This window comes from Leucopleurus acutus, assembly GCF_964270905.1.
Source record: "Leucopleurus acutus genome assembly, chromosome: 12".
NCBI lineage: Eukaryota > Metazoa > Chordata > Mammalia > Artiodactyla > Delphinidae > Leucopleurus > Leucopleurus acutus.
The window spans coordinates 10,433,108-10,505,196 of NC_139154.1; positions in this window are offsets into that span (position 1 = coordinate 10,433,108).

The following is a 72,089-nucleotide window of genomic DNA, read 5'->3' on the forward strand; positions in this document are numbered from 1 at the left end:
TTAAAATTCCTATAGTGTATAAGTTCCAGTACAGAAAAAGAAGCACTTTCCAAGCTCCCTTTCTCCCTTTGTTCTCCAGAGGGTGTTTTGTAAATTATACCTTCTGCACAGTACATAGTTCCCTACTGGCCTGCTATGGCTAATATAGTTCCCCCAAAGTGTTTAATGACTCCCAAGTTGCAGCTTAAATAGTGGGGAATTATAATGAATGATGGAGAGTGAAAATACCCCTATGTCCCCTTGGGAGGGGAGGGGGACCCTCTAATAGTACCAGATGAAGTGCAAACAGCATCAGCTTCAGACTTGTCCCCCACAGCTGTCCAGCAAGACACAGATCCCAGAAACAGACACTGAATAAACAAAAGGGGTTTTCTCATTCATATTCTTTGTACCTAATTTACAGATATCATCGTTCTGGTAAAGCCTTCATCATACACTGAAGTCACAAAGGTGCTTTTAAAATGCAGAGCACTTCTGAGATGTCTCTATGGTCTCACTGCTTAAAGGTCTAAATCTTCTCGCTAAACAAATAATGAAATAATGTATATATTATATTGGCCTGGGTTTGTTTCTAAAAATATTGTCAGGATCTTTCTAGCAATAAAAGATGAGTCATGTCAGGAAACCAGTTAAATAGACAGGCAGTTGTGAGATTCCTTCAAGGGCAGACACTGGGAATTCACTGATGTTATCAGCATTGTTGTCCTATAATGTTGGCAATATCTACAACAAACCCATGGAAACACCACGTGATTTTCAAGAAAGCTTCCTGGAAACAAATAAAGAAATGGCACTATGGGAAAAGTAGGACTTAAGGAATGAAAATGGAGTTTGCCTAATTGGACTACATTTGGGTAGAAAACAGAGTTGGCCCTCAACACCATACTGCTAACAGGCCACTGTTTCTCTGTTCCCAACACCAGGTTCAATGCACCCCATATCTGACCCAACTAACACCTGGCTGCCTCCAAAACTGACAGTGTCTCATTATCCCAGGTATCTATTCATTTCCAGTGTTTTAAATCAGACCAACCATCCCACAATGTGTGAAATATGTACCTTCACTGTGAACCCTCTTTGTCCTGTCCACTCTCTTACAGTGTGTTATGTTCTTGAAAGTTCTTGGCCTTTGTGTTTCTTGTTAATACATATTTTTTCCCTGAATTGTGATATTCCTTAAGATGGGTCTTGACATTCATACTTTTATTTTTTAACTTTAAAATAAATTTGATGTATTAAAAGGTTTTGAAATAATATGTTAACAGTAGAAAGGTAACCTCCTATGACTATCCTCTTTCAGATCAAATCCTATCTTCCAACTGCCAGAGCAAATGATTACTATTTTTGATTCATGTTCTTTTTTATGTATATACAAGCAAATAAAATCTGTATTCTTTTTCTTCTCTTATTACATAATTGGTTGAACATCACCGTGTTGTTCTGCATCTTGCTTTTTTTTTTTTTATACTTAATAAGAGTTTACCTGATTAGGTCAGTCCTACCCAGTATAATCTCACCTTTGATCTACTTAAAGTCAACTGATTATAGGGCCTTAATTATATCTTCAAAATCCCTTTATAGTTGACTTATAACTTGGCATAATCACCGGAGTGACAGTCTATAACTTTTACCATATTTATTGGTTAAGAAGCAAGTTATAGACCTAGCCTACCTCAGTCAAGGGGCTGGGATTACACAAGGGCATAGGTCATTATGTATCTTCTTAGAATTCTGCCTACTGCAAATATAGTCCTTACAGTAAAATTGTGGAGTCAATTGCTATTTTGAAAAAAAAAAAAAGGACAAAAGGCCCTTTCTAAAGAATTACACTTTCAAAAAGCAATACATTTCTATTTCCTTATGGGCCTCAATAGTACTGTGTGTTAATATATCTTGGAATGGTATCAGTTTCATAAGTGAATTAGAGATTCTCCATATAGTTTTAATTTTCTTTCTTTTATAAATGAGATTCAGTAGCTTTTCCTATGCTTAAGTACTGTTTATATGTTATTTTCACTAATACTATTTTATTTCTTCTCCCATTTTACCCCATTGGGTTATTAGTCTTTATCTTATTTATCTGAGAATATTTTTTAATATTAGAAAGATTAGACTTTGTCTGTGATAGGAGTTGTAAAATTTTCACAACTTTAAGTTTACTATCATTTTTTACTATGTTTATTATTTTAAAAATTTTGAACCATGCAACAAATTTTATTTTATCATATTCACATTATTTTTATTATTTTTTTTAAATTTGAGTAATAGTTGACATTGAAAAAACAATTGCCAACATTTTTTTCCAGTAATTTATGGTTGTATAGTTTTACATTTACATAGTCCATGTGTTCAAAATTTCCTGGTGTACTATTTTAAATATAGATTTACATTTTTCAATAAGCTATGCACACCATTTATTGTGTAATGTGTTTTTTCCCATTTGAATGAACTTCTTGTAGAAGATTGTATTTTCTAAAGATGGCTACGTGGTTTTCTTAAGATAAAACCTACCAATGGCTTTGCCTGGCTTTCTACCTGGAAATGTGCCTTTGGAAGCTTGAGTTACCATGCAAGTAGTCCAGCTACCCTGTCATCACCTAGTGGAGAAACCATGTGGAGAGATCACATAGAGAAACAGACAGAGATGCCTATGGAGCCCCAGCTCTCTCATCATCCAGCTCTCAGCCCAGGTAACAGATGTTGAATGAAGAAGCTTTTGGGATGACCTCAGGACTAGCCAGAGTCAAAACTCCACAGCTAATATGCTCCCAAACTTCTAACCCAGAGAAATCATGACTGATTATAATGATTGTTGTTTTAAACTACTAAATTTGGGGCTGATTTCCAGCACAGTAATAATAACTAGAGTTTTCTTGTGGTTTATGGGATTTTTTTTTTTTTTTTTTTTTGCTGTACGCGGGCCTCTCACCGTTGTGGCCTCTCCCGTTGCGGAGCACAGGCTCCGGAAGCACAGGCTCAGCGGCCATGGCTCACGGGCCCAGCCGCTCCGTGGCATGTGGGATCCTCCCGGACCGGGGCACAAACCCGTGTCCCCTGCATCGGCAGGCGGACTCTCAACCACTGCGCCACCAGGGAAGCCCTGGTTTATGGGATTTTAAAACATTTAATTTTTATAGTTCTTATAGTTTTTATAGTATAGAAATACCCCTATTTTTTAACCTTTATTTATCTAATTGCACTGGATAATAGTACCAAAGATTTAAAAATAATGATAATAAGAGGCATCTTTCTTTTGTTCCTGTATGTAGCCAAAACATTTTCAGAGTTCCCCTATTAAACAAAAAGATGTCTTTAGAACAAAAGAGATACTTTAAATTTTACCAAAGTACCTATATATTCCTAGTTTTTAAATAAATGCCTCATGCTAAAAATAAGAGTGTCAGCAAACTTTTGGCACTTTTCACTTAGAAAGCTCAGGACATACACTCAGCTGATCAAATCTACATGCAGGGACCTTATTCAGTTTTTCCTAATTGTGATTTGCAGCCTTTGGCTCTATTCATTGCTACAGGATGCTGGATTATTTATATTTTTTAAATTTTTATTTTATAGACTAATTCCTGTTCCAACATTACCACATGTAGAAAGAAGCCCTTATCTCTGTTAAGTGTGCACATCTCCAGGGTGCTCCTTTAAGAGAGGTATAAAGTCCTACAGTCAACTGATGACCCTCAAATAGCACTGTGTGATATTTAAATGCTACCCATAACCATAAAGGAAACAAGTTTTCCTTTCCTTTTTCCTGAACTTAATATGTATTTTTTGACTAGCACAGTATTTGTTTAGAGTATTAAATGAGTGGTATATTGAGAATGTTTAAAATTCATGAGTATTCTATTTACATCAAATGCAGGAATAGTGCTTTTAGGTTTCAAGAAATTTTCTGTGCCAGATTGCAGGGGAAAAAAGATTGTTTATGAAATTCAGCATCGAATATCCTGGTATTACTTTGGAGAATCATCTATTTAATCCTAGATTTCAGCAATTTATAGAGATGACAAAGGAGATAAAGGAAAGTTTTAGATGCAAATAGCTACATTTGTTTAATGAGGACATTACCCCTACTGTGAGGTACCCTGAGGATTTCATACAATCTCCCCTCAGGTAAGACTATTTAAATCATATATAAGTAATAATTTATACATTTTTTTTTCTTAAGGTGTTTGTGGAATCAAGGTTTGCTATTTCCTTTAGGAGTAAATAGCAATTATTCACAGTCCTGGTTTTCAACCATTAAAAAATTCCAAAATATATCCTTCCATTGCAGAATAAATGTTTTCCCTTAATTCACCATCAGTGGATATCAACTCTCTCCAATAATCCCATATTATTTTATTTACTTAATGATGACCATTGTCTCCCTCTCCTTCCTTGTGCTAAACAGAACTCTGTCTTTTCTCAGGTAGGCTTCCCTTACTTACTTTCATTGGATAATTTGGTAATGCTCAGTGAATGCCTCATTTGTACCAGGAACTCTTCAACTGTTGGAAATGTAATGGTAACTCTAAAGGACAAGATCCCTAGTCTCACATTAAGTATTTGTGGAGTAAATGAGGGAGTGAATGAATGATTGTTATTAATACTGCTGCTTTGTTAAAGTCAGGCATGACTCCTTTTTCATATTTGCACCCTCTTTGTCTAAGATTGTCTCTGGTGTTTAATAAACATTAATTTGTTTAAAGAGGATATGATAGGATAGAATTCCAAATAGAAAGATTTAGGGAGCAGAACCAGTGTTTAAATTTAATACCAGTTTTATTCTGAGAATTAAATGGAAGAAGAAGATAGCTGGAGTTGTGTTGATGAGAGAGAGAGACAGAGAGAGAGAGAGAAGAAAAGAGCTTAAGACTCAACCTTTGGGTGGCCATTTAGCTGAGGAGAGTGGGGAAGAGGAGATAAACAGAAAGGAGCAAAAGAAAGTGAGACTTGACAATGGGAGGCAGAAAATTTTTCAGAATGGTAGAGAAACCAAACTGTGGCATCACTGATGCTAAATGAGCAATGAGATGCTAAATGGTCCAGAGAGGCAGATACAGAAATCAGGTCCAGAAGAAGCTGGTGAAAATGTTTTCAGATCACACATGATGTCATGGATTACTCAGAATGCCCAATTTTCTTGATAGTTTCACATGTATAAGATTTGTCTTCCCAACAATTTGTAAGTCTCTGTCCAAGGGCAGAGACCCCCATTTTAATTTTGCTCGAGTCATTAACAACCTCTGACCTATAGACATTGTCTGATAGGATTTGCTTGAAAACATGCTGACTCATCTCCACCATTAGTCACATCACTCCACTGTCTTCTATATTCCCTGATGTTTCTTATTTCAGGAATTTATCTTTTTCTGTTTGTGGAATAACTTTATGTGCTAAATATCCTATTCAATGTTTCCATCCTCTGTTTTCTTTCTTTTTCTACCTTTGAAATTGTCAATCCTTATGAAGATTAGTAGTCAGAGTGGGTCACTCCTGTTAACTAAGCTGGACCTACATAAAAAAAATACATACAAACATAGGATAAGGAGCTAATAAGCTTAACTGGAGTCTCTGCCATATACAGAATAGATTTAAATACATTTTTCATCAGTTTGAAGCTTCCTCTGTTTTTTAACACATCAAACTTTGACTACTTTATTACTAAGACAGTATACTTTCATGGTCTTGCATTTAAATAACAGTTTACATTTATTGGGAGACATCTGAAGGAACATGCCTCCTCTATGCCTATGTAAGTTTGTCTTACCTGCATTTCTCCACTCCCACACCTACAGTCATCTTGGCATTTATAATAAAGTCATTCTTCTGATTAGATAACCCTTACCTGATATGCCTCAATGATAATTTTTGAACACTTGCCTTGTCCCTGTGAATTTTGTTCTTGGTTCCTCGATTCACCTACCCATACCAGTTTTTATATTTTCTTTGACTGTAACCCCATCTCTGTACTCTGCACAATATCTCTGAGTTCTCTAGAACTAGGACTGAAAACAGTGTGGGCAATGATATAAGTTCTGTCTGATTCCTGCTTTCCTATCTTCTGTAGAAAAAAAAAAGCCTCAAAATGCTGAAGGAACAAAACTGGTCATCTTAACAGCACTTGTGAAGACCTGTCCTGGGCAAGAGGCAGGAGGAAACTCCTGCATCAAGGCCATTAGAGATCCCTTACCAGTTGGGGAGGGGCTGGATCACTGAGAAGGTCTCACTCCAAAGATTCAGGAGTATAACATCTGATTAAGACTGAGACTGGGGGCTTCCCTGGTGGCGCAGTGGTTGAGAGTCCGCCTGCCGATGCAGGGGACGCGGACTCTTGCCCCGGTCCGGGAAGATCCCACATGCCGCGGAGCGGCTGGGCCCGTGAGCCATGGCCGCTGAGCCTGTGCGGCCGGAGCCTGTGCTCCACAACGTGAGAGGCCACAACAGTGAGAAGCCCATGTACCGCAAAAAAAAAAAAAAAAAAAAAAGACTGAGACTGAACCAGGACAATAGAGAATGCAGTTTCCCCCTATTCCTGGCCAGCAAGTCTACTGTTAGAGGTAGGACAGGTATAGAAAGAGAAACTGTGATCTCAAAGTTGAGAGTGGAGCACACACTGAAGAAAACTCAGCTGGTCCCCACAGTAAACAGAATATAATGCCAGAGGACTTTGAAGCCTGTAGTTTGCTGAGGGTAACAGTAGTAACAACAAAACCCAAACCCAGCACAACACCTGATTCAACTGACTTAACTTTACCCCACAATAAAATCCTAGCTAAAAAGAAATGTGCCCATCTTCTGGCATGAATACTATTTATCTCAATTGCCACTGCCCAAACAAGATGTCTGACTTTCAACCAAAACTTAAATGAAGCACAAGAAAACGAGAAGTAAAACAATATACTGCAAGAGAAAAATCAATCCCCCAAACAAAAGTGAGATATGGCCCAGATGCTGGAACATCTGTCAGGGAATTTAAGATAGTTATTATTATTATTATTATTTTTTTATTTTTTTGCGGTATGCGGGCCTCTCACTGCTGTGGCCTCTCCCGTTGCGGAGCACAGGCTCCGGACGCACAGGCTCAGCGGCCATGGCTCACGGGCCCAGCCGCTCCGCGGCATGTGGGATCTTCCCAGACCGGGGCACGAACCCGTGTCCCCTGCATCGGCAGGCGGACTCTCAACCACTGCACCACCAGGGAAGCCCGACAATTATTATTAATATGTTAAAGGTTCTATTAGAAAAGGTAGACATCATGCATGAACAAATAAGGAGTTCCAGCAGAGATACAGAAGGAGGAGAGAGAGAGAACAGGTCAAAATAAATATTTCAACAGATGATGTCTGAGAATTTCCAAATGTAATGAAAGAAAACAAATCAAAGATTCAAGAAGCTAAGGAAATACCATACAGGACTAAAAAAATAAGTATATAAATGTCAAATAAGTAAATGAACAGGAAAAAGTCACCAAGATATATCAGATTCAAATTGCTGAAAATAACAAATAAAGAGAAAATCTTGAAGGCAGCCAGCAAGTAAAAGACACATTATGTATAGAGGAAAAAAGAACATCAGTACTCTCATGAGAACATCTGCAAGCCAAAGGCAATGGCGTAATACCTTTTAAGTACAGAAAGAAGAAAAATCTGTTAACCCAGAATTCTACCTCCAGCAAAAATAATTTTCAAAAAAATGGAAAAGAAGATTTTCAGACAAAAACTGACAGAAGTCTTTGACAGTACATTTGCACTATAAGTAATATTAAAGGAATCTTTAAACAGAATAATAACAGACAGAAACATGGAACTACACACACTTACACAAGCACATAAATGAAGAATATTAGAAATTTGTTGGTTTGCAAATTTGGGAACGTCTCAGGTAAAATCCAAAACCGGCCCCCATACGTGCAGGCAAGGAGAGACTGAAGAAAGTGACAGACCACTACAGATTGGGAGATGGCAGATTTAATAAGAATGGGAATTTATATTACAGGCCTGTCTTGCTTGGGTGGCCACAAGACAAGATCTCTTAACTCACCTACCAGAATCTTGAGTTCATATAGAGGTTGTAACTGGGTTCAGTCACCTTTACTATCCAGATGACCAAATAATATAAACATGTTCCATTTTAATACTTTAATAACATTTCTTCACAAAATAATTTTTTTCTATAAAAACGATTATACACAAAGAATAATGACTATACAACACTCAACTCTGTGAATGGCCCAACATTTACTCAGTCACCTCCTTTGGGCATTTAGAAAATTTCATATTTCCCCCAATATATATAATGTTGTAATGAACATTTTCTGTACGAGTTTTTTTAAGCTTTTATTTATCTATTTTGGATTACCCTCTCAAGACTGTGTCCTTGAAAACAGCTTCAGCCATGGGAACATAGGGTAGAAGGTACATTCCAAGGACTGAGTGAAAGTGAGGAGCCTCTGATTGCTCTGGTCCAGTTGGAGGGTCAAGCAGTTGTCATGTCCTCTTGATGAGCTCCTCCAACAAAAATAATAGCAATGTATTGTATATTTATGGCACATGTAAAAGTAAAAATGTATGACAATGATAGCACAAAAAAAGGAAGAAGGGATTGGTAGTATACTTCCATGAGATCCTCACATTACACTTGAAGTTATATAATATTATTTTAAGGTGGACTATAGCTAATTAAACACATATAAACCAAGCCCTAGACAAGCAGCTGGCACACAGTAGTTAGAGAAATTTAGTTATATCTCACACTGACCTCTCCCTGCTGCCTCCACTGAGAGAGTGACCCTCATTCAAGAAGAAAGTGTCCATATGCATTAGGGGTAACTATAAGCAAACTGAAAATTTACCTGTAGCCAGAGAAGATTAAAGAGGGTCCAACAATTATGTTAGATTTAAGCACATAAGTAAATAGGCAAACTTCCTCTTTTCCCATCTACACCACCAGGTAAACCGTGAAAACTGATACTGCTACCAACAACACTTAAGAAGTCCCACATGTCATGAAGCTCAGAAGATGTTTTAATACATGGTAAGCATCCGTGATGCACTGATTAGGAAACAGGAATTGAGTGCATCCTTTGTGTGCTGTCTTGGAAATATGAAATAGTAATTTAACAGACTTGCTTCACTTAAAAAGGCACCCTACCATGTTAAGATGCAAATGGTAACAACTACTAAAGCTATTCCAGGTTTGACTGCTTCAGGTCATTTTTAGACCTGTGTAACTTGGGGTTGGTTGCAAGTAACAGCTCGCAAAAGGCCATAAATATCCACCTAGATCAAGGCTAAATCCATTACTTCAGGGAAACAGCAGTGAATTACTAACTCCAAACAGACCATGTTTAATACATCTGCATACAGGAAGATTAACTGAAAAGCCTCTTTATGCTGAAAATCAGTTCTCCCTTTCTCAATACCTGGCTCATGTGGAGACAGCGAGGTTACAGCTTTGCATGCCCAATAGCACCAAGCTATCAACTTCAGAACAGTCATTAAACCAGAGGCATATTTCCCATCGAGTGTCCATGCCAGTGGCTAAAGTTTTATGTTTATATAGTAAACAACCAAGATAAATATTTACAAAGAGCTTATCCTGCTAAGAAATCATGTTTTTCTAACACTGATCCTTTCATTCCAACACTTCTTGCCCTCCTAATGTCCTCCCCTCATCCCCTCTGACTTCTAGTGGATTCTCCAAATCTATAAAACGTTAGCAGAGAACTTCAGACTGGACCCTCAGAATTTTTTTCTGGTTTAGATCTTCTACCTTGGAACCCTAGATGAGGCAACACAAAACTCATATTCATCCTACCCCTCCTTCCATGCTCTTGAATGCTAAAAAATTTCTAGGAGGAAAGGGAGGTTGATTGAGGGAGAGCCCATGACAAAGATGTGGAAAAGATGTCCCCCTTCAATGTTAAGCTCATTCAGGACAATTCTGCTTCTAGTGTGAAGAAGTAGAGATTCAGATTTGAGTTTGTCTATTTTCTACTACCTAGTAATTTGATGACTTGGGACAGGTTACACATGCTCTGTAGTCTTCAGCTTCTTACACTGTAAAAAGAGATCATATCTATATCAGGGTTGTAGTGATATTTAAATAAGGCAACATCACAGCACCTAATATGTAATGTGAAATCAACATTGCTCAGTGAATGTTGACTTCTTTCCTTTGGCTTCCACAGCTTAATTAATATAATCTTCTACCTTTGTCTAATGTGAACTATGTCCAATCCCTTTTTTGGAAGAAGAAAGTGTGCGACTCATATATTTCAAATTAAGCAGTTAATGTTGCTTATGATATGTTCTCCAAAATATACGTATATAAATTTTTATTGTATTGTTTTGTAATACAAATTAGTATAAAATATTTATAACATTTCACCAATTAATTTGTGCTATTCTATTCTAAGAAAATAATCCAAAATAGATAAATAAAAGCTTAAAAAAACTCATACAGAAAATGTTCATTACAACATTATATATATTGGGGGAAATATGAAATTTTCTAAATGCCCAAAGGAGGTGACTGAGTAAATGTTGAGCCACTCACAAAGTTGAGTGTTGTATAGTCATTATTCTTTGTGTATAGTCATTTTTATAGAAAAAAATTATTTTGTGAAGAAATGTTATTAAAATATTAAAATGGAATATGTTTATATTATTTGGTCAAAAATTCAGATACAATACTTTACATAGATTAAGTCAATAATATAAAATATATATATATATTATACATATATTGGATAATATGTGTATACATATATGTATATTATCCAATACAAGTATATATATAAGATATATACATACAATATAGATACATACGTATATGTGGATGTACATATGTACAATTTAAATTCATTCTGAATAATATGCCCATAATATCTATATGCATATAAAGAGTGCACGTGTGTGCATATGTATACATTTATGTGTGTATAGAGATAATATATATCGGGAATAAGAATTTTCATTGGGCATTAAGTGCAAGGCAGTGAGTTAAGTGTTTTAAAAGCATTGTGTAACATTATCATGTAAAAACTATGGGTTATATTCTATTATCTCTTTATCTCTACTTTACAAATAAAGAAACAGCCTTAAAGAAGTAAAATCATCCAAGAATGTTGTCAAAAGTCCTAGAGCTGAAAAATGGGGCAGACTTGGGACTGGAAATCACGTCTGTGTGATTTAACTTTTATGCACACAACCCCTGAGTCTGCAGGCTCAATGGGCATTTATCGAAGCTAAAGTGTGTCCAGCACAAAGTTAGGAGTTTTCAGGCACACTGCCTCATTTAAGATCATAACTTAACTCTTTTGTTTAAAGGTAGCTATAGGAATTCACAGAATTTGTGTTCTAAATGTAATAATGCTTTAACTCCTGTTTCTGACCCTAGCATTTTCTGAGCTACTGACCATAACCTGCTTCTTCTGTGTCTGATTTCAGTGCTTGACTTTAGTCACTAATTTCTGTCTCCTGAATTGTCATCAAAGGAGTTAACTACTATTTATAATATTCGGCTTTTAGCCTATATGAATATATATGTATGTATGTGTATGTGTGTGTGTGTGTGTATATATATATATACACACACATATACTGTACATACACTTTACACGTCTCCTATTTCTGGTATTTCATTTTACAGAACAATGGGCCAAGGAAGCAAAAGCCTACATTAAAATACTATTCTCAATACTTTTAATTGTGATTTTGGGGCAGTTCACTCTGATTCTCTGTTTCCATATCCATAATAATATCTACCTCAAACATTTAGTTTTGTAAAGGTTAAACAAATAATAATGTATGTAAATGTTCCAAGAATCATTTCTGGCACATTGTAAGCACAAATCCAGTTAGTTTTCCTTCTTTGATTGATCTCTATTAAGTTAATAAATATATAAGACACTTAGCACCTGTCACATTCTAAGCACATTGCAAGTTATTTTTATTATTACATGTTTTACCTTCATGTGTCCTTCAGTTCTCCCCTCTTTTCCCTCATATAAACAGCCATATTATTTGGGGTGATTTGAACAATATGTTTCACACAATCAAAATTTATAAATATCTTTTAATCAGAGCTGAAATCTTTTCTTTGTTAAATAGTTTCAAATACCTGTCTGCCCTCCGCCTCAGTCGCCTCACTGCAGACTCTATAACCACGCAGGAGAAGGAGTATGAATGGCCTCCCTGTTTACTAACCACAAATCTGCTGACATGAGAAGGTAATTTGAGAATAATGAACATTCCTTCAAAGTACACACGGAAACTACTGTAAATTCTTCCCCTTAAGTTTACTCAGCTATCAAACAGAACAGGAGGTTCTCATCTTATCTTCTGGAAATTGCTGCCAAATGGATATATTGATTTAGTTGGCCACTTAATGGGCTGGATGTCTATTATATTTTACTACATTGGTAAATGGGGTTTACTTAATCCCATTCTCAGTTTAAAAGGTTTCAGCATTGATAAAATCTGCAAAGACAGATGTGCAATAAATTGTGCTCTTTTAATGGAATTACTACAGAGAACAAAATGCCAAAGAAAGTTGTTTACCCGAAAGTGTAAATCGCCTAAGGATTTCTCTACTTCAGATATATTTTGGAAGAAAGGCTGTTGACAAGTTGAATTATTTAACCCTTGAAAATACAGTTTAGCTTTTGAAAAATTATTTTTCTCATGTCAAAGTCATTTGCTCACAAGCCAGAGAAAAAGCAAGAATGGAAAATTATACCATCTATTGTATTGATTGACTCAGCAAATTGGCATAATGCAAGGTCAAATTTAATTTTATATCCAAGACCCACATCACCTCTCTCCATGGTAAGCAAGCTATGCACATTGTTAAATATATATATATATATATATATATATATATATATATATATATATATATATATTTGCCTCAAACTGCCCCTTCCTGCTTGCTTGAGATTTAACAATCACTAGTTTACTGCATATATGCCTCCAGTGCTAAATGGCTATTTTATATCTAATTGTTTCACTTATACATTCCTCAGCATATTTCTTATTCTATAAGCCTCCTAGGAATGATTAAATTCTATTACTCATTTGGCCTCCACAGAGATTGCAACCAACATAATGGTTACCAGATATACATGAGCAATGTTTGTCTCTCCAAAAGACTAATTCATGCTCATAGTGATCTCAGAAAAAATGTAAAAGTCTAGAAGAGAATTTTGAAGGAGTAAAGAAAATATACAAATCAATCAAAATTGACCATTGTCTTCATTTGGTAAATTTCCATGAGATCATGTTGTGCATCCAACTTTGTCTTTTACTTTGACTCACATTATATCATAAGAGTTCAACAGAACTCTTTTAAACATCATTTTTGTGGCTACATAATAATATTTTTCATGAATACATAATTATATTTTTGGATATCTACTTTTTTTTTTTTTTTGTGGTACGCGGGCCTCTCACTGTTGTGGCCTCTCCCGTTGCGGAGCACAGGCTCCGGATGCGCAGGCTTAGCGGCCATGGCTCATGGGCCTAGCTGCGCCGCGGCATGTGGGATCTTCCCGGACCGGGCACGAACCCGTGTCCCCTGCATCGGCAGGCGGACTCTCAACCACTGCGCCACAGGGAAGCCCGGATATCTACTTTTAAGAAATATTTTTCTTTCAGTTTTACTGAGATACAATTCACATACAACACTGTATAATTTAAGGTATAGAACATAATAACTTGGCATTGTATATATTGTATATATATATACATCCATCACCTCATATAGCTAAAAAAAAAGTCACTATGTGGTACATTACATCACAATATTTCTTTATTTTACAAATGAAATTTTGTACCTTTTTACCACCTTTACCTAATTCCCCCATTCCTTACCCCTGCTTTTAGCAATTACAAATCTGATCTCTTTTTCTATGAGTTTGCTTTGCTTTTAAATTCCACATATAATTGATATCATACAGTATTTGTCTTTCTGTGTCTGACATTTCAATTAGCATAAAGCCCTCAAGGTCCATTCATGTTGTTTGCAAATGGTAGGATATCCTTCTTTTTAATGACTAAATAGTATTCCATTACATATAAATGTATATTATCTTTGTCTATCCATCTGTCAATGGACACACAGATTGTTTCTATGTCTTGGCTATTGTAAATAATGTTTCAATGAACTTGGGGGTGCATATATATTTTCAAGTTAGTGTTGTTATTTCCTTTGGATAAATACCCAGAAGTGAAATATTTGGATCATATGGCAGTTCTATTTTTAATTTTTTGAGGAAACTTCATCCTGCTTTCCATAGTGGCTATACAAATTTTACATTCCCACCAACAGTGAACAAGGGTTCCCTTTTCTCCACATCCTCACAACACTCGTTATCTCTTGTCTTTTGATGATAGCCTTTCTAACATGTGTGGAATGAAATCTCCTTGTGGTTTTCATTTGCATTTCCCTAATGATTAATGATATTGATCACCTTTTCATGTACCTATTGGCCATTTGAATACCTTCTTTGGGAAAATGTCTATTTAGGTCCTTTGCCTTTTTTGAAATTGGATTTTTTTGCTATTTAGTCGTATGAATTCTTTATCTATTTTAGATATTGCTTTATCAGGTATAGGATTTACAAACATATTCTTTCATTCCATATGTTGCCTTTTCATTTTGTTGATTGTTTCTTTTGCTGTGCAGAAGCTTTTTAGTTCAATGTTGTCCAACTTATTTATTTTTGATCTTGTTGCTTGTACTTTAGGTGTCATATCCAAAAAGTTACTGCCAAGACCCACCCCATAAATATCCACTTTTATTTCTACATTTCTGCTGTCATAAATAATGCCAAAAGAAATCATTTAAATTTGACATTTTCCATGTTCTGGCTATTGTAAATCATGCTGCAATGAACACTGGGGTGCATGTGTCTTTTTGAATTATGGATTTCTCTGTGTATATGCCCAGTAGTGGGATTGCTGGGTCATATGGTAGTTCTATTTTTAGTTTTTTAAGGAATCTCCATACTGTTCTCCATAGTGGCTGTATCAATTACATTACCACCAACAATGCATGAGGAGTCCCTTTTCTCCACACCCTCTCCAGCATTCATTGTAGATTTTTTGATGTCGGCCATTCTGACCGGTGTGAGGAGATACCTCATTGTAGTTTTGATTTGCATTTCTCTAATAATTAGTGATGCAACCTAAGTGTCCATCAACAGAGGAATGGATAAAGAAGATGTGGTACAGGGCTTCCCTGCTGGTGCTGTGGTTGAGAGTCTGCTTGCCGATGCAGGGGACACGGGTTCGTGCCCCGGTCTGGGAAGATCCCACATGCCACGGAGCGGCTGGACCCGTGAGCCATGGCTGCTGAGCCTGCACGTCCAGAGCCTGTGCTCTGCAACGGGAGAGGCCACAACAGTGAGAGGCCCACGTACTGCAAAAAAAATAAAAAAATAAAATAAAAAAGAAGATGTGGTACATATACACAATGGAATATTACTCAGCCATAAAAAGGAATGAAATTGGGTCATTTGTAGAGACATGGATGGACCTAGAGACTGTCCTACAGAGTGCAGTAAGTCAGAAAGAGGAAAACAAATATCGTATATTAATGCATATATGTGGAAACTGAAAATATTGGTATAGACTATCTTATTTACAAAGCAGAAATAGAGACACAGATGTAGAGAACAAACATGTGGACACCAAGGGGGAAATGGGAGGTGGGATGAATTGGGAGATTGGAATTGACATACATACACTATTGATACTATGTATAAAATAGATAACTAATGGGAACCTACTGTATAGCACAGGGAACTCTACTCGGTGCTCTGTGGTGAACTAAATGAGAAGGAAATCCAAAAAAGAGGGGATATATGTATACATATAGATGATTCACTTTGCTGTACAGTAGAAACTAACACAATATTGTAAAGCAACTATACTCCGATAAAAAAAATTTGATATTTTCCCTTAAGATATTATGGATCCACATGTGTACGTTTTTAAAGCTCTAGATACATATTGTCAAATTGTTTCCAAATATACTATCAGGTGTGTGCAAGGCCTTATCTGGAATTCTAAAGCCTAAATATCTTTAAACTTAAAAATCTCTTTCATAACTCATTTAATGACAAAGCCTGATTTATTTGAACTCATTTAGTATCAAAAGATGACCTGAACTGACACAGTACGAGGTGCCAATGCCTTCCACTGAAAACTGTTAGGAACACACCTGAAGTTGAGCAAATTGTGTTTATTACTCAGTACAGAACACACACCATGAAGCACACTGGGTTATCTCTGTAAGAGGATATTAGAAATAACTACTTACTGGTCTTGGGCTTTGTGTGGGTGATGTTGAAGACAGTCTAAAGGGAGTGGGGGTGAGCTCTAGATTGGATGCTATCAGAAGACAGGGGCAATTCTTTGATTGGGTATCTCAATAAGTTTTATCTATAGGAAGGGCAGGCTACAGTGAGAATGAAGCTTTACCAAAACACAATTGGTAAAGAAGTAGCACTCACTCATTTTACCCCAGAAAGTGAATGTTTGGCAATGATTTTAGTTGTGCTTAGACAAAGTTAAGAAGTGGCCATGTTTTCTCCACTTTATCACAGAATCAGAGTAACCTTGTCTGAGGTTGGTGTTCTGTGAAGTTGCTTAGGTAGGATAATAGGAAAACAGTGTGGTCTAGCTATGAATGCCACACAGCTTCTGGATGTGAGATGCTTCTTTTTTTCCACTTTCTCAGAGGCTAATTATACACTTGATTTGTTCTAGTATATGAAATATCCATAGAGTTTTCTGCAGAAATAATAAAATGTTTGTTTTGGATGCTGCAAATTATCTTGACTTTCTAACCTCTGAAAAAATTGAATTCCAAGAATTATTTTCCCTGACGCTTTTAAGATAAGGGTGATTGGATCTATGCCATTTTATAATTGTATATACAAATGAACTGGAAGAGATATTTCATTGAATACATGTCAGCACTGAGTATCCTCATTCTTAGAAAGCTTCGTTTACTGCATCAGTGGATTGATGGGCACAATTCCTACCTGGATGTCCAGCATGTGAAGCTCTGGAATACTGGAATCGAGTATGATGAAAGATACAGTCCACTGGCACTGCTATTAAGTCTCAAGTGTTCATGAGTTCTGCCTGTGGTCAATTTCTGTTGTAGCCTAACCCTCCACAGTTACTTCACCCAACTCCTCTCTAAGTTCTGCAGCGATTGTTTCAGAGAGACCAGATGGACACAGAAAAAGAGGTATCAAGTGGGGAAGGGTGCTGACCAGGAGACAGGAATTTAGCTGTCTCAAAAGCTGATACCAACCAAGAGAGGGGCAATTTTTCTGCTTTCCATATACTAGAAATGCCCAGTGAACTGAAGCCCAGGGCAGACAGAAAGAAGAAATGAAAGAACTTCTTGTTTCTGCCCACATCACCAAGCTTACTTGAAGCTTACTTAATTTGAAGCAGATCAATATTCATGTAGTTTGATATATTAAACAAATGTTAAAACTGCTGCTTAAATTAATCAATGCATACCATTTATTGAAATAAAATCAAGAAAGTGTTTTGTTCTCAGGACCATGTATTTATCAGTAGTCCCCATATTTTATACCACACTGAAACACCTCTGAGTAATTGTTCAAAATGTAGTTTCTCAACCATGACTCTATTATATTCAGATTCAGGGACCTATGACAGAGCTTGGGAATCTGCAGAGCATGGATTTTGTTGTGAGAAACCCTACAAAGGCACACTCCCCTTTGAACCAGAAATGTAAATGAGTTATCAGCTTCTCCCCTAACCATGGACATAGTTAGCAACAAGGTCTTGATAAATGAACAGGTGTTTTAGGCAGCTTTGTTGTGATTAAACACTTTAGACATGGAATGTAGAATTATTTTTAATCCTTGATCTTAAAAATGCGCATATCCATGAAAAGCTTTCAGAGAGAACTTTCCTACTGAGTTGGTTTTCTTAAAAGATCTTCAGAATGGCAAGTCATATTTACATATTGGAAGCTGTTGAAATGATACTAAACTTCAACCCACTACTCAGAGATGTTTGGACTATAATCTGAACTCTTTCAGAAAGGAGTCTGATACTACAACCAGGCACTGATATTTAGTGCAGGACTTTATGATCCTTTCTAGAAGAATGCTAATGGCATATGTTGATCCACTGCAGAATAAGGTAGCAGAGAGAAGTCCTTGAGTTTCTCAAATGGACAAATAGAAAGAATCAATGGAAGTGAGTATGGGGATAAAAAAGGTAATAAGTGGTGATTCAAGATGTTTGCAACAGGTTGTGAAGCAAATCAGGAAATTAAGCAAGTTGTCAGTAAGTGAAAGGGAAAATTGCATAGGAATCCAAACAAGGTCCATTTGCATAATCTTGAACAGAAGGTGTCCCCAGGGACTTTCAGGGAACAGATAAATCAGTTGTTTCATCTCTTCAGGTTTTTCCTCCTGGGATTAACCGTTGCTCAGCATCACTTGCCTTTACTGAATAGAAATATCCCAGACTTAAGCCAAATAAGCCAAGTATCAATAAATACTTCAAAAACTCATACTGGCTTATAATCTTCATTAAAGTGCCGATTACTCACTATGTAAGGCACTAGAGTGGCTATTAAGATTATCGTTATAGTCATTACTGCTCTCTAGAAACTTAGACGAGATCCCCAGACCAGTAACTTACTGACTAAACCCCCAACTTCACTGTTTAAAAGCTGAAATTAAATGCAAATGCACTTTAAATGTGCAGGGGCTGGTGTTTTATACCAGCTGGCCTCCCCATCACCAGGAAACCTATTACATGAGTCTGTGTAGGAAGCTGTCGGAGGGTTCTCCATAGAGGGGAGAAAATGTGGAGGCAGAGGAGAAAGGGATAAACATTTACAGCAATGAAGTACCTCTTATGGAAATGACTTTCTGGTATAGTGAAGTTTTCAAGTCCCTGTAGAAAGGACGCCTCCATTTTGTACTCAATGAGGCTACAATAGAAATTCTACTTAAGGTTAAGCCATGAGTTTTGGTTTTTGGATTTGTTTTGTTTTTGTTTTTGTTTTAATACACTTCTGATATGTTAAGTACAGGCACATCTTTCAGTTCAGTTCTTAGACCCAGACTAAAGTTGTTAATGAGGCCACAGTGGTGTTCACACAATTAGGAAAATTTTCTACAGCAATCCTGATTTTAATCATTATTTTCTTAATGATTAAACATTAAAATATCTGGAAACACAGCTAACAGTAATGAAAATAAATATTTCTTTAAAAACAAATTTAAGCCTTGACTTTGGCCCTTGAGTTTCTTTGACTAGTTTCTCTATCTCAGAAATAGTGTCTGAGTTTGAGAGAAATCCATGAAAATACTGTTTGATCTTCAAAAATACCAACATTTTTTAGCCTCCCCAAAGCGACCTCTTTTTCATCTGCTTGTGTCTGTACCTTAAATGTCGCTCGCGGTGTTACCGGGTTGGAGTGCGTTGTGTCAAAATAGCTTCAACCGAGGAGGTCAATGGAAGACCCGGACCAGCAATCTTGGTTCTCAGGAGAGCAAGCAAAGAATTGCAGACTACCACTTCAGGCGTAAGAGCAAAGCAAAGTTTATTTAAGCATAGGTACACTCTCAGAGAGGGAGAGTGGGCTGTTTCTGCAAAGTGAAAGCAGCATTCCTGTAGAGGCTTAAGGGCATTTTTAAGGAGCATTTTGCTGGGAGGTGGGGTGAGTGACAGGGGATCATTATTTCATTGACAGTCCTGAGCTATGTAACAAGTTCGCTATTGCACAGGCTCTCACCCTTGATTCATAAGAAAAGCTCACGGGGGGGTGGTGGGGTGCAAAACCACATGTAGATTTTACTATAAGGATGGTATAATGAGTTTGGTTTTACTATAGGTTAGATGCCTGTCTGGTCTGGGCATGCGCAGCATGGAGACGTTCCCTCGCGTTACTGGCCCTTTCTTTGTCAGGATAAGTTTGTCCGCTACACGACCATAGTTTCTCGCCCGTTCTGGGTAGGGTCGCGGGGTGGGGGTGGGGTTGCGGGTCCCCGGGGGGTCACCAGATGGTTGGGGTGTAACTCGACTACTCCCACTTGTCTTTTTGCCACTGTCGCCTACTTGCTGCTAATGTCTAACTACCTAACAATGTCACTTTGAAATGATCACTTTGCAAATACATTCAGGACTAGAGCAGAATCATTTGCCAGTGCCATTTCCCTTTTAGCCAAACTCTCCTTCTTTTCACCGGGAACTTGCTTCAACAGAGGTGACCATGAACAGCTAAAGAAATAAAATAAGAAGGTTGAAGGAAAGATAGAACTTTTAAAAAGATAAAATACAAGGAATGGGGGATGGGTAAAACACATTTTTGAGTTATAAATTAATAATTGGAGATCAGTGCCAAAAATTAAACATCAGTGTTTTAGTCTAGGCACCTCTAGAAACATCTCATTAATATAGATTTTTTTTCACTGACTATATCAAGTGGTACAAATTTTCAAATGACTGTGGTTCATTCATTCAAGAACATACACTTTTCTTTTAAACTACTTGGGATTAAAAATGCTTTAAATATGTTACATTCATCTCTAAGTATAATATACTATGTATGGATATCAAAATTGAATTTTAAATTACTGTTCTCTCCTAATTTTCTCCTATTCAATATTTTACAGAGTTAGTCTTACAATGCTTCCAGAACTCTCACCCCAGCAGCTCTATGCATGAATTGTTTGACATGTGACCATATAGAGGCAGAGTAGGAAAGTAAATAGTATTCTGTTCCAAGTGTCAGGAGATCTGGCTTATCATTTCAATTCAGCTAGCTGCTGCTGTGAGGTCTTAGGTAAGGCATTTAATTTTTTTAAGACTATTTACTCATCTCTAAAACAAAGGCTGAACCCTCTGCCAACTCACTGTTCTGCCTCCACAAAGAAAGAATAGGAAATGAAATGCTTTAAAAATAATTATCGATGAATGTAACAGTAATTTTATTTACATAAATATCATAATTTATAATGAACCCTTCTATTATATTACCGAAATGTCACTGCATGTGGACAGGAAGATGGCTATGTTATCTCTGTGCTATAGACTCAGAGAGATTGCTGATCTAATATTGAGTTTATGAAAGCATGGTATTCAGGTTAAAAGTTGTTTCATATTAAAAAAATAAAGTACCAATGATCAAGTAAGTTTGAGAAATGCTAGTACAAAGAAAGTTTTAAAACTTTCTTTCTGGAAAGGCTTCTCAGAGACCTTAATACCGTCACATTTCCCATGGTTGTGTAAGGTGAGGACATACATTTTCTTCAGTATATTCAACTCCAAACTGCCTGAGGGACTACTTCTGCAGAGTACTATTGGAGAAACTCATCTTATATCACAGAGCAAGCAATTTGCTGAAATTGGCTGAAAAAAATATATAAGGCCAAGTTTTCTCAAACCAAGAAGAGTTACTTCCACCGAAATGCAGTGAAGTGTACAGAAATATGGCAATTGTGCTGCAAAACGCTTTGTTGATACTCCCTCCCCTTGCTACCTACTGAATTTTCAGTCTCTCTGTCTCTTTCCCTTGCTCTCTGTCTCTGTCTCTTTCCTCTCCCAGCCTCCTTTTTACCTCTGTGGCTAACATATTTTTCATATTTATATATTTATTATATAAATATATATATGTATATATATTTAAACCTTCTTTGGTATGGTAAACAAATAAAAGTGTTACTTTAAGTACTAGGGTGGATGGTACAGATATTTTTCCCTTAATATTTCTCATACATATGGCTAATCCTAAGTAAGGTCTATTAATCTTGATGTTACCAGATCACAGTTTGAAAACCAGTTTTTCCTTCAGAGTGACATCAGCATCCTCGCATAAAATGCTCCTTGTGTTGTCTCTCCTTTCAACAACAGAAATTCAGCATCCATCCACAAACAAAAGCACCTCTCCTGGGGTTGTGGGCTCCAGCACCCTACACCATACACCTGGGAGGAGTCTTGCCCACTTGTTCACTGGGTAATAGGCAGACAGACCTTGGGTACCAGCTGTGGACCCTGCAGTAGCCTGTGAACTAGCTCCAGCTCCTCTGAGCCATGATCTGGGAGCGCCTGGGGCACTGACTTGCACAGTCATCCATGCATGAGAGGGCTGTTGTGGAGGTCCAGGTTTCCAGAGGAGAAGTTCCAGTACACTATTGGAGCAAAAAATGACAAGTTTGGATTCCTGGAGAGGGACTTTGCTTGCATCACCCATCTCCCAAGTTGGCAAAGCTATGGCTAAGTGAGACTTTCTTGGCCTCTGATTTCTCCTGCAGGAGAAAGAAAGAGCAAGTGAGTGAGCACCAGGCTCTCTAGCTGTGTGGGGCACTGTCAAAGGGACCCATGTTTCTCTTGCAGGCTCCAGAGTACTAATCAGAAGCCCCATGGCTGGGGTGAGGAAGATTAGGAGACCAGTAGTTAAGATCTTTAGAGGCACTAAACGGTGTGATTCCTGCTAACTGTGTTGTGTTTTCCATCAGGAAACCTGCCCAAGAGCTGCAGGGAAAACCTCATCCACTGATCCTTCCAGCTGTTATGCAGGCACTCCCAGTGTTCCATGTGCATCACCCACAGCCCCCTACACTCTGTGGCTGGCTCCCTGTGCCTGGTCCTGAGGGCTTCAGCCAGAGTGAGCTTTGGTAGACAGTGAAGGAGCATGTGCAGAAAGCAAGCCACCATTTCCTTGCTGCATTATTCACAATAGCTAGGACATAGGAACAACTGAAGTTTTCATTGACAGATAAATGCATAAAGAAACTGTGGTGTATGTATACATGGTGTATATATGTCATGTCGCTCTGTCATAGAAAAGAAGGAAATCCTGCCTTTTATAACAATGTGGACAGACATTGAGGGCATTATGCTATGTGAAATAAGTCAGAGAACAATGAATCCTGTGATCTCACTTATGTGTGGGATCTCCAAAAGCCAAACTCATAGATACAGAGAATTAGTGGTAGTTACAAAAGGCTGTTGGTGAGAGAAATGGGGAGGTGTTGGTCAGAGGGTACAAATTTCTAATTGGAAGATGAATAAGTTCTGGGGATCTAATGTACAGCATGGTGATTATAGCTAAAAATAGTGTTTGTATACTTGGAAGTGGCTAAGGAGTAAATTGTAAATATTCTCACCCACCAAAATAAATGGTAATTGTGTGGCATTATGAAGCTGTTAGTTGACACTATGGTGGTAATCATTTTGCATTATATATGTGAGAAATAGAGTATTGCCTGTCATACCAGTGAACAAAGGATGTCACAGTCACTGGCAATTTCAGCCGCCACCTACAGTGAGCTGGTGAGTCCTGAGGGAACTCAGGAAGGAAACAAAGTATACCTGCCACCTAGCAGCCATCAGACTTTGTCAATCCCTATAGTGAGCCCTGAGGAAACTCAGGATGTGAAAACACAAGACACTGGCAGCCAGATAGCCGAGGTGCATATCGAAAGGATGATTTCAGTGAACCCAGACTCTTGCACCTTCCCATATACAGAAAAGCGCTAAATTCCTTAACTTGAAGTTTGTTCCTACTACCTACCCTTTGTTGCAAAACACCTATATATCTTGGATCCCCCCTCACCTCAGGGTTTTCTCAGGTTTACTTGAGATGCAGCCCAGGCTTGAAGTCCTCAGCATGTCCCCCAAATAAAACATAACTCTCAACTTTTAGGTTGTGAATATTTTTAGTTGACATATGTGTACCAAATCAACACTTTAATCTTACACAATGTTGTTAGGGGAAACACTGACTGAAACTGCCCGCCCTGGCCAAGCACCATAGTAATCACTTCCATGAGTTATCTTACAACAGGTTGTCCTGGTAAGGCATGTGGAACTAACAAGCTACCACCAACCAGAAGCATTTGGGAAAAGGGAGAGAGAAGACACCAGTCCATAGGTCCTACCAACCTCCTAGAATCCTTCTCACTGGAATCCATCTTGGCTGAGTGATGCACGTGCCACCAGGAAGGACCCCAAGTATGAGTGATTGGCCACAGACAACCTGGAAACTAACCCAATTACAATAACACCCGAGACCACAAGCCACATGGCAAAGCAGTTCTGGGTTCCCTGACACTGCCGCTCTCCACACAGACGCCTCTTCCCTATAAAGTCTCTTGCTTTGTCAGCATGTGTGTCTCCTCAGACAATTCATTTCCAAGTGTTAGATAAGAGCCTACTCTCGGGCCCTGGAAGGGGTCCCCCTTTCCTGCAACAATGTCATATGTCAATTACATTTCAATAAAGCCTAAAACCTCCAGAATATTAAGTTTTGAAATTGCTTATGATTCCTGGTTTTTAATATTTTTTTTGAATTTTCATTTTTTGCTCTCAAGCTTTAAAATAGCACTATTTGTTAAAGTGTCTCTTTCTCCATCAGCCATTCTCAAATCAACTCTGGCCTAAGAAGCTAGAGTCATCCCTCCACTAAAGTAATGATTAAGCTGATATAAACTTAAGAAAAAAAAAACTCTGGAATATAATCAATAATTTATAACAATCAAGGAAGTGTTTAATAAAAAGATAAATGGGAATAGTATAGTTTTTTAAAAGTGCATATACTGAGGAATCCAGAAGGCCATACACATGCACAAGGCTGGACACATCCTCAGAAAAGACATGAGAATACTCCAAGCTTTCACTTCTGGCTGAAACTTAGGTGCTATATAAACAGTGAATGAATGTAAAGCAGACTTACAAATGGTCTTGCTAAACACTGATGGAGTACCACAACACAGATCCAATCTGCAAAGCCCAGGAGAGGTGAGGTGCCCCTCACACCAGGAATTTCAGGAAATGTTTGTCACACAACTCCTTGACCACTAGCTAACAAAATGGAAATGTTAGTGACCACACACAGCAATGAACATGATTCTCACAAAACTTATTTAGAAAAGTCAACAAACAAAGGACAAACAATTCCAAACTGAAACAAGCAGTGACAACAAATCCTGGGGAGGGTAAATTCTGGTTTACAGAGTTACATATTATAATATTCAAAATGTCCTGTTTTCAACAAAAACCTATAAAGTATGAAATGAAACAAGAGAGTGTGACTTATTCACAAGAAAAAATTATTAAAAGAAATTGCTCCGAGAAGCCTAGACATTGCAATTACAAGACAAATATTTTAAAACAACAAAAGCAGAGGTAGTTTGTTGCTAGTAAACCTACCATACAAGAATGCAACAGAGTATCCTTCAAGCTGAAAGGAAGGACACTAGACAGACACTCTAAGCCATGAGAAGAAATAAATGTCACTAGTGAAGATAACTACACAAGTAAATATAAAAGGCAGTATTACTATATTTTTGGTTTGTAACTTTTTTGATATTGTACTTTTGGTTTCTAATAGAAAATTATCACAGAAATAGAAGATTTGGACAACATTATAAACTTCTTAGACCTAGAAGACAGCTGTAGAACACTCTACTCAACAACAGAAGAATGTACATTTTTCTAAAGTTCTCATGGAGTATTCTCCAGGCTAGATCATATACTTGATCATGAAACAATCATCAGCAAGTTGAGAAAGATTGAAATCATACAAAGCATTTTGTCTCATCACAATAGGATGAAACCAGAAATTAATAAGAGAAGAAAAACTGTAAAATTCACAAATGTGTGGAAATTAAACACTCAAACAATCAATGGGTCAGAAAGAAGTCACAAGAGAAATTAGAAAATATTTTTAAATGAATGAAAACAAAACAAAAACAAAACCCTATAGAGTGTAGCAAAAACAGTGCTCAGAGGAAAACTATTACTGTCTTTGCCTATACTAAAAGGAAAAAGTAAAGATCTCAACTCAGTAGCCTACATTTAAATCTTAAGGAATTAGAGAAAGAAGAACACAGTAAAACCAAAGCTGGTAGAATAAAAGCCATAACAGAGGTCAGAGCAGAAATTCAGGAAATAAGTAGAAAAACAACACAGAGAAGTAACAAAACCAAAAGTGTATTCTTAGAAAAGATCAGCAATATTGGAAAACTTTTAGCTAGACTAAGAAAAAAAAAAGGATAAGACTCAAATTACTAAAATCAGAAATGAATGTGGAGACATTACTACTGAACTTACAGAAATAAAAAGAATCATGAAAGAAGACTATGAACAATTATATGCCAACAAACTAATGAAGTGGATGAATTTCTGGAAAAACATAAACTAACAAAACCAACTCAAGAGAAAATAGAAAAATTGAATAAATTATAAAAAGTAAAGAGACTTATTCAGTATTTAAAACCTCCAAAAAAAAAAAAGAGAAGCCCAGGACCAGATGGTTTCACTGGCTAATTTTAACAAACATTTAAAGATTGAACAGCAATCCTTCTCAAACTCTTCAAAAAAATAGCAGAGGAGGGAATACTTTCTAACTCATTTTACAAAACCAGTATTAGCCTGATACAAAAGCCTTATAAAGATATTGTAAGAAAACTGCTGACAGAGCAGAAGCAAGAAGAACTACAATTCTGCAGCCTGTGGAATGAAAACCACATTCACAGAAAGATAGACAAAATGAAAAGGCACAGGACTATGTACCAGGCGAAGAAACAAGAAAAAAACCCAGAAAAACAACTACATGAAGTGGAGATACACAAACTTCCAGAAGAAGAATTCAGAATAATGATATTGAACATGATCCAGGAGCTCGGAAAAAGAATGGAGACAAAGAACCAGAAGATGAAAGAAATGTTTAAAAAAGACCTAGAAGAATTAAAGAACAAACACCTAGAAGAATTAAAGAACAAACAAACAGAGACAAACAATAAACTAACTCAAATGAAAAATATACTAGAAGGAATCAATGGCAGATTAACTGAGACAGAAGAATGGATAATTGACCTGGAAGACAGAATGGTGGAATTCACTGCCATGGAACAGAATAAAGAAAAAAGAATGCAAAGAAATGAAGACAGCATAAGAGACCTCTGGGACAACATTAAATGAAGCAACATTCATATTATAGGGGTTCAAGAAGTAGAAGAGAGAGAGAAAGGAGCCAAGAAAATATTTGAAGAGATTATAGTGGAAAACTTGTCTGAAATGGGAAAAGAAAGAGCCACTCAAGTCCAGGAAGTGCAGAGAGTCCAAGGCAGGACAAACCCAAGGAGAAACACACTGAGACACATAGTAATCAAACTGACAAAAATTAAAGGCAAAGAATAATTATTAAAAGCAACAAGGGAAAAATAACAAATAACATTCAAGGGAACTTCCATAAGGTTAAACAGCAGATTTCTCAGCAGAAACTCTACAAGCCAGAAGGTAGTGGCATGATATATTTAAAGTAATGAAAGGGAAGAATCTACAACCAGGATTACTCTACCCAGCAAGGATCTCATTCAGATTTGAAGGAGAAATCAAAAGCTTCACAGACAAGCAAAAGCTAAGAGAATTCAGCACCACCAAACTAGCTATACAACAAATGCAAAAGGAACTTCGCTAAGTGGGAAACACAAGAGAAGAAAAGGGCCTACAAAAACAAACAGAAAACAATTAAGAAAATGGTAATAGGAACATACATATGAATAATCACCTTAAATGTGAATGGATTAAGTGCTCCAAGCAAAAGACACAGGCTGGCTGAATGGATATGAAAATAAGACCCATATATATGCTGTCTACAAGAGACCCACTTCAGACCTAGGGACACATACAGACTGAAATTGAGGGGATGGAAAAACATATTCAATGCAAAAGGAAATCAAAAGAAAGCTGGAGTAGCAATACTCACATCAGATAAAATAGACTTTAAAACAAAGAATGTTACAAGAGACAAGGAAGGATACTACATAATGATCAAGAGATCAATCCAAGAAGAAGATATAACAATTATAAATATATATGCACCCAACATAGGAGCACCTCAATACATAAGACAACTGCTAACAGCTCTAAAAGAGGAAATCAACAGTAACACAATAATAGTGGGGGACTTTAACACCTCACTTCCACCAATGGACAGATCATCCAAACAGAAAATTAATAAGGAAACACAAGCTTTAAATGACACAGTAGACCAGATAGAGTTAATTGAGATTTATAGGACATTCCATCCAAAAACAGCAGATTACACTTTCTTCTCAAGTGTGCATGGAACATTCTCGAGGATAGATCACATCTTGGGTCACAAATTAAGCCTCAGTAAATTTAAGAAAATTGAAACCTCATCAAGTATCTTTTCTGAACACAATGCTATGAGATTAGAAATCAATTACAGGGAAAAAGCATAAAAAAACACAACCACATGGAGGCTAAACAATACACTAATAAATAACCAAGAGATCACTGAAGAAATCAAAGAGGAAATCGGAAAATACCTAGAGACAAATGACAATGAAAACACGATGATCCAAAACCTATGGGATGCAGCAAAAGTAGTTCTGGGATGGAAGTTTATAGCTATACATGTCTACCTCAAGAAATAAGAAAAATCACAAATAAACTATCTAACCTTACACCTAAAGGAACTAGAGAAAGAAGAACAAACAAAACCCAAAGTTGCAGATAGAAAGAAAACATAAAGATCAGAGCAGAAATAAATGAAATAGAAACAAAGAAAACAATAGCAAAGATCAATAAAACTAAAAGCTGGTTCTTTGAGAAGACAAAATTGATGAACTATTAGCCAGACTCATCAAGAAAAAGAGGGGGAGGACTCAAATCAATAAAATTAGAAATAAAAAAGGAGAAATCATAACTGACACTGCAGAAATACAAAGGATTGTAAGAGATTACTACAAGCAACTCTATGCCTATAAAATGGACAACCTGGAAGAAATGGACAAATTCTTAGAAAGGTATACCCTTCCAAAACTGAAGCAGGAAGAAATAGAAAATATGAACAGATCAATCATAAGTAATGGAATTGAAACTGTGTTTAAAAATCTTCCAACAAGGGGGCTTCCCTTGTGACACAATGGTTGAGAATCTGCCTGCCAATGCAGGGGACACGGGTTCGAGCCCTGGTCTGGGAAGATCCCACATGCCACAGAGCACCTAGGCCCGTGAGCCACAACTACTGAGTCTGTGCGTCTGGAGCTTGTGCTCTGCAACAAGAGAAGCCGTGACAGTGAGAGGCCCGCACACCGTGAAAAAGAGTGGTCCCCACTCACTGCAACTAGAGAAAGCCCTCACACAGAGACGAAGACCCAACACAGCCAAAAATCAATAAATAATTACAAAAAAAAAATCTTCCAACAAACAAAAGTCCAGGACCAGATGGCTTCAGAGGTGAATTCTATCAAACATTTAGAGAAGAGCTAACACCCATCCTTCTCAAACTCTTCCCCAAAATTGCAGAGGAAGGAACACTCCCAAATTCATCATACGAGGCCACCATCACCCTGATATCAAAACGAGATAGAGATACTACAAAAAAGAAAATTGCAGAGCTGTGACAAAGCGAGAGAGAGGCATGGACATATATACACTACTAAACGTAAGGTATATAGCTAGTGGGAAGCACCCGCATAGCACAGGGAGATCAGCTCGGTGCTTTGTGACCACCTGGAGGGGTGGGATAGGGAGGGTGGGAGGGAGGGAGATGCAAGAGATATGGGAACATATGTATATGTATAACTTATTCACTTTGTTATAAAGCAGAAACTAACACACCATTGTAAAGCAATTACACCCCAATAAAGACGTTAAAAAAAGAAGAAGAAGAATGTTAAGTATCAAAAATCATGTAGATAAAATATGGAACTTACAAAAGTTAAAAAAAAAAAGAAAATTGCAGACAAGTATCACTGATGAATACAGATGCACAAATCCTCAACAAGATACTAGCAAACAGAATCCAGCAACACATTAAAGGATCATGCACCATGATCAAGTGGGATTTATCCAGGGATGCAAGCATTCTTCAATATACATAAATCAATCAATGTGATAAACCGTATTAACAAACTGAAGAATAAAAACCATATAATCATCTCAATAGAGGCAGAAAAATATTTTGACAAAATTCAACACCTATTTATGATAAAAACTCTTCAGAAAGTGGGCACAGAAGGAACCTACCTCAATATCATAAAGACCATGTATGACAAACCCACAGCAAATTTCATTCTCAATGGTGAAAATCAGAAAGCAGTTCCTCTAAGATCGGGAACAAGACAAGGAGGTCCACCCTCGCCACTATCATTCAACATAATTTTGGAAGTCCTAGCCACAGCAATCAGAGAAAAAAAAAGAAATAAAAGTAATACAGGGGCTTCCCTGGTGGCGCAGTGCTTGAGAGTTCGCCTGCCGATGCAGGGGACACAAGTTCGTGCCCCGGTCCGGGAAGATCCCACATGCCACGGAGTGGCTGGGCCCGTGAGCCATGGCTGCTGAGCCTGCGCGTCCAGAGCCTGTGCTCTGCAATGGGAGAGGCCACAACAGTGAGAGGTCCACTTACAGAAAAGAAAAAAAGTAATACAAATTGGAAAAGAAGTAAAACTGTCACTGTTTGCACATGACATGATACTATACATAGAGAATCATAAAGATGCCACCAGAAAACTATTAGAGCTAATCAAAGAATTAGGTAAATTTCCAGAATACAAAATTAATGCACAGAAATCACTTGAGTTCCTATACACTAACAATGAAAGATCAGAAAGAGAAATTAAGGAAACAATCCCATTTACCATTGCAACAAAAATAATAAAATACCTAGGAATAAACCTACCTAAGAATATAAAACACCTGTACTCAGAAAACTACAAAATATATAAACAGCTCATGCTACTCAATATTAAAAAAACAAACAACCCAATCAAAAATTGGGCAGAAGACCTAAATAAACATCTCTCCAAAGAAGATATACAGATTGCCAACAAACCCATGAAAGGATGCTCATCATCACTAATCATTAAAGAAATGCAAATCAAAACTACAATGAGGTATCACTTCACACCAATTAGAATGGGCATCTTCAGAAAATCTACAAACAACAAATGGTGGAGAGGGTGTGGAGGAAAGGGACCCCTCTTGCACTGTTGGTGGGAATGTAAATTGATACAGCCACTATGGAGAACAGTATGTAGGTTCCTTAAAAACTAAAACTAGAATGACCCAGCAATCCCACTACTTGGTATATACCCAGAGAAAACCATAATTCAAAAAGACACGTGCACCCCAATATTCATTGCAGCACTATTTACAATAGGCAGGTCATGGAATCAATGTAAATGACCATCAACAGATGAATGGATAAAGAAGTTGTTGTACATATATACAATGGAGTATTACTCAGCTATAAAAGGAATGAAATTGGGTCACTTGTAGAGACATGGATGGACCTAGAGATGTCATACAGAGTGAAGTAAGTAAGAAAGAGAAAAACAAATATCGTATATCAACCAATATATGTGGAATCCAGTATCATGTACAGATGAACCGGTTTGCAAGGCAGAAATAGAAACACAAATGTAGAGAACAAACCTATGGACACCATGGGGGGGGAAGGTGAGGGGTGGTGGTGGTGGTGGTGGGATGACCTGGGAGATTGGGATTGACATATATACACTAATATATACAAAATTGATAACTATAAGAACCTGCTGTATAAAAACTAAATAAATAAAATTAAAAAAAAAGAAAACTACTGACAAATGTTCTTTTGCATGTTCATTTAAAATATTCAACAAATTATTAGGAAAATGAATCCAGCATCACACTGAAATGATTACACTCCATAGTGAAGTGGGATCAGCCCCAGGAATGCAAGTGTTATGACATATGAAAATCCATCAGTCTAATACAACAAAGAAAACTCATCTTATTTGATGCAGAAAAAGCATTTGAAAAAAAATCCAATGCCCATTCAAATAAAAACATTCAACATACTAGGAACAGAGAGTAGCTTCTTAAGAATGATAAATATCACTTATTCTAAAAATTTTTTTAAAACCCTCAAGGTTACACCATAACCAACAGTGAAAGCTTTCCCTCTGTTATCAGGAACAAGACAAAAATCCCCACTTTTGCCACTTCTCTTCATTACTGTACTAGAAGTTCCAAAAGTAAATTAACCAAAAGTGAAAGAGAAAGGAAGGAAGAAAGAAAAGAGGGAGAGAGAAAGAAAGAAAGAGAAAGAAAAGAAAGAAGAAAGAAAGAAAGAAAAAGAAAGAAAGAAAGAAAGAAAGAAAGAAAGAAAGGAAAAAAGAAAGAAAAGAAGGAAGGAAGGGGGGAAGGGAGGAAGGAGAGAGAGAAAGAGAAAGGAAGAAAGAGAGAGAGAGAAAAGGGGGAAGAAAGAAAGAGAAGGTGTCTAGATTGGGAAGAAGTAAAATGATATGTGTATGTGTAAGTGACATGATGTAAAAAAATCCAAAAGAATCCACTCACGGAAAACCACTAGAGCTAAAAAAACCTTTAATTCAGCAAATTTGCAGAGTATAAGAAAAACACACAAAAACTGTTTATTTTTACTGTAAGCAATGAGCAAGTTGAAAAGGAAACTAAGCACAAACACTTCCATTTATAATAGCATCAAAATGTTATAATACTTAGGAATACATTTAACTAAGGAGGTGTAAGTATTACTCACTTAAAACTACAAAGCAGTGCTTGAAGAAATTAAAGCAGACCTAAGCAAGTGAAACTCTTCATGGAAGGAAGAGTTGACAGTGTTAAAAACAACTTTATTACTAAAATTGTTTTTCAGATTCAATGTAATTCCTATCACAATCTCAATGATCCTAAAGCTGATTCTAAAATTCATACGTAATTGCAAAAGATGCCAAATATCAAAAGCATTTTTGAAAAAGAGCAAAGTTGTGGGCCTTACCCAATATCAGATTTTAATATAAAGTTTCACTAATTAAAGCAGTGTGCTACTAACACAAGGACAGACATATAAATCAATGGAATAGAATTGAGAGGCCCAAAATAAACCCATATATCAATGGTCTGTTGATTTCCACAGAGTGCCAAGACCATTCATTCAATGGTGAAGAAGAGTCTTTTCAAAAACTATTGCAGAGACAACTGGAGAGCTACAGGCAAAATAATAAAGTCATTTATTCCATGCCACATACAAGTTCAACTCTAAATGGGTCAAAATCTAATTATGTGAGTTTAAATTATAAAACTCTCAGAAGAAAACATAGGAGTAAATTTTCATAACTTTGGATTTGGCAACGGATTATTAGAAGGAATGAGTCACAAAAGAAAATAATACATATATATATATTTAGATATTATATATATGACTTCTTCAAAATTCATAACTTTTGTACATCAAAGAAAACTATTAATAGAGTGAAAAGATGCCTAAAAAATGGCACAAAATATTCGCAAATCAACATATCCGATGATAGTATCCAGAATATATATATTAAAAAAAACCTCTCACAGCTCAACACAAAATAGGTCATAAAGTGAGTCAAATAAAAATTAGGCAAAAGACTTGAATGAACATTTCTCCAAAGCAGATATACAAATGTCAAACAAATACATGAAAAAAAACCTCTCAATATCATTAGTCATTAGGGAAATGCAAATCAAAACCAGAATTAGATACCATATCACCCTCACTAGGATGACTATAATTAACATTTTTTAATTAAAAAAATGGGAAAATAATTACATATTGGCAAGGATATGAAGAAATTGGAAGCCTCATGCATTGTTGATAGGAATTTAAAATGGTGTAGCCACTGTTGTTATACAGTTTGGAAATTCCTCAAAAAATTAAATATAGAGTTACCATACAACCTAGCAATTCTACTCTTATGTATATAAAACCTAGCAGGACTCTGTGGGACCCTGCCATGTACAAAAGCCTTTCTGTAACCCCCATTTCTTGTTTGAAGGGAAAAGGTTTCAGCCCCCTAGACCTTCCCTGTGTTCCAAAGGGCAGATTCAAACAGTTACTTAATAGGGGAATGAGAGAATGCAGAAAGAAACAATAATGCAGTGTGGGGCAGGGTCCTGGTCCCTCCTGGGGATGTGCAAAACAATCTGATACAAATCTCTTGAGTTCTTCTACAGGAACTAGGGTCCCCACCCGGGTGTAGGATGGTGACTGCAGGCTGAGTACAAGCACATGGACCCAGACTTGTTGAAACCAGAAGGCTGATGAGTGAGATTCCTGGAACACCACCCTGTTAGCTTACCACCAACCAACCAGAGGAAGGTTACACACCCTGCAGCCCTCCCCCCCAATTTTGCCTATAAAAAGTCTTCCCCCAAAACCATCAGGGTGAGAGGGCTTTTTGAGCTCAAACTGCCTGTTTTCCTTTCTTGGCCCTGCAATAAACCTTTCTCTGCTGCAAACTCTGATGTTTTGTTTTGTTTGTTTGGTCTCACTGGACATCGGGCACAAAAACTTGGCTTTGGCAACATATAGACTCAAAGTGAATTTAAACAAAAACTAGCAAGAGTGTTCTTAGCTGCACCATTCACATTAGCCAAACAGTGGAAATCACCCAAATGTCAAACAACTGATGAGTGGATAAACATAATATAGTACATACATGCTGATGACATATTTAAGATCATTTAAAAAATGAAAATGGAGTAGCTATGGTTCAAGCATCCAAAATGGAGCCAGGTGGCCATTGTGAATGCAGTTTCAGGTATGTTCCTACATTACTGAGAATTCGAATTTTCTGAACTGTATCAAACTCAAGGACATCATCATCAGTTTTTGAAACAATATCTGCTAGCAGCTACTAGCTGCAACCTTGTAGTTTCGAAGTCTCCCCACCACCACCTCACCCTCTGCCTTCCCAATATGTAATTGTTTTGGGCCCTGACCAATCCTTGTTTAACAAGCACCCTTACTTCTTGCCATCTCCAATCTTAATTCCTGACAAACAAGTTATGTGACCTTGCGGGGTTTTTGTTTGCTTTCTCCCATCTTGTAGTCCAGGGATTACATTTTAAGTGCTTCTTGGATCTGTGTTTCCTGGGTTGCAGTCCTACCAAACCACAAATAATCAATTTTTTGGTCTCAACCAGGTCTCCATTCTTGCAATTCTTGGTTAACAATGCAATGGAATATGTTCAGCCATAAAAAGAAATGAAATACTATTACATGCTCTAAGGTGGCTAAACCTTGACTACATTATGTTAAGTGAAAGGAGCCAAACAGAAAAGGCCACAACTGCATGATTCCATGTATATGATATACCAAGAAGAGGCAAATCCATAGACAGGGTAATCAGATTAGTGTTTATCATGCACAGTGAGGAGGGAATGAGAGTAATTGCTTAATGGGAACAGGGTTTCCTTTTGCGGTGATAAAAATATTTTGGAACACGATAGTTGAGGTAGCCGTATAATATTGTGAATATAATAAATACCAGTGATTTGTACACTAAAAATGTTTAAAATGGGAAATTTTATGAAATGCATATTTTACCACAATAAAAATGTTTCTCTTGAGTAGACCTAACATAGTGATTTTACAAAGGGAAATTCTTTTAACTCTCAAAGGTGTTAATTGGTTATTTCTGTTAAACGTATTTATGAGAGTTCACCAAATGTATCAAACAGCATTTTGTTTCATTGTTTTGCTGCCTCCTAAGCCAAGTCTTGAAATATTACATAACAGATTAATAAGATATACACAGTAAATTAGAAACTCCCCCTGGGAAAAAAAAAAAAGACAGAAGCAAACTCATGGAATTTTCTCCCAGCTTACTGATATAGTAAGAAGTGACAAATGGTCTTGTACTGGGCATTTTTATATCCTTAGCCTAAACTAGGGAAAGTGGAAAGTGGAAATAGGAATGGGAATGAAAATGGAAACTCATTAGGCAATTTTCAAACTCTTTATCTATGATGTAGCTCCTTCTTCCTTTTATGGTGGTGAAAGTATTGCTAAAGGGGCAATATTCAGACCATTTGTTTAGAACAAGAAATAACAGCCTATGTGAAACTTTCTGTCTCTGGAATTAGGCTCTGGGAGTAACCCTACTTTTCCTATCTCTCAGGACAACCGTTTTTTAGGTGATGGCCATTAACAAATCCCTCTTCTGTATCTTCTACAAGCTCAATGCCCTATGTGTTAGTAAAGTCCTAGGTATGGCATTTCCTAGATCTTAACTGGTTCCCACATCAGGATACTTTCATTTGTCAGTGTCACAAATAAAATGTAGAAGTATCAATCTTAGTGATTGTAGCCATGTTTATTACTCAGAATTGCCTGAAAAGGTTTTGCTTCAGTGAGTAAAGGAGGGGTTCCCACAGTGTAATTTTATAAAGAATTTGAGTACCACTGAGCTAGCCATTAAAATCAACTCTGATTCTCACCATACCCACCCAAATCCTCTATCCCCTAGGCTAATCTGCTTGCTATTCCTTCAGTAACATTTCCTCTTATTCACCATCTGTTTCTTTAAAAAGAAACATTTTCTTTTGGAAAATACCTTTATGTTTTTCTCCAAAACTCATATGCATTACTCATTAAAAGTTAACACTTTATTGTGTGTCTCTCTGAAACCTACATAATATTCAGATCCCTTTCACCTTTTCTCAGCACTTCAGAAGAATAAGTTAACCACTGCTTGTGATATTCTAGGAGAATGACCAACTGGAAAGTCATTTTTTCCTACACAAGTGTACCTTACATTTCTTAAAGGCAATGAATACCCCTGTGCCTATCATTTACTCATAAATTAGGTAACATAATGCAGTATATTGCTTGAATCAAAGGAGGATCTTCTTAAATATGACTTTCTCTTCCACATCTCAATCCTCCCTCAACTTCACCCTCCAAACACAAGTCATCTCTTAAGTTCAGGACAGGTATTTATCATTATCCCGAGGATGTTATTTTGCACCAATATTTTAACAAATGCTAGTGACATCGTGACATCTCCTCCAGCATACCTATTCTTTCTCTGATATTGAAAATTTGGACCTGTTTGTAAGGATCCTTCTCCCACCCTCATTATCTCATTGGGCCTGTACATTTCACCATCATGAAGTCTAAGGATTTGGTCTTAGCACAACAATTCCTGGAAAAGCCATGCAAACAAAATGCCCTGTGCCAGAGAAAAAGGAGGGAGGCAAAAATAATGAGCACTTTTACCTATCCCCCAGATACTGGGCTTCAGCCGCCTAGCCAATTCAGAAAATGTGAACAGAAAATCAATGTTATGGACATTATAGTTTTATGTTATTTGTCAAGGGGACAAGGACTAACTGAAATTAGTTTTAACCTCATTCTACCCTAAGAGGATATTGAGGAAGTTATATATGGAAAGAACAGCAGCAAATAGCAAGCAAGATACCAATTTTTATTATTTGATGATGGCCTTTACAAATACTTTTGGTAAACTGTGTGGACTCACTCTACGGTGAAAAAGCCAATACACTCTCTCCTTTTCCCTCAGTCACGTCTAAATATTGAGTCTAAATATTGAGCTCTTACTTACCTCTGGCTGACTGAAATAACAGGAGAATTAAATGGTGATGAAGATACATGCACACACACATAGATAAATGTAATTTAAAACAAACAAAAAACACAAACTGAAGGATGTGTAAATAGCCAGGCCCTTATGTTCCTATTTCATTGATACAAATGCAACGTCTGATGCCACTTCCCCAACACAAAAATAAATATATGTAGCCTGCATGTGGTCTCTAAATCTAAAAATTGGAATAATCAATCAAATTAGCTTTCTCCCTGCTGTGTGTAGGGAAGAGAAGGGAAGAAGGAAAGCCCTTCATGTTCTAAATATTACTGCATACACAATTGTCAATCATCACCCTTCTACTTTAATCTCACTTTCTCCAGTTTGTATTTTGCTTTTTTCTAAATATTTTTAATTTAATTGTCTACATTATTTATCAGTTAATTGCATATGTTTTTGTATTATTATCTGTTTCCTGTACCCTCTTCATCAATAAGACTGTGATTTTCTAGGATTGTGTTAGGTAAACACATCCTACTACTTTTTATGCTTGTTTACATAGTACTGGGCTCAATAAAATTGGGATATGTTTGTGCACCTGCCAGAGGAGAGGTCACATAAGTAGAACCAAAATGAAATGAAAACAAATCTACACTACTGGATTAGATGAGCAAATTATAGTGACCAAAGAGATTGTGGCTGCTTCTCTCATAAGAGACAACAAACTGTTGTTAAATTCTGTTTGATTTTAATTGTATGTTTGTAGAACTGATCATTCCCCATTGTAAATTGTTTGATATCATAGAATTTTTTTAAGTTCTTCTTTTCCCTTATGCCTGCCCTAGGAAATAACCATGAATTAGAGCTTATTTCATGTTTCTGTTATATTTTTGTGACAGAATAATTAATTTGGTAAGAATATTTTTAGTGTCAAATTCCCCACGATAATGGCACTGAGAGACTATGACCCATACCTGATTCACTACGTAATGCACAACTGGTATAGAAAGACTGGTTTCTGGGGCAAAGTTTTCTGACAGAGCTGTTGTTTATGCTGTGCAATCCAAACAATGTAGTTCTATAAACACACACACACACACACACACACACTCTCTTCTCTCCAAAACCAAACTTTTAGTTTTTAAAATTTTTATTTTATATTGGAGTATAGTTGATTAACAATGTTGTGTTAGTTTCAGTTGTACAGAAAAGTGGTCCACTTATACATGTATCTATTCTTTTTCAAAAAATTTTCCCATTTATTACAGAGTATTGAGCAGCATTCCCTGTGCTATACAGTAGGTCCTTGTTGGTTATCTATTTTAAATATAGCAGTGTACATGTCAATCCCAAGCTCCCAATCTATCCCTCCCTCCCATCCTTCCCCACTGGTAACCATAAGTTCATTCTCTAAGTGTGTGAGTCAGTTTTTGTTTTGTAAATAAGTTCATTTGTATCATTATTTTTAAGATTCCACATATAAGCAATATCATATGATATTTGTCTTTCTGTCTGATTTACTTCACTTAGTATGATAATCTCCAGGTCCATCCATGTTGCTGCAAATGGCATCATTTCATTCTTTTTTATGGCTGAGTAATAATCCATTGCATATATGTACCACATCTTCTTTATCCATTCATCTGTCAGTGGACATTTAGGTTGCTTCCATGTCTTGGTTATTGTAAACAGCACTGCAATGAACATTAGGGAGCATATATCCCTTCAAACCATGTTTTTCTCTAGATATATTCCCAGGAGTGGGATTGCTGGATCATATGGTATTGATAGCTCTATTTTTATCCAAAACCTAAGTTTAGAATTAACTCTGATATTACCTAGGATTCATCATTCACTAGGTTCTAAAGTATAAATTGCCTTCTAGTGAATATGTCCATCCCATTCAGAGAAAAATAAATATTAGATAATCAGCATTAAAGAGAAGCTAGTGTAATCCTAAAGAGAAAAGCATGGAAAGCACCCAAATATGTGCCGATTGGAGTCTGATTAGGTAAATTCTGACAAGTTCATGTAATGTTATACTAAATAGACAAAAGACAAATTTTATATTTAAAATTGTTAGATTTTAAAATAATCTATATTTCTATAACTCTCTACTTATGTATTTTTATAATATATATATGATATATTTGAAATTTTATTATATAATTTTATAATATTGCCATGGAAGTTACCTTATTTTTCTTAAATGAATTTTTGCCTGCTTTAATGTTTGTAATACATGCATGTGCTAATATTTCAGTACAAAATGGATGATCGTGTGTTTTATGAACGGTTTCTTCTTTTCTTTCCCAGTTTTATTGAGGTATAACTGACAGATAAAATTGTAATGTATTCATAGCATACAATGAGATTATTTGGTATACATTGTGAAATACTTACCACAATCAAATAATTTAACATGTCCATCACCTCACAGTTAACTTTGTGTGCTTGTGGAATGAACATGTAATATCTACTTTCTTAGCAAATTTCAAATACACAATACAGTATTATTAAATGTAGTCACCATGTTGTACATTAGATTAGAACTTATTCATCTTATAACTGAAAGTCTCTATCCTTTGACCAAATTTTCCCCATTTACATTACCCTTCTAGCCCTGGACAACCACCATTCTACTCTCTGTTTCTATGAGTTCTTATTTGTTTTTTTAGATTACACATTGTAAGTTATACTATACAGTATTTGTCTTTCTCTGTCTGGCTTATTTCATTTAGCATAATGCTCTCCAGTTTTATCCATGTTGTCTCAAATGGTAGAATTTCCTTCTTTTTTTATGTCTGAATAATATTCCATTTTATATATATTCTATATATATATATATATATATATACACACACATAACTATCTCTATATCTATATATAGATATCACATTTTTTTTATCCATTCACCCATCAGTGGGCACTTGTTTCCATATCTTGGCTATTTGTGATTAATGTTGCAAAGAACATGGAAGTATGGTACATTTCCTTTAGATGTATACTCAGAAGTGGAACTGTTGGATCATATGGTAGGTCTATTTTTAATTTTCTGAAGAATATCAATATAGTTTCTCATAATGGTTGTGCCAGTTTACATTCCCATCAAAAGGGTGCAAGGGTTCCCTTTTCTGTACACCTTTCCCAGCATTTATATCTCTTGTTTTTTGATAATAGACATCCGAACAGGTATGAGGTGATATGTCATTGTATTTTTCATTTGTATTTTCCGGATGATTAACAACGTAGAACATCTTTTGCTATATTTGTTGGCCATTTGTATGGGTTCTTTGGAATAATGCCTATTCAAAATGGTCCTTTGACCATTTTAATTGGCTTATGTGTTTTTTGCTAATGAATTGAAAAGTTCATTTTATATTTTTAGATATTAACTTATCTGATCTATGATTTGCAAATATTTTTTCCTGTTCCATAGGTTGTCTTTTCATGTTGCTGATTGCTTCTCTTGCTGTGCATAAACTTTTCACTTTGATGTTGTTCTACTTGTTTATTTTTACTTTTGTTGCCTGTGCTTTTTTTGTCAGATACAAAATATCATCGCCAAGACCAGTGTTAAGGAGGTTTTCCCTAAGTATTCTTCTAGGCATTTTATGGTTTCACGTCTTACATTTAAGTCTTTAATTCATTTTGAGTTGATAATAGGTGTATTGCTTAAGACAAGAGTCCAAGTTTATTCTTTTTCATGTGGATCTCTATTTTTCTCAGCACAGTTTATTGAAGAGATTATCCTTTCCCGATTGTATGTTCTTGGTGTCTTTGTCAAAAATTAGTTGACTATAAATTAGTTGAATTTATTTCTAGGCCTTCTAGTATGTTCCATTGATCTGTGTGTCTGTTTTTATGCCAAGCCTATACTGCTTTTATTATTATAGCTTGGTAATATTTCTTTCTTTCTAAACTTTGGACTTATGTTAACTGTGGGTAATTCTTCAATTGTACTTTATCCAAATACTTATAGGAAGAAAGAGCTGGAGGTGTAAATGTTGTTACCATTATGCATTTCTAATTATTAGCAGTTGCAAGGTTTATCAGCATCCCTCTTCATTCTTGGTACTAAGATTATTAGAACTAAAAACTGCTGCCAACTAGAGTGAGCATCTGAGTAACCTGCTGGATGAGACTAATCTTTTCAGAAAGACATGACTTGCTTTTAATATTAACCCAAGGTGTTCTCATTAAATAAAACATCAAATTAAGTAGGTTTATTTTTCCCTTTACTCACTTGCTTCCTGATGACTCCAAATTACTCTTATGCATCTGTTACTATCAATTGATGAGAGTATGACATGTGCACAGCAAGACTCCAGCACTTTTTTTCACTTAATACCTTTCTCTCAAGCTAAATGAATGAAGACAGAATAAATCACATGGTGGTGGGGAGCAGATTTCATCAGATTGGTGTTTCAATACAATGCATTTAGTACTGTGGTCCAACTTTATAAATAATATTGCAAATTTTCAATGGAATTATTAACTTACCATTTTCATTCACAGTCTCTGGATCAGGAAGAATCCGAATATGGATTTTATATATATATAATGAGATTCTGGATTGTAGGTGAGAAAAACAAAAGCTGAGCTGAAAATGACTTTAAGTCCTTAACTTTGCATATTTTGCTATAATAAATATATCTTCTATTATTTGATCCTCACGGAATGTATATGCAATTCAAACATCTTATTTTACTTCAGCATGCACCAGACACTATTATTAGGCTCTAGACCTATGGAAATGATAATAACTAATCTATTTATAATTTCTTTCCTTCCAGAAACTATCATTTTATATTTATAATGTTAAAATAGTATTATTATCTATATTTTATGTACAAGGAGATTGAATTTCAGAGAAATTAAATGTTTTACTTATGCTTATACAGTGAGATGCCTTCAGAAATATGATCCAAATTCAAGTAGATATTAATAGACTAATATCATATGCAATTGGATGTCATAGATTAAAAGTCACAATATAGAAAACAGTCATAATGTTGTTAACATTCTTTTTTGAAATAAGACTTGAAATAAATGCAATCACCTTTCCTTTTTATCTTTATTTAATAGTAAAAGGCAATCTTTAAGATGGTAAGACAGTTGGTATCTTCGTCTTGATATTTTCTCCAAGGGTCAGTGAAAACCTCATCAAGGAATGGCAGTAGTGTTACTCCATGGAAATGCCATTTGAAAACTCTTTCAGAAAGACAGAGATATTTTCCTAAAGAGTCTCAGATCTTTATAAGGAAAAACAAATGCAAAAGAAGAGCAATATATTCAACAATATATGTGTGCCAGATTACAGGTATAGTTCACATGTTTGAGACAGTAAAAAGTTGTAGGATTCTGGATATAATTTGAAGGTGACACCAACAGGATTTACTGATGGGTTAGACTTGGGATGCAAGATAAAGAAAGATGTCAAAAATGACTCAGAGGCCAGAAAAAAATGGGAAAAATTTTCCCAAACTTCAGTTTTATATATGTTTGAGAATCATTATCTTAAAAATGATGTTTAAAGGCATAAGAGTGGATTGAGAAACTCAGTGAATGAGTGAGTGTAGACCGAAGAAAAAGGTCAATGAGATACTGCATCTGAACTTGTAGTACATCAATGTTTAGCGTTAAGATCATGAGGAATCAGCAAGGGAGACTGAAAAGAAACAACCTTAAGTAGTACAAAAGTCAGGAGGATTTGGAAGCCACAGGAAAATACATTTCAAGAAGGAGTGAGTAGTCAGTGTCAAATAAGGCAAATAGATGAAGTAAGAGGAAGCCTGGGTCTAGAGAGTCTTCAACAACAGAGAGGAGAGTTGACTGACAAGAACACTGCAAAAGCAGTAGATTTAATGGATGATCAAGTCCAGTGGCTTGAAGAACTGTTGGAATAGAGGAGGAAGAGGAAATAAGCTTAAAGATAGAAGATGGAGGGATACTTTATTTGCCTATTTCTTATAAATTTTAATGTACATTTTGTGCAAAATTTCTCTGAATCCTCAAATTCTTGCGGCATAGATAGAATGCATTGTAATATCCTCTTTTAATAGACATTGTGTACAATAGAAATTGATCAGTTTTATTGTAGAAACTTGGGGAATAGAATCCACTACTTAGAGTCAGTTCAATTATTTCTCCTCTGTATCTAAGGAATCCAGGTTACTTTGCCTCCTCCCTCCTCTGAATCTCTGGAATATTTGCCACTTCTGCTACACATTCACTTGTTACTAGTAACACTTCATAGGCAAATGTTTTATCCATACGCATGGACCAGAAGCTGTTTGAGTATAAAATTTGTTTTGACTTTATTTTTACACCAACCCACAACTATAGCAAAGAAGAGTTCGAAGTGTGTCAAAGATTTCTGTGCCTTGCATGTAAAGATTACACCATACTTTGAGTAATATTCAATTATTAATACTAATTGTTTTATATGGTAGATATTCAATTTAAATTTATTTCAACCTCCTTTATCAAGTTCTCTAGTTCACATTATAGACCAACCACATGATCTTATTTGTTTTTATTACCCACTTCAGGATAACACTCAGGAAGGATTAATTCATTATTGTCAAGAGTTTCAAAAATCCACTACAGAAGCAAACAATACAGCTGAACAGTGACCAACTTCATTTAAATTTTGAGAAAGCCAGGAGAAAATTAAAGAAAAGATTCTGAGGTCATGTTCAGGAAATGTGGAAAAACCTCACCAATAATTGAAATCTATCAAAGGAAGGTAATGGAAAACTGGAAGTAATATGCTATATATTTGTCATTCATTTGTCCATTCATTCATTCATTCAATCAGTCAATCAAATAAAATTTATTGAGCATACTTGACTATGGCAATTACTTAGAGTTTATTTTAAAGCCACAAAAAAGGACATCACCATTTCCCTACTCTGCTGCTCACTGCTTTTACTCTATGTTCATACAATCTACATTCCTTGAATTTACTTTAATAGACTTTATTTTTTAGAATGGTTTTAGGTTTACAGAAAAATTAAGAAGACAGTACAGAGACCCTCCCTATCCCACACACATCTTAGTACCTTTGTTATTAGTACATTTATTACAATTAACAACCAGTATCAATACAGTAAAAAGTAAATCTTATAGTTTATTCAGATCTCCTTAGTTTTCACCTAATGTCCTTGCTCTGTTTCAGGATTCCATCCAACACACCTTGCATTTACCTGTCATGTCTTCTTAAGTTTCTCTTGGCTCTGATAGTTTATCAGACTTTGCTTGTTTTTGATGAGTGTTAGATTTAAGAAGTACTAATCAGGTACTTTCTAGGATATCTCTCTATTAACATGTGTCTGATAGTTTTCTCATGATTAAACTGGGGTTATGGGTTTTGGAAGAGAAACCACACAAGTAAAATGCCACTTTAATCACATTATATCAAAGGTCCATACTAATCAATGTGATTTATCACTATTGATCTTGACCTCGATTACCTGGCTAAAGTAGTCTGTGTCGGGTTTCTCCTCTGTAAAGTTACTCTCTTTCCCCCTTTTCATACCATACTCTTTGGAAGTACTCACACTTAAGGAATGGGAGTCATACTCCCTCTTCTTGAAGGCAGAGTATCTACATAAATTATTCAGAATTCTTCTGCATGGGAGATTTGTCTGCTCCTCTGCATCTATTAATTTATTAAAAATTAATGGCTTGATAGATATTTAGATTAATTTGGATTATAGTCCAATACAACTGGATTTTTAAATTTATTTTGATTGAGTGGTTCCATCTTTGTCCATTGGGAGCTCTTTTAATTGGCTCTAGTGTCCCTTTGACATACCATCTTCAATATGGTGGGGGTTTTGGGTTTTTATGGGGTTTTTTGAGCACTTTATTTCTGGCACTACAAGATTTTTCAGCCTCATCTTTTCATCTCGTCTATGGAATCATCCATCTTTATGGGTATCTCTGATTCTTTTTATTGGAGAATGTTATTAGAAATCAAGATATGAATAAATGTGCTCATAGTTAACAGGGTGTCATTTTTAGGCCCTTCGGTTGACAAAGCAAGGAAATATATGTTTGTAGACTACCCATGTACACACAAAAATCTATATATAGATATAGATATAATGATCTATGCCCATATTAAGCTAAATATGAGTTCATTCTGGCATCTCCAACTCTAATTCATTACCACATGGATCATTCTAGCCTCCTCCACTTGTTTATCTGTAAATTTTCATTCCAAGAGTGAGACTTCTGGCTCTCTTTACTTAATTGCTCAATTCTAGTATACATGTATAACAGTATCAGAATTGTGAACACATGCCTCTGTGGAAAACAACGTCATCACCTGAAGTACAGTGCTTATGTGCAATTCCTTTTTTCTTTAGTCTTATAGATTACACTCATTTTTGGAGTTACTTAAGTCAACATCTTCCTCCTCCCCCAAAAATCACTTTTTATGACTTACATACATTTCAATTCTTTATTTCTCATTAACATTTGCAAAAATAATAAACTGGATGTAGTGATATATTTCTGTGTATGTGTGATCCATTGATAAGTTTTCCGTCATGAAACATATCAGTGTTTTAATGATATAAAATTGAGTTTTCTACATCTTATAAATTTGGTTTATTTTCAGATGTTTTTTAAACAACAAAATTATCAACCATTTTGTTTTTCCAGCAGAGGCCATTAATATTCTTCTCAGAGACAGGTTTATAGGAGTTGGAGCTGGCTCTCTCTCAGAGGAGAGACTTGATTTTTATTATTTTCCTGATCACCAAATGTGTAGTTTCTCCCTTTCTTCCTTTCAGCTTTATGGGGCATACAAATTTAGACAGAAAATCTGTCTAGGAAGGAAGGATGCATATCAATATTGTTGTCTTCTCTGCCTCACTATTAAATATTAACACAGTTGGAATATTGATTAGGTAGGTGAAATTACACATTTAAAACACCACATAGATTCTTTGCATTTTTGACTTGATGTTATGGAAATTATAACCAAGAAATGACATAAGAGCAATAAAATGGTAAAGAGAAAACTTCAGCCTCATAACTGCCAAGCATATGTCTTCATATATAGTTAGGGTGGTGGAAAAAAAACTAAGGATTAGAAAAGCTTGCTGTGTAGTTTTTCAATGGGGAAAGTTCATTTCTTGTTTTGAGATTTTCAGCATAAAGATCCTGAGGTTCAGATTCTGACAGACCAGGTAGAATTTTTTCAGTTCTGAACTGAATTTTTCAGTTCTATTACATGAAAAATAGTTATCTCGCAAGGAAGATGTAGAGATTGAATTTCATATACAATAAGTGAAATTGCCTAGTACAGTGACTATTACATACTAAAGAGTCAATGAATGTTAGTTTTGTTTCTCTTTCTCCCACCTTAATTTCTTCCTCCTTTCCTTTAAGCCAACAAACATTTATGGGTTCAAGCCATGTTTGCTCATCCATTGGTTCCTTTTTTCATTAGCTTAGTCCTTCCTTACCCCCCACTTTCTCGTTCCATCTACCTTATTCTTTTCCCTTCCTCCCTTTCTCTTCCTCTCTTTCTCCTTTTCATCTCCATCTCTCACATACCTGATTTTATTTTAAAGGTGCTTTATAATTATAAAAATACATAAAATATTGTAAATCAATGCATGGCATTTTTAAAATAGAGATCTTTAGGGCACAGAGTATAGTTATTCTACATCAACATGGGACTGGGAATGGAAGTGAGATCTGCAACTGAGTCAGGAACACACTGAAGATCTCAATGTGTGCCACAAACTACTTCCTGTGGATCTGAACTGGGCTTATGGTGAACTATTCCCTAATGGAGAAAATTCTTGAGAAAAGAGTGAGGTTTTTCAAAGCTCAAATTCAAAAAACAAGATCTAGTTGATTTCTATTACTAGGAGATCCAGCCTCTCCATGGATCTTCAGGCTTTCATACCCAAATGAGTTGGATATAGCCACTGAGATATCAGGTAAAGTCAGAGTATTCATCCTTTACCACTGAGTCCCCAGGACCTCCATAGATACAATGGTTTAAACAGTTACAATCCAACTTCCAGCAAAACCAATCAGATCACATTTCTTCAATTTCTCTGAAAAGATACTATAGAATATGTTGGCAAAGGCATTGCTGAAATCAGTTTTCTTAAGACTGAAACCATTTTGTTTATCTGTAAGCCAAGAAAGCTTATACAACTTTTTTATTAAATACAGAGGTATTTTTCCTTCTCAAAATTATGTCCATATACAGTTGAAGAAATGTGATTAATAGTGATTAATAATAATATTGGTGAATAAACCATTTAAGAAGTTGGAGGACTATTTTTTATTTATTTATTTATTTTTATTTCTTATTTTTTACAGTACACGGGCCTCTAACTGTTGTGGCCTCTCCCGTTGCAGAGCACAGGCTCTGGACGCACAGGCTCAGCAGCCATGGCTCACGGGCCCAGCCGCTCCGCGGCATGTGGGATCCTCCCGGACCAGGGCACAAACCCGTGTCCCCTGCATCGGCGGGCGGACTCTCAACCACTGCGCCACCAGGGAAGCCCTGGAGGACTATTTTAATAGTGTTTTTTTTGTTGTTGTTGTTGTTCTCAGTTTAATTCATTCTGTTGCCATTTCTCATCCTACTATAAATTTGGAATACATACACTATATATTTCCATGTGGGCTTAATCAAAATATTATAAAAAGGTTCAAGAAAACCTATAGATGCTCAGAATGCAATATATTCTTGTTTTAGGAATACAGGTTTTCTCATTGCTCGAACATAAGTAGATTTGGTTGATTCTTCTTTCTGTGTAGAATTGAATCTCCTTTTCCTTGCTAATTTTATGGGGCCAGTGGTCAAGGTTCTAGGAAAATAGTAAATATTTTGTAAATGTTCATAGAAATATATTGACTTCTGATATAAATTTTCAAGTTTTCATTGTTGTTTCTACCTCTGTTTAAAGACAAAAGATGTTATCGGTGTATATTCATTAAATTAATGTATGGACTCAGAAAATGTGCTAGAAAAATTTTAAATTTCAGTATGTAAATCAATATTACAAATTTGAGCCATCTCATCTGTGATACAGTTGGGGTAAGTCTATCCAGATTCATATTTATGTCTGTTTATGCTGTTTCTGGTAATCTGGATCTTTTATAAGTTAATAATTCCAATCTGTAACCCTATTCAGAATATCTCACTTTTGATTAGCCAAGAGAAAAAAAAAAGCAAAAGACCAGTTTTTTTTAAAGTTGTTTGCCTTTTTAATTAGAAAAGTAATCCAATGAATAATTAACATGGGAGAGCAAATAAATAATAATTATTTTAAATTACTTACATTTATGATGATGAGAGGCCTGGCCATAATGTTCTCCAATCATTCTTATTAACATGAGAATCATTATTATGTTTAAAATTATTCTTCTTATTCTGCATTTGCTCATTCTAAAACTTGTACTCAAAATTTTGCTTAAAAGTCCCAGGTTTTCATTAGTACCTGCTTCTTTAGCTAAATATCTTAACTTGCTAATCAGTCACACAATTTATTCAAATGCCATTATTTGGGAATAAATTAAGGTGCATAAGAAAAAAGAAAGCATAATGCAGTATCTGCAAGTTTGTGCCCTATTTATATCTTTGCTTTTTATCTTATTTTTGTTAATCATATTTTATATATTGAAAAGGGCCCAAAGTAAGGGACTGCTATATTAACTGTTCTTTCGCAAAAAGAAAGAAACACCAATAAAATAAAATTATGTCCCTTGAGTTATACGCTCATGTCTACTCTCTGGACTTTGTCTTCAGTAGAACAAATAATATTAGAAATCTTCTGTTAAGGAAATTCATAAATTCTGCTCTTCAATTTTTAACCTTATTTTCCTAATATTTGCCACTTTTCCATTTCCTTAAATTGGCTTTCATTTATTTTGAGTCTTTCACTTTGAGGCCTTCACCCTATCCAACCTCTCTCTCAGCTACATTTCCTAGTTTGCCATGCCTGTGCCTTACAAACTACATTTTTTTAAATATTACAACTTGTATTGTCAATTCTATTATAAACTTTTCCTTCTGATCTACCAATCATCACAAAGTCTTCCTCTGAATAAAAAAAAAATCTGTCCTCTCTCTTTTTTTTTTTTTAGTTTATTCATCTTATTGTGTTTATTTACTCTTATTCTTATTTTATTTTATATTACTAAAAACACTTAACATGAAATATACTGGAGACATCAAACTTCCTGCTTTCAAAATACATTACAAAGCTGCAGTAACCAAAACAATATGATACTTGCATAAAGACAGACATAGAGATCATTGCCACAAAACAGAGCACCCAGAAACAAAACATGTGTGTATTGTCAACTGACAATACAGGCTGTCAATACCAAGCTTTGACAAAAATGTACAGCAAGAGGAATTTTCATACCCTGCTGGTAGGCATGTAAATTAGTATGATTTTGGTAACTATTTTTGCAGCGCATACTAAAGCTTAATGTATGCATTCCTTCTGTTCTACCAATTCTACTGCTAAGTATATACTTAAACACACAGCAAACATATGTGTACCAAAAGACTTGTACAAAAATAGTTGCAGCAAAATTATCCATAATAGCTCAAAGAGAAAACAATGCAAATTACCACAAAAATATAATCCACGAATAATCTGTGGTATATATATATATATATATATATATACACATTAGAATACTAGAAAACAATGAGTTAGTGAACTACAGCTACATGAAACAATAAGGATAATAGATTGGTTACAAAATATTGACTGAAAGAAGACAAAAAGAATGCATACTATATGATTTGATTTAAATAAAGTTCAAAAATATGCTAGATGCTGGATGTCTCATTGCACTTACTTTTGAGGGCAGGGTGGGGATACTGACTGGGAAGATGGACATTTTAGATTCTGGTGATTCTATTTCTTGATCTGAGTAATGGTTTCAGAGCAGTTTTCATGTTGTAGTGATTTATAAAGATACCTGTTTATACTATACTTCAAGCATTTATTAAACAAAAAACATTTAGTTTTTTTCCCAATTACTTCTATATTTTCTACCTTCTGAGTGCTTTGATATGCTTCTTAATATAGTTCCCAGGGATTCCCTACTTGCCTACATGTGACAAATTTTTATTTTTTTTCCATTCTTGATCATAATCATATTGTTTACTTTTTGTAATATTTTCTTCACCACTCCATATGATTCTCTTCTTCTATCTCTTTTTTTTTTTCCAGCTTCTCATTAAATGTTTGTAACCTAGGGTTCTAATCTTGGTTCTTGTCTTATTCAAGATATAAGCCAAAATGTATCCACTACAAAGCCTTAAATTAAAATTGATCATAGGATAATACTTACTCCTGAGATTCAAGCCAATATATTCAACTATTTACTGACCATCTTAACATTTATTCCCTTAGTACTGCTACTAATTATTTTCACTAAACCAAATATGTTGACCCTACATATATAACTATTTCCATCTTCTCTATGTCTACAAATTAGCCTTAATTCCTCACAGTAGCAGATAGTACATTTCAAAATCTTGGCCCTGCCTATCTCTCCACTCTTAATTGAGCCATTCCTTTCCTCTAAGTTTGCTAAACCGACACATTCCCACTTTGTTAATACTACAGGCTTTCAACATCTGTCATGGTTCTATGCCTATGCGTGGGCTTTTTTAAAACAAGATTGTCTAACATTCTACTGGTCATGTCTGCCTGGAAAATTTTATCCCTCTTTCAAAGTCAATGTAAATTTTATCTGTGTTTTTTCACATCTAGAGATCTTTACATCTTTATCTGTTCCCAAGTATTGTATTTCCAAAAAGATTCTAATTTTGAAAAAAAAGAAATCATGAGCAATATGGGACAATATTATACTTAATAACTTTAGTTATTAAAGACATTTTAAATTGACTATGATTATATACATTAACATCCATTAAAAATATCCAAAGGATAATGGGCATAATCACAAAATATTTTGACTAAGAAGATATATACTCTCACCCACCCACCCTCCTGCTGTGGAGAATTACTCAGCATTCTTTAGTATTCTGTAGGGTATTCTTAAAGAATTTTATGTATATAAAGGATAAAAATGTAAAGATTTTGCTAAATTTGAATTTTGTATATGAAGGGACTGCTAAGCTGCATTTTTTCTGATTTTTTCTATATTTTTCGTATGTTTCCTCTGATTCTCCTTTTATCAACCAAACAAATTTTACAGTGTTCGTCTCTCTGTAGCACTGTGACAATTTGAACAATGATTCAGATTATCCTAACTTCCATTGTGGGAATTATCATTAGAGCTTATTTATTCAACACATATGTAATAAGAATTTTCTAGATGCCAGAGGCAGGCCCATCAATGAATAAGTAATACTCTCTCTTCTTGTGGATTTTATTAATTATAGTCAACCTCAGATAATATTTTCCTAGTTTGTATTTGAGGTGGAAACACAATTCATTAAAATAAACTTTAAAAAACTCTAAGTACATTTAATAAATTTACAAGAAATGGCTCGCTGTGATGCATTAGTGATTTTTCATTTGAAAATAATTAAAGAAATGGGTTGCAAGCAAATGTTCTGGTTGATGGTATTGCCAAAAATAATGGCAAGGCAAATAAATAAAATAAATTGTAAGGTAAATGAAGGGAAATGGTCTTTGTTCATTCAAGTCCCTGACAATTATTGCTTTACAGTCAATAAAGATGTTTGCCATATATAAAGAAATTGACAAATAGTAGAGCCCAGCATAATATTCTATCGTTAGATAGGATGGGGAAAGTCTGCCAAATATTTTAAACCTATAATTACCATTGTACATGTTTTTTTCAGATAGTGGATTTTTTAATACTCCTTGGTAACATTATTATGGAGACAGAAATATGAATACACTGGAATTTTTAAAATAGCTTGGACAAATAACACTTTACTTTTTGAAAAAGAGAGCAATATGAAATCATTGTCAGTTACAATTAACTAAAGGGTATGTATAAATTAAACTTTCTATAAAATTGTATATTTATAGAAACTTACAACATAATAATGTCTTTGAAGCTACTTCTACTCTCTTTCTGTGTCTTTACACATTCTTGAGAATTCCTTCCCTTTTCCCCTTTAAGTATCCACAACACTTTTTTTCTGCTTTCAGCTGGCCAAAGTTGTTCATAATTTCCCCAGTGCACTCCATTTCTTTACTCCATAGAGTTTAATTTTTTCATCACTCAGTCCCTCTGGGTCTTAGACTTGGCTTTTTGACAAGGAATAGTAATAAGAGGAAATGGTTTCATGTTGCCCTTTACAGGTAGAATAAACTCCAGATCAGGAAAAACAGAGTTTATCTCTTTAAAGATCAATTTGGATTTAGCACATAATGAAGGAATTAGCTTAGGATACTTAAGCACTTAAAAGTAAGATTACATAAAGTGCACCATTAATTCTGCAGCACTGTTGTATTATATTTTCAAATACATAAACTCACTTCTTTCTTAAGGGTGCAACTAATCTAGTAAGGAAAGTCCTGAAACACCAGCTATTCAAGTAATTGACAGTAACCTCAAGAATGAAAGTTTATACTCCCAGAGTATATGTCTGAGTACAACAGCCAATGCTCCTTACTTGTTGAGTTTTTAGACAAGACACCTCATCTCTCAAATTTTCTCATCTCTCACAAACTTTTCTGCAATATCTGTTAGTTCAAATAAGATTACTTCCTTTTTTCTTTATTTGCCCACTTTCCTCTTTGCTGAATGGTTCATTTTACAAGTGCTGTGTACATAGATTTTGAAGATAACAGTGTATGCATGGTAGTTGATCTCATGGGAGTAGTTAGATATACCACAGTCTGTATCACAGACCTTGTCCACATCTCTTGTCTGATTGGTGAGAAGTCTGAATCTCCATCCTCTTGGCCACTATCACCCAGGATGTAGCTTCTGCCAAGAAGACCTAGGGATGGGGGTGGAAGCAGGTCATGACTCAAGGGCTGCAGTACTTCCATGTTATTATTTATATTTAGTGGATTTTCTTGAGTAAATGTTTCTTTATTTCTTTCTATGCCTTTAGTACAATATACAGATATTTTAATAGTTTTTCCCAGTTATGGTTTTTTATTAGTTTTGAAATGTTGCCATAACACATTTCCATAAACTGGGAGGAATAAAACAACAGAAATGTATTCTCTCACAGTTTTTGGAGACCAGAAGTGTAAAATCAAGGAGTTAGGAGGGCCATGCTCTCTCTGAAGGCTTTGCAGGACAATCCTTCCTTACTCTTTCCAGCTTCTGATGGCTCTTGGTATTTCTGGTTTGTGGCAACATAACTCCAACCACTGCCTCTGTCTTCACATGGCCATCTTCTCTGTGCCTCTGTGAGTGACCTCTCTTAATAAGAACACCAATCACTGGATTTAGGTGATCTCATCTCAAGATATTGAACTTGATTACATCTGCAAGGACCCTATTCCCAGAGAAGGCCACATTCGAATGTTTTGAGTTGACATGTATTTGGGGAGGATGCTATTCGACCGTTACAAGTTGTTTTACTGAGAAACAGATCTGTGAAGCAACACACACTGCCATTTCAGAAGTGGGACTCCTAATTCTTCTTTTTCTTTTGTTTTATTGAGGTATAGACCCAAAAAATTGCACGTAATGTATACATTTTGACGAGTTTGAACATTTGCATACACTGAGATATCATCATCTTCAAGGTAATAATCATACCTATCACCTCTAAAAGATTTTCTTGTGTCCTCTTGCTCTTGTGTGTGTGTTTGGTAAAAACACATTATGAGATCTACCCTCTTAACAAATGTTTAAGTGCAAAACACCATATTGTTAACTATAGACACTAGGTTGTACAGATCTCTAGAACTTATTCATCTAGTATAACTGTAAGTTTATATGTCTCAAACAACTACCAATTTCCTTCTTTCCACATCCCCTGGAAAACACCATTTTATTCTCTGCTTCTATGAGTTTGACTATTTTAGATTCTACATCAAGTGAGATCACGTGGTATTTGTCCTTCTGTAACTGAGTTATTTTACTTAATGTCATAACATCCAGGCCCATGTATATTGTTGCAAACGGTAGGGTTTCCTTAATTTTTAAGGCTGAATAATATTCCATCATAGGTATATACCTCATTTTCTTTATCCATTTGTCATAGATATTTCAGTAATTTCTATATAATGGACATTGTGAATAATGCCGCTTAATTGCTTCCTGACTGCAATTTGTGTGGGAGAATTATCACTCAGCTCTCTTATTTCCTAGAAATGTTTATTCCCTGATTAATTTCCCAATGATATCACAATAAACTTTGATAGAATACCATAAACTTTGATAGAATACATGCTAACATTTCCCATTTTTATCAATTGAAATGTGATGACTTTCTGAATAACTTTGACTCTTATTTTGATGTAGATTGTATTTGAAGGAAATGTTATTCCTTTTTAGATTTTGCACTTTTTCATTTAAAGTGTGCTGCATAAAAATTGTGTGTGACATTCTCTACCAGGATAATTTTGAAAGACAGAAAAATGAAATTATTTCCTGGAAATCTACTCCTCCAAAGGTTATACATTACTTGACTGGTACAGTCACCCAAAATATAATAATTAATGATCATCCTTTACACTAGTGTCATGAGTCTCAATGCAGAGTTTCTCTGTATCAGGAATTTTGAAACACTAGTAATAGTATTTCAGTATTAAATGGTGAGGCAAAAGCTAACCCTAAACTCTGAATTCTGTGAGTAGAAATGGAGATAAAGGGGCTTCCCTGGTGGTCCAGTGGTTAAGACTCCATGCTTCCATTGCAGGGTGTGCAGGTTCGATCCCTGGTTGGGGAAGTTCCACATGCCACAAAGTTTGGTCAAAATAAAAAGGGTGAAGGGGGTCAAAAGGTACAAACTTCCAGTTATAAAATAAAAAAGTCTTGGGCTTTCCTGATGGTGCAGAGGTTGAGAGACTGCCTGCCGATGCAGGGGACATGGGTTCATGCCCCGGTCCGGGAAGATCCCACATGCCGCGGAGCGGCTGGGCCCGTGAGCCATGGCTGCTGAGCCTGCGCATCTGGAGCCTGTGCTCCACAACGGAAGAGGCCAAAACAGTGAGAGGCCCGCGTACCGTAAAAAATAATAATAAATAAATAAATAAGTACTGGAGATGTAACATACAACAGGGTGACTATAGTTAATAATACTTATTGTGTATTAGAAAGTTGCTGAGGGTATATCTTAAATGTTCTTATAACAAGAAAAAATTTGTGACTATTTGTGGTGATGGATGTTAACGAGACTTATTGTCGTGATTATTTCACAGTATATATAAATATTGATTCATTATCATGTACACTTGAAAATAATATAATTTTATGTCAATTATATCTCAATTAAAAAAACAAACTATAAAATACTCAGGTTTAAACAAAAACTATAAAAAATACTCAGGTTTAAACAATAAAGTCCTACAGTATAGCACAGGGAACTATATCAATATACTGTGATAAACCATAATGGAAAAGAATATGAAAAATAATGCATAGGGACTTCCCTGGTGGTCCAGTGGTTAGGACTCTGTACTTCCACTGCAGGGGGCATGGGTGCGATCCCTGGTCGGGGAACTAGGATCCCTCATGCCATGCAGTGAGGCCAAAAAGAAAAAAAAAAATTTAAAGAATGTATATATATATGTGTATAACTGAATCACTTTGCTGTACAGGAGAAATTACCTCAACATTGTAAATCAACTGTACTTCAATAAAATAAATTCAAACAAACAAACAAACAGAAAAGAAAAGGAGATAGTTCTTTGTAAGATATATATCCTGGCTCATATAAAATATTAAATGCCACAGTTCTATCTCGAATCAGATTAACTTTAACTTATTTTGTGAAAAACAAGCAGAAAAGAATGTGGGTAAATTAATATAAATGCTAAACAGGCTCTAATTCTCCATGCAGGTCAGCAAAAGCAGGATTTATTTTAATGTATTTGATAAGCTTTAAAATACGAAAATTCATAATACCCAGACACCTGAAAAATAAATAAATGTAATAAACTCTCAAATGTTTGGGGTAATGGATTGGTGAAATGTAAGATTGTGAGAGATAATCCAGAAAGTACAGGTAGAAGCCAAGTTATCCAGGACCTTGATACAGGCTAAGGAGTTCAGACCTGGAAATGTTAAGTAGAAAATAGTTATAGCAGTAAGAGTTTTCTCCGCTATTTTCATCAGAGCCTTTGAAATTTATTTTTTACCACCTACAAAGTAACTTACCCTCACTGAAATTTTGAATCAGACTTCACTATAATAAACAGATGAAAGTTAGCACCCCCTGACTGATGCAGAAACAGGGCTCAGCATCCTATCTCTTTGGTCTTTTTGTTGTCTCTCTACCCTAAGTGCCCAAGGCTGAAAATTCCTCCAGAGAAACATGAGCTTCTCAGGATGCAGAAGCATCCTCCTTCACATTATAATTCATCCCAGAACGAGTCCAACTCAGGCTTCTCCAATTACTATCTTGTTTCCTAGGTTTTGCCTTCATAGGAAAGATTTAAAGTGTAAGACAATAAATTAAGCTCATGGATAAGTTAAGAAAGAGCAAATTCCTTGACATTTCTTTCATTAGATAATGTCATATTTACTGGGAGTGTTTTGGTAGGGGGGGTGGGTACTGTGTTCTCCCTATAACTGGGTTTGTTTTCTATGTCTGTGAGTCGGTTTCTGTTGTGTAAATAAGTTCATTTGTAACATTTTTTAAAATTTCACGTATAAATGATATCATATGATATTTGTCTGTTTCTGATTTACTTCGTTTAGTATAGTAATCACCAGGTCCATCCATGTTGCTGCAAATGATATTATTTCATTCTTTTTTATGGCTGATTAATATTCCATTGTGTATATATATATATATATATATATATATATATATATATATATCTCACATCTTCTTTATCCATTCATCTGTTGACTTACGGACTGGGAGAAAATATTTGCAAATGATGCGACTGACAAGGACTTAATTTCCAAAATACACAAACAGCTCATACAACTCAATAACAAAAAAAAAAAAATGGGCAGAAGACCTAAATAGGCATTTCTCCAAAGAAGACCTGTGAATGGCCAATAGGCACATGAAAAGATACTCAACATTACTAATTATTAGAGAAATACAAACTGAAATGAGGTATCACCTCACATCTGTCAGAATAGTCATCATCAAAAAGTCTACAAATAATAATTTCTCCACACTCTGCAGAGAGTGTGGAGAAAAGGGAACCCTGCTACACTGTTGGTGGGGATGTAAGTTGGTGCAGCCACTATGGGAAACAGTATGAAGTTTCCTTAAAAAACTAAAAATACAGTTACCAGATGATTTAGCAATCCCACTCTTGGGCATATACCTGGAAAAGACAAAAGTTCTAATTTGAAAAGATACATGTACTCCACTGTTCAGTGGCACTATTTACAACAGCCAAGATGTGGAAGCAACCTGGCTCATCTTTTATGAGTTTTATAACATAGATCTCTACCACACTGTTACTAAATCAGACTTTGGTCACATAGCAACCCTGTAAGACCAACACCAGTCTCTAAATCATGGCTAGATTTCCCTTATCTAATTCAACCATTTGACATTAAGCAGGTGGTTTGTGTGCATGTACTAGATATTGTGAGAAATACAGCCCTTCGTGAGGAATGAATACAATCTTTTATAGTTTCATATTTATGATTTCTTATCTTCCAGAAGAAGCATAATTTGAGCAAGAACCTTACCTCCCTAATACAAAAATAGACAAGAAATTCATCTCATTTGTGAGAATGCTCACAGTTCTGCGACATCTAGCCTTAAGTGTTGTTTACCTTATGTTTACTGAGTTATTTATTTGTGGTAATGTCTGCCTTATGACACAGTTTGAAGGGATTCACCAATGTCTCTTTCTTTCACTTGTAATAGTGCCCTGTTAGAGCCCAGGCACAGTTGCTGTTACTGTGAGACCCAGTGTGGTTCTTCCCAGCCAAGTTCTATGAGACCCTCTTCCTCACACCCTTCAGATACTGGTAGAGGCTTAACCCCTGTGAACTGATTTTCTTTAACCAAAGTGCTGCCTCTTCACCTCAGGTCTGTTGTCTCCCAGGATGGTAGAACAATGTGCATGCCCTCTCATAATCAGATTTTAGAAAGTCCTTGATGGTAGAGAAAATGATATTATGCTTTTTATTGAATGCATACAGTACAGACATATCATTAAGTATTAATTCATATGGTTTAAATTCTGGCAACCTGGGAATACTGCCATATGCTTTTGTGTCATTGAGGAACTCAGATTTAAAACTGACAGCCTCTCTGCCTCAAGATTGCATTACTTACACTTAGGGCAGGGTGAGGCAAAGGCAGACAGCTCATAAATGTGTGAAAAGTAAATTAAATATTTAATTATTTCTAGAGTCAAGAAGAAAGGTGGTGGCATTTTACACTTCAGGAAAGTTGAAAATCTACCAAAAAGCTAATTCTAGATCTAACACTTTAGCAAGGATCTTTGGGCTGAAGGCTCTCTTGAAAATCAAGTCTTAAATTTTCTAAGTGCAACAGAGATATGATGTGGGATCTGGAAGGTAAGTGGATATGTATGTTACATTGACAGATTTCCTTGATAATACACTAGAAAACTGAATGACTCACTCTGTTTTATTTTCCCCAGTTTTTTAAGAACCCTCGATGATAAATAAAATATATTAATTTCTTGGTCATCCAGAAACTTTTTTTCTGTATAAAAATACAAAGACACATTCCAACAGGTAGTAGAAGGAATGGGCTCTGTGCTAGGAAATTATAAGTTTGAAAGATGAATAGAGGACTTGACAAGGGAAAGCTAATTAATCTTCAAATCATTCAAGACCCCAATGGGAAGCCCAGGGAAAGACCTGGATTAAATTGCACATATGCATCCCGGTGGGCACGTACAATGTGTTCATGGGCTCCTGATAATCTAAACAGATTTTTCTTTCTTCTGTCTTCATCTTCTTTCTAGTGTTTACAGCAGAGGGCAAATGGAATGAGATAGACAGATAATCACCAGAGTGACCATCACTAAGTGGCATAGTCCAACACGACAAGGGAGAAAGAAGACTTCTGCAGCTGAATGTTGAAAACAGACTGTTCTGGACAACTTTTTAGGCAACAAACAAACAAACAAACAAACAAACGTTAGGAACATTGTGTTGCCCTAGAGTCGATGCTGTCAATGGCTCTTGAGTGGCGTTGGACAGGTTTTATCCACCCACCTGTGTACACGTAGTGAACTGACATCAACACAAGTTTTCATATTGGTCTCAGCCATAGGAATGCATGCAGGATTTGGGGAGGGGAGAAGTAGGGGAGAGGGGTATGGAGAGGGAAGGGATTGTGTGGGTTCTATCCTCCCTACTTTCTTTGTTGTGACTGACCCATAATGTACTCTAGGACTTTTCCTTTAACAAACTCTGCTCATTACTGGAGAGACCCTTGCTTTGGGTTCTGTGTCAGCTGCTAAATTATGCTTTAATCTCAGATAACTTTTAGTAGAGACCACAGAAACTTCTTAAACTCACACTTTCTTTGCTGAGAATTAAGCCAGTAGTTCTCTTCATTTATTCCTGCAGATGCTGCTTACTATCTGCTATCGCTTATGGTTATATCGTGTCATTTGCTTACTCAATACAGCTTTGCTCCAACCTGCATTTTGTGTGCTGTTATTGTCAAATTCATTATAGTTTTATATGTTATAGATATTGTTTTATATAATTACTTTTAAAATCAGTTAAAAGAAAGGAGAGAAATATGGATTTATGCTCATTTCTTTACATAAATGCCTTTACCAGTCCTCTGTTTATTTGCGTGGGTTCAGATTATTGTTTGGGATCACTTGCATATATTATGCTAATATATAATATATGATATGCATATGAACAGGTTACATGCTCGGGGTGTTACAGTCAAGATGTTTGTCAGGCTGTGTTCCTTTCTGCAGTGCAGAGCCAGAGTCCTCTTTGAAGATCATTCAGTTTGTTGGCAGAATTCACTTCCTGGCAGCTATAAAGCTGAGGTCTTCAGCTCCAAAACGTCACGTGCAGTTCTCTGCCATGTGGCCCTTTTCATAGGCAGTTCACAACATGGCTGTTTACAAGGCCTGTAGAAAAGCCTCTCTCTAGTCTGCTAAGACAATTCTTATATGGGGTAATCACGGGAGTAACTATCCTATCTCTTTGCCATAGTCCATTGACTAAAAGGCAGTTGACAATTCTTCCCACACTCAATAGTATGGAGCATAACACATTGTGAGTCACCTTATAGTATGTCCAACATACACATATACTTATGTATGTACATGTTAGCGATGGGTAAGGGATTTGCTGATGATAATTTGTTTCGTTTTCCTTACTGTTTTTTCTGCATTTAGCAAATGTTCTATACAGATGATTTATTTTTTTATACACAATAAAGCAAAAATTAATAAATAAATAAAACTTTCTGGCAGGGCCTAGAGGGCCAAGAGAGTTCAAACAGAATCATTTTCAGCTACTTCAGACTTGCCCTGCCTGGTTCCTTCTCTGAGTCCAGTATACATGACAGAAAGAGCTGATTCTCAACTCTTTAGAGCACACTTGCAACTGGAAATAGGAAAATATTAGAGTACCTATTTTTACAGATGAGTTAATTTCTTAAGTCTCCAGAATTACTTAGGATACTACAGGCTATATTTCTGATGCTTTAGATATTGCTAGGTATTCCCTTGTTTTATTATTTATGGAGATTATGGGTTTTATATCATGGTTAATGGTTGAGTAATCTATCTGTGATTTCTGTAATTTCATATATTTCATGTAAAGAATAATAATTCAAACTTTTTTCTTTTTTATTCAAAAAGAAAGTACACCAAAAAACCCATTAATTTTAGAGGATGACATATAAAATTAGTTGAATATACAATCCAGAAGTCTGAGAGCAAGTTGAAATACAAGTAGGCCCCTATCCCAAAGCTAAATAATCAATTATTCATGTAATATTTGGCTATGCATCATCCCTAAGATGACTTTGACCATATAGTGCTTTATTTACTACAGTCCCAGTGAGTACAGGGTAACTGGGAAATAGTAGGTACATAATATATACTTAATATATATTTGCTAAACGACATAATGAAAGAGAAGCCGACACACAGGCCCATGCCCCATGCTTCCTTATGAACAGAGGAATTGGAAATAGACTTACAAGCAATACTAAGATTATATGTCATACACAGATGTAATATAATAATGAAAATATTAATAATGCATTACATAATTTATTGTATCATATAATCATATATTATATCTGTAATCTACAAAACACTGAGGCTTAATTTTAAAATTCATCATTTTCATTCATTCATTTTCTTGAATATCTACATTCTTAAATTCATCTTCAAGAAGTAATCATTTATTTCTCTTTAGGGCTAGAAAACTGCAGTTTTGTTTGTCTTCTGACATGGAACCACCTACCTTCACTTCCCTACCTTCCCACCCTGTCTGCACATTGGGCTCTTAATTTCCCTCTAACCACTCCAAACATGGCATTACTTTCTAAGTTTTTCTTGATTTCCTTTTACTATGCACAGTCTCTCATCTATTATTACTTTGAGTTAATCCAAAATATAAATTTCAACAAATCACTTCTCCAGCCTGTATTTCCAACAGCCTATCAGACCTTTTCAGCTATATGTTAGATCAACTTCTTGTCTATTAAATTTGTCATCATGTCCCACACTCAACTCATTATCCAAACTTTCTTATATTTCTGACAAGCTAGGTATTGAACTTCTTATGGTCATGGCACCAGAATTCTAAAGTAACCCAGGCCCAACCCTTTGTTACTCTTCTCAGTCCTTCTCTCCCTCATATAACAAATAAAACAAATATAACATTTATTGATTGCTTTTTTTGTGGTAGAAACTTAGCTAGGTGCTATTCGATTAGTCATGGTCCCAGAAAGAAACACAGGGTACACTCAAAAAGAGAAATTAAAATGAATAAAACAGAGGAAAAAAAAAAAAAGAAAACTGCAGTTTTGATCCAGTAGAAAATCTGCCATTGAGGTAATGCTTAGGGATGACTAAGTTGTGACCTGAAATTCACTTTAGGTAACATCAAATCTGGCACCTCCAAAGCCACATAAGTATTCCACTGTTCATTATTCTTAAGTAAATTCAGAAAGATGAGGAATAAGATATCCTGTTGTAATTCTGTCTCTACTTCTGTTTAAAAATTCCAGCCTCTAAATTGTTCAGAAAAAGTCAGTGTCATAATATTGGACTATTTCTTTAATTGTGGAAAAATCAAATATTAGAAAATACACAGTCATAAATCAATGCTCAAATGCTTAACCATTGTTAACCTTTTGGTTATTCACAAAATATCTGGGTTAGAGCAATGAAATGAGGACCAAATAAAATGATATTTAGATAACAAAACATGGATGTAGACAGTTCTCAGAAGTTCCTTATTGGCAAGATTGTATAAAGGGATAGATGGAGAAGATGTGGCCAAAGAGCACAGATTTACAGGCACTTATTAGGTATTTAATAATTTAATATTTAGAAAAATATAAAAGAGAGCATCAGGACCATGTTTAGATTGAGTATATCCAAAGCCATATATGAAGAATCTGTGAACATTTGTTGCATGATGGGCAAGTTGCTAAGTGCAAAGTATGAAAAGAGTAAGACATACCTGTCAGTGTTCCATAATCTTTCTGTTAACAGAGCATTCTTTTAAAGCAATTAAGTGAAATTAATATAAATTAGAGTAAAAGAAAGGTATTCATTGATAAGTTATGTATACATATGGATGTTTAGTGTAGTTATAAAATTTTAGATATTTTCTATTTCCCAAAGTGATTTTCATATGCAGACACAGGTGACGGGAAGGCAGATGAAGGCAAACCACTCCCTTTCCTTTAATTTCTTTTTCATTGAGTGCCATTTGGCAAAGCATCCTGGGCCATTCCATTCTCTGCTATACCTTCCTCTTTCCCCAACTACATCTATATCTAAACCCTATTGATTTCTCCTTTCCATTCATTCACAAATCTTTTTTATTCTAATATCCTCTACACTTGTTATTTTTTATATTTGATATATTTGACATGTTACATTTTGTAAATTTAAGGTGTACAGAGTGTTACTTTGAAAGTCTTATATATTGTAATATGGTTTCCGTTGAAGCATTATTTATCACATTACATCATTATATTACAATACTGTTGTCTATATTCATTATACTATGCATTAGATCTCTATGGTTTAATTACTACTCATTAAAATTTTGTACCCTTAAACACCATAAATCAGAACTGCTGAACAGTCATCGACAAGAAGGCACTGGAACTCACCAGAAAAGATACCCCACATCCAAAGACAAAGGAGAAGCCACAATGAGATGGTAGGAAGGGGGCAATCACAATAAAATCAAATCCCATAACTGCTGGATGGGAGAATCACAAACTGGAGAACACTTATAGCACAGAAGTCCACCCACTGGAGTGAAGGTTCTGAGCCCTACATCAAGCATCCAACCTGTGAGTCTGGCAGCAGGAGGAGGAATTCCTAGAGAATCAGATTTTGAAGGCTAGTGGGATTTGATTGCAGGACTTAAACAAGATTGGGGGAAACAGAGACTACAAACTTGGAGGGCACACACAAAGTAGTGTGCACATCAGGACCCAGGGGAAGGAGCAATGACCCCATAGGAAACTGAAGCAGACCTACCTGCTAGTGTTGGAGGGTCTCCTGCAAGACAGAGGGTGGCTGTGGCTCACCATGAGAAGGACATTCACAGCAGAAGTTCTGGGAAGTACTACTTGGCGTGAGATCTCCCAGAGTACACCATTAGCCCCACCAAAGAGTGGGATAGGCTCCAGTGTTGGGTCACCTCAGGCCAAAAAACCAAGAGGAAGGGAACTCAGCCCCACCCATTAGCAGAGAAGCGGATTAAAGTTTTACTGAGCTCTGAGCACAAGAGCAACACCAAGCTCTACCCACCAACAGTCCCTCCCATCAGGAAACTTGCACAAGCCTCTTAGATAGCCTCATTCACCAGAGGGAAGACAGCAGAAGCAAGAAGAATTACAATCCTGCAGCCTGTGGAACAAAACTCACATTCACAGAAAGACAGACAAGATGAAAAGGCAGAAGGCTATGTACCAGATGAAGGAACAAGATAAAACCCCAGAAAAAACAACTAAATGAAGTGGAGATAGGCAACCTTCCAGAAAAAGAATTCAGAATAATGATAGTGAAGACAATCCAGAGCCTCAGAAAAAGAGTGGAGGCAAAGATGTAGAAGATGTAAGATATGTTTAACAAAAACCTAGAAGAATTAAAGAACAAACATCTAGAAGAATTAAAGAACAAACAAATAGAGATGAACAATACAATAACTGAAACGAAAAATACACTAGAAGGAATCAATAGCAGAATAACTGAGGCAGAAGAACAGATAAGTGACCTGGAAGACAGAATGGTGGAATTCACTGCCATGGAAGAGAATAAAGAAAAAAGAATGAAAAGAAATGAAGACAGCCTAAGGGACCTCTGAGATAACATTAAACGCAACAACATTTGCATTATAGGGGTTCCAGAAGGAGAAGAGAGAGAGAAAGGACCCCCAAAAAATTTGAAGAGATTATAGTCAAAAACTTCCCTAACATGGGAAAGGAAATAGCCACTTAAGTCCAGGAAGCACAGAGAGTCCCAGGCAGGATAAACCCAGGAGGGACATGCCAAGGCACATAGTAATGAAATTGACAAAAATTATAGACAAAGAAAGCAACAAAGGAAAAATGACAATTAACATATAAGGGAACTCCCACAAGGTTAAAAGCTGATTTATCAACAGGAACTCTACAAGCCAGAAGGGAGTGGCATGATATATTTAAAGGGAGGAAAGGGAGGAAACTACAACCAAGATTACTCTACCCAACAAGGACCCCATTCAGATTTGACAGAGAAATCAAAAGCTTTACAGACAAGCAAAAGCTAAGAGAATTCAGTACCACCAAAACAACTCTACAACAAATGCTAAAGGAACTTCTCTGAGTGGGAAACACAAAAGAAGAAAAGGACCTACAAAAACAAACCCATAACAGTTAAGAAAATGGTAATAAGGACACATGTACTGATAATTATCCTGAAGGTCAATGGATTCAAAGCTCCAATCAAAAGACACAGGCTCGCTGATTGGATACAAAAACAAGAGCCATATATATGCTGTCTACAGGAGACCCACCTCAGACCTAGGGACACATACAGACTGAAACTGAGGGGTTGGAAAAAGATATTCTATGCAAATGGAAATCAAAAGAAAGCTGGAGTATCAATACTCAGATAAAATAAACTTTAAAATAAAGAATGTTACAAGAGACAAGGAAGGACACTACGTAATGATCAAAGGATGAATCCAAGAAGAAGATGTAACAATTGTAAATATATATATGCACCCAACATAGGAACACCTCAATACATAAGGCAACTGTTAACAGCTATAAAAGAGGAAATTGACAGTAACACAATAATAGTGGGGGACTTTAACACCTCACTTACAGTGATGGACAGATCAACCAAACAGAAAATTAATAAGAAAACAGAAACATTAAATGACACAATTGACAAGATAGATTTAATTGATATTTATAGGACATTCCATCCAAAAACAGCAGATTACATTTTCCTCTCAAGTGCACATGGCATGTTCTCTAGGTTAGATCACAACTTGGATCTTAACTCAAACCTCAGTAAATTTAAGAAAATTGAAATCATATCAAGCATCTTTTCTGAACACAATGCTAAGAGATTAGAAATCAATTAAAGGGGAAAAAATGTAAAAATGTAAACACATGGAGGCTGAACAACACATTACTAAAAAACCAAGAGATCACTGGAGAAATCAAAGAGGAAATCAAAAATTCATAGAGACAAATGACAATGAATACATGATGATCCAAAACATATGGGATGCAGCAAAAGGATTTCTAAGAGAGAAATTTAGAGCAATACAAACCTACCTCAAGAAACAGGAAAAATCTCAAATAAACAATCTAACCTTACACCTAAAGGAAGTAGAGAAAGAAGAACAAATAAAACCCCAAAGTTAGTAGAAGGAAAAAAAACCATAAAGATCAGAGCAGAAATAAATGAGAGAGAAAGAAAGAAAACAATAACAAAGTTCAATAAAACTAAAAGCTGTTTTTTGAGAAGATAAACAAAATTTATAAACCATTATCCAGACTCATCAAGAAAAAGAGGGAGAGGACTCAAATCAATAAATTTAGAAATGGAAAAGGAGAAGTTACAACAGACACCACAGAAATACAAAGCACCCTAAAAGACTACTACAAGCAATCCTATGTCAAAAAAATGGACAACATGGAAGAAATGGACAAATTCTTAGAAAGGTATAACCTTCCAAGACTGAGCCAGAAAGAAACAGAAAATATGAACAGACCAATCACAAGTAATGAAATTGAAACTGTGATTAAAAATTTTCCAACAAACAAAAGTTGAGGACCAGATGGCTTCACAGCTGAATTCTATCAAACATTTAGAGAAGAGCGAACACCCATCCTTCTCAAACTCTTCCAAAAAATTGCAGAGGAAGGAACTCTCCCAAACTATTCTATAAGTCCACCATCACCCTTATATCAAAACCAGAGACACTAAAAGAAAGAAAATTACAGACCAATATCACTGATGAATATAGATGCAAAAATCCTCAATAAAATACTAGCAGACAGAACCCAACAACACATTAAAAGGATCATATACCATGATCAAGTGGGATTTATCTGAGGGATGCAAGGATTCTTCAATATATGCAAATCAATCAATGTGGTACACCATATTAAAAAACTGAAGACTAAAAACCACATGATCATCTCAATAGACGCAGAAAAAGCTTTTGACAAAATTCAACACCCATTTATGATAAAAACTCTCCAGAGAGTGGGCACAGAGGGAACCTACCTTAACATAATAAAGGTCATATATGACAAACCCACAGCAGACATTATTCTCAATGGTGAAAAACTGAAAGCATTTCCTCGAAGATCAGGAACAAGACAAGGACGTCCACTCTCACCATTATTATTCAACATAGTTTTTGAAGTCCTAGTCACGGCAATCAGAGACAAGAAAGAAAAAAAGAATTCAAACTGGAAAAGAAGAAGTAAGACTGTCACTGTTTGTAAATGACATGATACTATACATAGAGAATCCTAAAGATGCCACCAGAAAACTACGAGAGCTAATCAATGAATTTTGTAAAGTTTCAGGATACAAAATTAAGGCACAGAAATCTCTTGCATTCCTATACACTAATGATGAAAAATCTAAAAGAGAAATTAAGGAAACTCTCCCATTTACCAATGAAACAAAAAGAATAAAATACTTAGGAATAAACCTACCTAGGGAGACAAAAGACCTGTATGTAGAAAACTATAAGACACTGATGAAAGAAATTAAAAATGATACCAACAGATGGAGAGATATTCCATATTCTTGGACTAGAAGAATCAATATTGTGAAAATGACTATACTACCCAAAGCAATCTACAGATTCAATGCAATCCCTATCAAATTACCAATGGAATTTTTTACAAAACTAGATCAAAATATCTTAAAATTTGTATGGAGACACAAAAGACCCCAAACAGCCAAAGCAGTCTTGAGGTAAAAAACGGAGCTGGAGGAATCAGACTCCCTGACTTTGGACTATACTACAAATGTACAGTAATCAAGACAATATGGTACTGGCACAAAAACAGAAATATAGATCAATGGGACAGGATAGAAAGCCCAGAGACAAACCCATGCACCTATGATCAACTAATCTATGACAAAGGAGGCAAGGATATACAATGGAGAAAAGACAGTCTCTTCAATAAGTGGTGCTGGGAAAACTGGACAGCTACATGTAAAAGAATAAAATTAGAACACTCCCTAACACCATACACAAAAATAAACTGAAAATGGATTCAAGACCTAACTGTAAGACTGAACACTATAAAATTCTTAGAGGAAAACATAGGAAGACCACCCTTTGACAAAAATCACAGCAAGATCTTTTTTGATCCACCTCCTAGAGTAATGGAAATAAAAACAAAAATAAACAAATGGGACCTAATGAAACTTTAAAGCTTTTGCACAGAAAGGAAACTGTAAACAAGTTGAAAAGGCAACCCTCAGAATGGAAGAAAATATTTGCAAACAAATCAACGGACAAAGGATTAATCCCCAAATATATAAACATCTCATGCAGCTCAATACTCAAAAAGAAAAAACCCAATCAAAAAATGGACAGAAGACCTAAATAGACATTTGTCTAAAGAAGACATACAGATGGGCAAGAAGCACATGAAAACCTGCTCAACATCACTAATCATTAGAGAAATGCAAAGCAAAACTACAATGAGGTATCACTTCACACCAGTTACAATGGGTATCATCAGAAAATGTACAAACCACAAATGCTAAAGAGGGTGTGGAGAAGAGGGAACCCTCTTGCACTGTTGGTGGGAATGTAAATTGATACCGCCACTATGGAAACCAGTATGGAGGTTCCTTAAAAAACTAAAAATAGATTTACCATATGATCTAGCAATCCCACTACTGGGCATATACCCAGAGAAAACCATAATTCAAAAAGACACATGCACCCCAATGCTCATTGCAGCACTATTTACAATATCCAGGTCACGGAAACAACCTAAATGCCCAACGACAGATAAATGGATAAAGAAGTTGTGGTACATATATGCAATGGAATATTACTCAGCCATAAAAAGGAATGAAATTGGGTCATTTGTAGAGATGTGGATGAATCTAGAGACTGTCATACAGAGTGAAGTAAGTCAGGAAGAGAAAAACAAATGTCATATATTAACACATATATGTGGAACCTAGAAAAATGGTACAGATGAACCTGTTTGCAGCACAGAAATAGAGATACAGATGTAGAGAACAAACATATGGACACCAAGGGGAGAAAGCAGCAGGGGTTAGGGGTGGTGGTGGGATGAATTGGGAGACTGGGATTGACATGTACACACTGATGTGTATAAAATGGATGACTAATAACACTCTCCATATAGAAAAATAAATAAAATAAAATTTAAAAAAAATGTCATCATATAAAGATAAAATAAAAAGTTTTATATTTATCTGTTGAACCATATACTGGTAAATTCACTTGCTGACACAGGCAGATATAATGGTTAATTTTAAATGTCAACTTGGCTAGGCTATAGGTCTCAGTTGTTTGGTCAAATATTAGCTTAGGTGGTGCCGTGAATGTATTCTGTAGACGTAATTAACATTTACAATCAACTGACTATAATTCAAGGAGATTGCCTTTGATAATTTGTGTGGTCTCATCCAATCACTTAATAGTAAACACTGAAGATTCTCTGAGAAAGATTTTCTATATAAGACTGTGACATATAAATCCTGCCTGAGTTTCCAGCCTGCTTGCCTCATCTGTAGACTTTCCAGTCCCCACAAACATATAAGGCAATTACTTAAAAGTTCTCTCTGTGTATATAACGTATATAACACATATACAACACATACGTATACATGTATACACATATATAACACACATGTCTATATGTAGATATATCGATAGATAATATCCTATACATATCTCTTATTTATGTTTGGTTCTGTTTTTCTGAGTAACCCTGACTGATAGAGTAGTATAACAATTGCATTATTTCTGACTAGTTGTTGAGATAAGTACAGACTTCTCTTGTATCAAAGGCAGAATTGTACATTTTTAGAAATCCAGGTAGAGAATCACCTTGGTATGCAGAACACTCATCTTACAGCTGTGGGTTAGTGAATTGTCTTTCTGTTCATCCCCTCATAATGCTGCCTTCATTCTACATTGATAGAAAATGGCAGTTTGGCATTGTCCTACAGTATCTCCTCAACAGAACATTTGAGGATATTCAGGGAATTTTTGTAGGTTCCATATGTGAAAATTTACGAGAAACTCACTGAACTGTTTCTTTTTACCGCTTAACTTTGAGAATTCATTTTCTGCTTTTCAGCAGATGAAGAAGAAATAAAACTACTCTCATAAAACCTACAGTCTCTTTCAAGCTGTGAAAAAATGCAACTTTTTGGCTTAATTAGGAGAAAGGACTTGGTTCCTTCTGCCGATAACACCCTTAAGTATTACTGGAGTAAGAGGATGGTATAGTGCCAGAGTGTCACAAATTCTTAAATGATTCTTGTTATATCCCATTGCTGAGCACAGTCAGGTTTTCTGCAATAGAGTAAGATTGGCTCAGAGAGAGCTTAGGATTCAGAATAAATTTGGGGGAGAGAGACAAAGGTGTTGGTGCATACACAAAGCTGAATCTGGTGGGAATATGATGTCTAAATACAAAGTAAGATTGCAGTGAAGCACTTCCTCTCAGGATACAGGGTGCTAGAAGGGTAGAAGTTACCAAAGACAAAGGGATCAAACATCATTCTTCCTTGCAAAACTAAGAGTCTTCCAAGATCAAGAATTGTGTTTTATTCACCTGTGAATCCTCAGCAGCTAGCACAGTGACTGGTACATAGAAGAGACTTAGAAAATTTGCTGGCGGGGGCGGGGGGAAATTATTGCATGAGTACATGAATTTATATGCAAATGAATCAATGCATGAATGAATTAATAAATGAAACAATAATTAAAAGTTCAGACTAAAAGGCTGTCAGCATAATCCAATTTTATCAATATCCCTAAAATATAGTCTGGTGAGTTAAGTCAAACTTTTCCATGTCTGAAAAGGAATAGAAAATTCCACAACTTACTAATGCAAGGTTTTGAGCACAGAGAAACAGCAGAATCAAAATGATAAAATCAGCAGTAATGACTCAATTGTCAATATTAGAATGTTTGATTGGAGCCTAATAAAAATCTTATATACAAGGTAGAAGTAGATGCTAGACACTGTGGAAAAGACTTAGCTTATGAATAAGTATCAAATGGTTCAGAAGTCAGAATTCAATTTCTGTCTTTTCCTGCTTTTCCTTTTCAATATCTCTGAACATATAATCAATAACTAGATTCCTGATATGAGTTATCTTTATTTTGAGTGACTTTTCAAGGTTTGGAATGAAAGTAAAAAAAAAAATGTAGTTAAGAGTGGAAGACAGATTTTGTTAAGGGCATGACTAAATAAATAACAAATAATTGAATGTTATTTTTAAATACATATAAGGAGTTTATAGTAAAAGTTTATAAAATTGTGTGTGCACTATAATCTGAACCATCCTTCAAAAACACAGTATATGTCAAAAAATTAGTAAATATTAAGAGTGATTGCTTCCTGGTAGTGAATTCATGATTTATTTTGTCCCTTCTATTTTTCTAGTATTATCTAAATGGTCTATAATAAGCATTATGAATATTACAATAAAAACTATAATCATTTATTTCCATTTTTAGAATGTTGTGTTTATGTGAGTATCTTCAATTATTAGTAATTAATATTGATCTTGCAAGCCCCAGGTTTTGCTTTAAAACTTGTATAATTTCCTCAGATATTTTTTTACAGTGTGTGTGTGATTGTGTGGTTCTGTGTGAATGT